At 32.0% G+C, this 72,089-nt stretch overlaps 1 long non-coding RNA gene across 1 annotated transcript; it reads left to right on the top strand.

Moving 5' to 3' along the window:
• Positions 1-23,061: 23,061 nt before the first annotated feature.
• On the top strand, positions 23,062-57,962 carry LOC129951350 (uncharacterized). The gene is made up of 3 exons (XR_008782174.1): positions 23,062-23,983; positions 46,478-46,531; positions 56,801-57,962. It is a non-coding gene; the product is annotated as an uncharacterized LOC129951350 (long non-coding RNA).
• Positions 57,963-72,089: the final 14,127 nt, after the last annotated feature.

The raw sequence follows: 72,089 nt of genomic DNA, 5'->3' as shown, positions 1-72,089 counted from the left end.
AATTACGACGTACATTGGGGTCATTTAGAACGCTTGTGTTGAATCTTGGTCTCCTTGCTATGCGTGCTTTCCACCCACTTTTCATGGATTCAGTATCATTTATATGGAATACATTTGGTTCTTGTAGGATGGTGTACTTTATTAGATTGAAAAGGATTAATGTGTGTATATTGAAAATGATCTAAGATTAAAAATTATGAACATCAGAGGGCGTGGTATCTTCCCACTTTCCAAACATTTGTTATTACTATTAACATTAATTTTTCAGCTAAATTTTATAAAGGTAATTCTTAATAATATCAGATATTTGCTCTTAAATAGTTAAAATAAATAAATTAAGTGATGCAACATTCCATTGCGAACTAGGTCCTAGGAAGTTACAACTTTCAACCATTCCTGTGAGAGAGTTATGTTGATAGGGATAGAGGGGAACTACAATCTTAAGACGACGAACGACTTATTTAAGAAAGCCCTTTTCATGACAAGAATTACTCTTGAAGGATTTGTCATAATGACAGTCCTACGCACTAACCATCACGCCACGGGTACTACATATTGAATGACTACTGGTTAAAATTAAAGGGTCTTATTTGGTAAGTGTATTTACTATTTTTCCAAAGTGATTTAACTTAAATTCAGCTTTACAAAGTTCGGCCAAACACTTTAAATTCTATCTTCATTCAACCTGCAGTAATGATTGACACTCTTGAGTAACCATGAAGTTTATGATTTTCTTCAAGCGTGTTTTATACAACAATGTACTGTATGCTGTAGCATGCGTCTTACAAAGTATAAGTCTCGTCAAGACGCCTTTCTTTTACTTGTACTTTATTATTATTCGTTAAATAGACCAACTGATGAGTCTATGTACCTTTAGAGTAACATGGAAATGATTGTTATTACCCAAAGACTCCCCCTTTGCTGATGTTTTTTTTAATTTTTTTTTTTAAAGAAAAGCCAAATGTAAAACCTCAAGACGCGATGCCTATCTTCTTCTCTAAGAAAAATTTTAGATACACCTGAAAGAATAATATGCAATCGGCCCTCTTTTCTTTTCAATTTAATTTTTGTATAATGTGATGGTGGTTTACCATCCATCTCGTCGTATTTCGTATTAAGTCTTCGTTTATAGTCAAATTCTAGACGCTCTTAAATCAAACGATCTTTCCATTTTAATTCCATTGGTGCCACCTGCTGCGGTGATATGGCGGCGACCGACACAACGCGACGGCAAACGGCGGTGGTGGGGTTGAATATGAGAGAAGATCATTTTATCTGATGATGAAAGTCATCGATGTGAGACCTAGCGCGATGTTAACTCCGCAATTATTGTCGGATGGGACATTAAAAAGTCGTCATAGTTCAGTTTGACTGCTCGCTGTACATGTTTGCCTTTATTTCAAAACTCAAAACTATACCTATCTACATTATAGGCCATCATCATTATATTTATGTACGACTTAACTATTTTTTAATATAACTAGAAACATACTTTAACAACATACAAAACTAAAATGTTAATATAATTATTTTGATGTGTTTTATTTATGTAGATGTACATATTGTTCTCTCTGTGACATTAGATGTGTAATTAACAAAAATTCACAGAATTGAAAATATTATTTTAGTGAATTAGAAACAATATAACAAATAAAACAACAAATTCAGAAGTAGATACAATGACCGCCACGTCAATTGAGTGAGTGATGCCATCACACCAAAAAATTAGTCAGATAGGATCATAGAACAATTTAAAAAAAACTAAATTAGAGGTTGTGTACCTTCTTTTTTGTGTTTCCAAAATTGGTTAGTTGATATATTATAATTATAAAACAAAACAACACACACAAATTTTTAAGCAATAGTCATTATTATCAATTTAATTGTAAATTAAATTTAAAATAATAAAGACAAGTGTGCCAAGCTCACAAATTTGACTTTATATTAGAAAAGGTTACATCATTAAATTTTGAATAAGGAAAATTGATCAACAGGTGAGTTTTAAGATTAAAAAATATCATATGTTATTCATTTATTTATGTAATGCTTGCTTTAATTCGATGATTCCCAACCTTGTTTAGTTTTAACATGATGCGTCTTTTTGACAACAATTGTTGTTATAAGGTTCAATATATTTCCGTCTTATTTTATAACAAGTCCTTAAATTTAAGCCATAATTCGTTTACGAGAGAGATAGTCCAACCTCGAAAATATCAGAGATGGAAAAAAGTATTAAAATTCAATAAAAAAAGTAAGTATACGCCCAAGTGATCCACCATTATTTTTGTTTATTTATAAGACTTTGCAGTGTATGATTTTGCTTTCACGGAGGGAGGAGGGGGGTGTTGGTAAAATAAAAGAATAGTGAATTCAAATTCTCCTTTTACCTATAACTTGGTTTTTACTTAAGAGTTTTGACAAATGTAGTTTAAATTCGTTGTTTTAAAAAGTTGAAATATATTATTTGGTGAAGAGAATCGGTTACGTGAAAAATATGACCTACTACTAGCGGCCCGTCCTGGCTTCGCACGGGTAGACATAAATAGGTACAGATATTAAAGTTATAAGCATGCTAATTAAAACGACAATGAATCATTAATTAGAAAAAAAATGGTATGCTTATCTTAAAGCCTTTCTGTATACCACGTTGGCTATGGTACTTGTAGGTGGCAATTAAAAGTATTGATTTTTAGGAGATCTTACTCTAGAAAGTGCCACATACAATTGCCCGGGAGAAAAGCACTCTTTCCTTAAGTCGGGATTTATTTATTGTTAGGGCAAAGGATATTTTTAAAGGAAACTTTAACCCTTTAAAAGATATGGGCAAATCAGTTGGTATGATTGGGATCAGCGGAACATGTGCGAGTTGACCGGCCGCGGTATCTGCAATGATAGTTGCCACAATCACATTATCTTATAATTCTTTGATCAATAGAAGCAAGCCAGCAAGATTGAGGGAATTTAAAATTTTCAGTGGGTATTCTTTATTCAAGGGTATAACTTGGTGCCATTATTCTTTTCCCACCATGGTTTCGCCATATACATTAGGAATGATGTTGCTTATCAGTTTTTGCCCCAATATTGCCTCTGCACCAATTCTTTTTTTAATTTTATGTGATTTAAATTTTCCGTGAATAAGCAATCATTCACTATTGCTTTCTTTATCGAAGCCCCAATCCAGACAGAGTGTCAACTTCTCGTGAATTTGATGCTTTGTCTGATTCCATCCAAAAAATTGTTTTGTCCTATCCTCACACTGAAATCGTTGTTACGGGCGATTTCAATGTACACAATTCTTCAAGGCTTCAACATTTGGGCCAGTCAGCACTAGAAAGAGTGTGTGCTGAGATCTTCGCCAAATTAAACCACCTAACTCAGCTGTTCAACGAGCCCACTCGAATATCGGACGTGGTAGGTCGAGCAGAAAACACTCTTGACTTGTTTCTTACCTCTGGCCCTGATAAGTACACTATTAGTGTTCTATCTCCTCTAGGCACATCTGAACATTGTGTCATATCAGAAAATTTCTCGTGTAAGAACTCTCCAGTTAAAGAAAGAGCTCCTAAGAGAACCGTTTAGCAATACGAGAAAGCCAACTGGGACGGTCTCAATAATTTCTTCAGGATCTTTAACTGGTCACTATGTTTCCTCGCTAGTGACGTTGACGCCAGCGCTGATATGATCACAAGTTTAATTATCCTGGGAATGAGAACTTTCATCCCGAATAGGGTTAAAAGCAACAGACCTAAATAAAACGCATGGTTCGATGCGAGCTGTAAAGAGGTTATTAGAGCCAAAAAGGTTAGTTTTCGTTGCTATAAAGCCAACCGTACTAAGGAAAGCCGGAAAAAGTTCAAACAAGCCAGGAAGGCCTGCAACGCCCATATTTGACGGACCAAATTTTTACATGACCAAAAGTTACGGAAAAAATACTGCAATGTCCCAAAGGCAGTAAAAATGTTTGGTCATTTGTAAAAAAACATGAGGAATTCTTCCTCTTCTTCGGTTCCTACGCTCGTTGTCAATGACACTCCTTTTGTTAGCTCTTAAGAGAAAGTTAATTTCTTTGCTTGGCAGTTTGCCGTCAATTCAACGCTGCCAGTGAGTGTTATGACTCCGCTTGTACTTGAGCGAGTTAATGATTCTATGGGGCAAACCTTTTTTCCCACTCGTACTGTAGCGAAAGTCCTAAAAGATCTAAATCTGCTGGTCCCGCTATTGTTCTGAAGAGGTGTTCTTCATCGCTGGAAAAACCACTGCGTAAGCTTTTTCGTCTGTCCTACTCCTCAGGTAGCGTTCCGAGCGGATGGAAAAACGCATTTGTCCAGCCTATTCCCAAAAAACGTGAATCTTCCTCAGCGTCTAATTACCGATTGCACTCATGTTCCTTCTTTCCAAGGTCTTTGGAAAAAGTAAGATTATTGCACTTGATATTTCAAAAGCATTTGATAGGGTTTGGCATCAGGCTCTCGTATCGAAAATGCGTGCTTTCGGTTTTCATGAATCCTTCCTTCATTGGATTAGTGTTTACCTTTCAAATCGTTCAATACAAGTGGTATTGGATGGATTCAAGTCTGAAAACCACAAAATAAATGCTGGTGTGCCCCAGGGCTCTGTTCTATCTCCAACACTCTTTCTCATTTTTTGTTAATGATCTCCTGTCTGCAACATCTAATTCAATACATTGTTTCGCTGCCGATAGTACTCTTAACTATTCATATTCATTTTCAGATTCACACCCCTCTTCTTCGGATGTAGAACTGCAACGACAAAATATGATAAGCTCATTAAATTCCGACCTAAACAGCATTGTACAATGGGGAATAAGAAACCGCATGGAATTTAATTCTTCGAAAACCCAATGCTGTCTTGTATCGTTAAATGGAAATATACCCCCCTTGCCATTCTTGCCATTATCCATAAATGGCACTTGCATCGAGGAAACTTAACATCTCCATATTATCGGTATGTGTATCATCAACCACCTTTTGTGGAACGATCACATACGCGATTTCGCCAAAAATGCCGCAAGATGTTTGGGTTTTCTAAGGCGATGCAAGAAGTTTTTCTCCCCCTCTGATCTGGCTGTTACTAATATTTACAAGACTTATATACGTCCAAAGCTTGAGTATAACCCCCATATCTAGGCTGGTGCTCCTTCAACTTACTTAAGCCTCTTGGATAGTATTGAACGTAGAGCATTTAGATTGATTGGTGATATTACCATCATAAGATCATTTACGTCACTGAACATCATCGAAATGTTTCTTCTCTCTTACCGTTATTTTAATTTTGTATGCTCTAGAGAAATAGCCAGCTGCATTCCTCCCCTTAAACAGTTCAACCATAATACTCGTTCTTCTAGGAATGCTCATCAATATACCCTCGAGCCCATCTTCGATCTGTACTGTCAAGTACAGAGATTCGTTTTTTAGCCGTACTATGCGAATGTGGAAAGCTTTGCGTATGCAATGAAAGACATTTTGTGGCTAATTTTGTTCACACCTTCCGTTAATTTTAATAGGAATTTCTAAAGATTTCTTTATCAATATAGTACTTAATATAGCCTATGTTACTCAATGATAATGTAGCTTTCTAATGAAAAAAAGAATTATTAAAATCGGTCCAGTACTTTTTGAGTTTCTTCGTTACATGCAAAAATACAAAATTTTGCTACATTTTGTTTTAAGGATTTTACATCAAGATTTGAAAAAAAGAATTTTGTAAAGAATTAAGTGTATTGTAAATATTTCCGTTGATCTAAAATTTCTCACAATTGGATTAAGTTATCAGATCCTAATTTTTAAAACACATGGCCGTAATATTTTACAAATCAGAGAACCCTTTCAAAAACGCACTTAGCTCAAAATCCTTAAAAATGAAAACAGATATAATCATTAAAATTATTTTGTACTAAGGAGTGTTTTTAAAGGTACATAACTTTGAAAATAAATACAAATATTTTTAATTCACATGCAATTTATTTTATTCGAAAGATAATCTTCTAATTTCTGGCATCTGACCATTTCTTCCAATTCAAATTCTTTTTAAGACATTTATGGGCGTTTATTAGCAATAATGAGGGGATTGGCCAGGTGTTAATCGTTTCGAACTTGTCGGTGTAGACTAGCGACTTCACAAATCATTGTAGAAAAATATCAAGCATCGTTAAACTATTTTGTATTAGAGGCCAATTCTCGTGTCCGTTAAGTGAAACAATGCGATTTTAATAAATCCATTGTGGCATGTTGTGCCATCTTGTTTAAATCATAGCTCCTATAGACACATTTTGGCCAACATCGTTCTTACAAAAATACAAACGAAAAGTCGGTTTTTGTGGATAAAACGGTGTCTCAACATACGTTTGAGGATTATTGTCACTCTAATTTGTGTATTGACGCATAAATTCAACCAAAAGTGAGTTTCATAGAAACTGATCCTTATTTTGGGCATAACGATGATTTTTATAATAAAGATGCACAATTTGGAAGTGTTCAGGTAGTCAGTCAGTCTATTCATGATGAAATACCAAACCAATTTTTTGACAACTGGCAAATTGACCTCCAGTTAAAACAAAGTACAATACCCCTAAAAAAAACACCCATTTGACACAAGTAATGCTATTTTTGACATCTGGAAAAATTATCAAAACTTTAGATTGCACAAAAAAATTGGTACAAAATAATATTTGGTGAAGTTTGAAGAAACATTGAATCTACATTTTTTTCACTCAAAAAGTAAGAACTTCTTGATTTTCTTGAATTCTCGAAATCTCTACAGAAAACATATTAAACTTCAATAATTGATCGCATAGTTTTCAAAGTTATTTATATTGCAATTTGACTTTTTCGAAAAAAAATGTTTGAAATTTTCACTCGAATCAAAGCAAATTTATTAGTGTAATTCATATCTTATCCCTATAATAAATATGTAATTGAAAGTACAAATTACCTAAAGGTTAACTAAGGGGCTATAGTTTTTCAGTCTGAGATTAATCGAATTCCATGTTTTCTAATAGTTTTCAGCTACAAAGCTATCCGAGTTATCTATCTTTATTTTCGTATAGGTACACAAAGACAAATGTTATACTTAACTTCAGTAATTAACTCCGAAACGCCCTGTTGTTGTTTTTTTTGTTTTAATTATAAATTCCTTTCGATTAAACATCAATATCCAACCCACAGTTTCATGTCTAACACCTATTAACCCTTAACTTTTTTTCCCGCCTTCCGTCTATTTTTTTAGTTTTTTTGTTATTCGACGAAAATAAAAATAACCTCATAATTTAAAGTTAACACCGCAACCTAAACTTCCTGTCTTATTTTCCAACCACCAGCATTACCCAATCCACCATCAATCCAATTACGCTCTCTTTTATACGTTACCGGTTTTTTGTTTTACCGTCATATTATACGTATAGAAGAAGGTGCTGAGGCTGACTGGGATAAAAGGCTAAGGCTTTACAACTTGTGTGCTATTATAGTGGATGGTGGTGTATCCATCGATAGTGTTGTAAATAAAATGCCTCCCAGACCATTTTCAGACATTTTCAATCAATCACCAGCCAAACAACGTCAGACTCCAATTAATAGCGGATGCTGCATGATGGTGAGCTGGTCCACGCGCGTAGTCGTCGTTCTTTCTTTCTTCTAAAGTACCTATACACTTTTAAGCTCTGGCTCTGGCTTGAACTATCCAATCAATTTAGTGTGCGGCGGGGTGGCTGCGGGATGAGTTTCAATGAAATAAAAAAAGAAACAAAAATCAAGCTTGGAGTTCACCAGTGTGGAACATATCTTACTAAGAAGATATTCTATATTCCCAGCCATCGATGTATCGAGTTGGGACCAATATGTCCCATGGTTCGAAGTCGTCCAACCACAGCTCCACTCCACCATGTTTTTGACCGGATGGGCGAATAAAAATCAAAAATCTGCTTATAGACAAACTGGTGTAATGGCATAGTGGCGAAAACATGAAACAACATCGGTTGGCAAACTTCTGTTACACAGAATCAAATTGCAAACCATTTGATATCAGTCAATTCAATGAAATCAAAAATTAATAAGGCAAAGCTTAAATTCAATTAGAAGTTGTTTAATATGGTACCCTATTTGCCTTGACCACTTAACTGGTATACTTAGATCCGGAACTAGTTTTTACACAAGAACTTGTTGAATACTAAAGATTTGACAATTAAATGGTATAAACTGGTGTAATAATTCTTTTTTCAAATCAAATGGGGTGGCGCAACAGTCCGTTGTGAACCAGGGCCTAGTGACTTACAACTCTCAACCATTCCTGTGTGCGAGTACTGTTGTCAGGAATGGAAGGGACCTACAATTTAAGGCCGAATCCGAACGGCTAGTTTGAGAAAGCACTTTTTCATGACAAGAATTACTCTTGAAGGAATTGTCAATTCCTCGCAAGAGGCAGTACCCGCGAAAATTATTTTTTTTTTTTTTTTTTATTATGGTGGCACAGGCAGGGATTGAACCCAAGACCTCTTGCATGGCAGTCCAACGCACTAACCATCATGCTACGGGTACTACTTCTTTTCTTTTTTCAGCTAATTAAAATACTCAACTGGTATAAAAAATAAGTGTTATTAGAAAAATATATTGACAGAGCAGTCTACAAAGTCGATATTAATAGGAAATTTTTTAAGCTACATACACTTTTTTTTTATTAATTGGTATACGCTAACCTAAGGTTCTTTTGCGTACATATTTCCTTCATACTTTGTACCCTTACAACCAAAATTTAGTTATGTAAGATAATTGCGTGTAATTTACTAGGGATACAAAAACAAATATTCTATGTAAACAACTTCAGCTTTAAGAGAAGTCTCCCCAACTGATAAAATGAAGCATTCAATTGCGTACAAAACATTCACTTTCTTCTATCGATTGGTATAAAATGATCTAAATCAGCAAATTAGTTCGAATAAAGTAAGTAAGTAAGTAAAGTAAGTATTTAATTTATTTTAAGGCATAATTCGGAAAAATTAGTTTGATTTTTATTAACTGGTCTAAGACAAGAAATTGGTTTGGCTTAGATTCAAAATATTCAAAACAAATCTTTTACGTCCATTTAGTCTTAAGTTTTACATCACAATTTGTATAATCCTTAACTTTTCTAAGGGCAAAATATGGAAAGGTTAGGTTCAGTTTCTATTGATTAGTATAAACCGATATAAGGCTTTTGATCCGATTTAAGTTCAAAATATTCATATTATTAAAGTTTATTTGGATTTAAGACAACATTTGAGAAAAATACTAATTGGTATAAACTGGTTTAAAATAATAAATTGGTTTGACTAAGTCTAAGACTAAGTTTCAAATATTCAAATTTTAAGCAATCATTTGATTAAGACCAAATTTTCAGCCTACAGCTTGTTTTAAGGCAAAGTTAATATTGAATGGTATAAACTGCTATTAAGCAAGAAATTGATTTTATTTTGGTTTAAAATACATACTCGAACTTTCAAAGATCATTTGGATAAAACACATTTTTCAATCTTAATCATTATTTAACTGAACATTTATAAATGTTGGTTTCAATTTCTTTTGATTGGTATAAAGTGGTATTAAGCATGAAATTAGTAGGAATTGGGTTCAAAATAATCTAGTTTTAAATAATCATTTGGCTTAATACTCAATTTACATTCTTGTTCTGATCTTTTGAAATTCAATATTGATTCGTATAAACTAGTCTAAGACAAGAAATGGCTTTGTTTTAGGTTCAAAGTATTCTCATTTTAAATGATCATTTAGCTAGAACATAATTTTCAGTCTTAAACTTATGTAACGCTCAACCTTCAAGGTCTTTAAAACTGAAAATATTTTCTAATTGCACTTTAAGAAAAACTCACAAATGAGCAACACCCTATTAAGAAAAGAACTTGCAATAATCTAACAAATAGAACTCTTGCAACACATGTTTATTTGAAATGTCAGAGTCAGGTGAACCCTGCTGGTTAGGTGATTCTAATGGGACCAGGAAATGGTTGTTGCCATTGGATGAACGACCGACAAACGGACGGACGGTCGATTCGGTTTAGTTCGGTGGATGACTTCGTCGTCGTCATCGTCGTTTTTGTTGTCGTTTGTTGAGCAATGATCGATTCAAAGTGCTAAGGGTCTGACTTTGGGGCATCCAATTTCTAGAGCATTTCCACTGGCTCCAATTCCGACTTTATAGCTATGCGAATGATGCAAACGGATAAACTATATCGTATATAGTAGTTAAAAATGGTAAATGGTGTGGAGTTGTGTTCTAATTTGTATTCAGCATGTGGCGCTGACTTCATTATACCATTCAAATGCGGGTCCGATAGATTATCAATTAGCCCGCTTTAAACTACTTGTATACTTACTCGTATAGGGAGCTCACGGGGGATATAGGTTGCTTGTTTGAAAGTAAAGTGCTATGGGGTTGCACCAGGCTTATGGCTTAGTCATTGTCGGTCGATTGTTGAACTACATTTACAATTATTCGCAGAAACAGCGATAACGAAAGCAAATGATTGTGGAGGTTGTTTTTTTTTTGTTAATTTTGTTTTGTAAAGTTTTAGTTTCTGCCAGAAAAAAAAGTAAAGGAAAGTCTGGACTGTTATATAGTTAGACAGGAAAATAAGAAAAAAACGTGCGGTCTAATGTCAGTCCACGTCAGACTCACACGACTCACAAAGTCGTGACGATGGAATTTTTTAAACTATTTTATTTGTTACTTTAGACGTAGGTACACAAAAAATAAAATAAACTAAGTATATAAAGCAAAAACATTGGAATTCATGGATCACGGAGTGGATTAGATTTTATATTTGGGCATGTAGTCCATCAAATAGATGGTTGCGGCCACGGACAGACTCGAGACATACCAGACAGCCAGACAGACAACGCTTATATGGAGCATTTAGCTTGTCCAGTTGATTCGACTATAAGAAGGTACCTTAGAGTAAAGTAGAGTAGATATTGTAGGAGAACTTAGCCAAATTGTATATCAGTTTTTAAAGCATGTGGTCCCTGATGCCATTGTTAAGTTAAGATTGTTGTAAGATGTTATGGACAAAAAATAACAACAAAGAAAAAAGAATGAAAATTAAAAAACCTCTAGGGAGACAGAGAACATGAGAAAATTGGCTACAAAGTAGTTAAAAAAATACTTCAACTGATTGGAGTTAAAAGGTGCTATCTAGAGACATTTTAGGATGCTGTTATTGTTATTGATGTTTTAAGTGACAAGTTTGGGCAAATTGAACTTGTTTATGTAAGCAAAATAAGAAAAGGAGCTCTTTGAGAATTTGTAAAAGGCATTAGACCAGTTTATACCAGTAATTCTGATTTTTATATTGATTGATTTTTAGTTTTAGAATGATAAAACTGCTTAACATATGCAAAACAAAGAACATGTCTACTGATTTGAAAGTAATTTTCACTACTTTATTCTTTAATTTATTAATTTTCTGATTGGTATAACTTATAGTTTCGAAAATATATTTTCTAGTGTGCAGTTACCTTAAATAACTTAAAATTGTTTCACTTTGCAAGAATTTAGTATTTCAGTATTTTTCCAAAATCATTTTTGTATTATTAGCTGATTGGTATAAACTCGTAAAAGCTTTTATATAATTTTGCTTGAAGTTGATGATGCAATTATTTTTGATGTTTTAAATGAAAAGTTTGACAAATTGAACTTGATTAAGTATAGAATTGAATGGAGCTAATTGTATTTTTGAAAGGGCCAGTTTAGACCAGTTTATAACAATCAATGAAAATTGTAATAATTATTAAACTTTTGTCATCGATCAAAATGCTTATTATATACAAAATAAAGAACCTTTTCAGTGTTGCTAATTAACACAAAGTAAGGTCGGTTTAATTCGTAATTTTAAAAATAATTAGTTTCTTAGGGACAATTAATGAAATAAAATCTTAGAAGAGATTCACTTTGCAAAAATACGATTTCGGTCAAAAAATTCTAAAATTTAATATTAACAGTGTTAAATTTGCATTAGAAAAGTTTATACCAATCAGTAATTTAAGGCTGTATGTCTTGATTTTTACTTTTTCAACGCTTAAATTGATTATCATGTACAAAGTCAAGAATCTGTTCAGAGTAATTGACTATTTTAAAACCAAGTTTGGATTTCTGAGCCTCTAATATTAATGGTAATAGATGCGCGTACAATGTAGCGCACTCAAGTTGATATGAATATCCTTATAATGATATAGACACAGTGCGAGTAATTAGGAAAGGAGAATAGGATTAGAAATTACATACCGATGCACATTGGTTTTGAATACCTCCATATTGTAATGAGTGGAAATATTGAGCCTGGTAAAGCATTCCACATTCGTGTAGTGCGACTAAAAAAAGAATCTCTGTACTTTACAGTACGACCGAAATTGGGCTCAAGGGTAAACTGATGGGCATTCCTAAAAGAACGAGCATTACGGTTGAATTGTTTGAGGGGAGGAATGCAACTGGCTATTTCATTAGAGCATTGCTTATGGAAGTAGCGATAAAATAATGAGAAACATGAAACCTTACGACGGTCCTCGAGAGATACAAAAGTTTCAGTTAGACAACGGTCACCTATCATTTTTAGAGCACTTTTTAACTTCCCATAGGAAGTTATTGTAATGGGTCCGATTTTTCAAATTGAAAATTTTGACATTTCTCGACGTTTCAAGGTCAATAGAGTCGAAATAAAAGATTTTAAGAAAGATGTCTGTGCGTGCGTGTGTACGTACGTTCGTACGTCCGTACGTCCGTACGTTCACGACGTTTTTTTCGTTGTCCATAGCTCAAGAACCAGAAGAGATATCGACTTCATATAAATTTTGTTATACAGATAATAAGACAGAAAGATGCAGAAAGGGCTCTCAAGAAAATTGCGTGGGTGGTTTTTTTACCATAGCAGTTTAAAAAAAAGGTGAAAATTTTGGTTAACCCTAAATATCTTACGAACCAAAAACGCTAGAGACTTGAATTAAATTTTATATAATAAATTGTAACGTGATCTCAAAAAAGTATATTTTTTGAAAAAAAACTGAAAAAAAAAAATTGTCACCTCCAAAATTTAACGACCAAAATATAATTTCATCTCCAAAACAATTTTGAGCAACGGAGAACAATGTTTTTGAAATCTGATAAAATTTTGAGAAAAATCGAATTGACAGTTTTTTTTATAAAAAATAAAAATCTAAAAAAAACATTACTCAAAGTTCGTAAAAATTGAATATCGATTCAAATATCTTTTCAAAAACTTGAAATTTAGGCTTAAACCTTATTTTATCTTATAGCAAATATTGTTTTCAACATTCGGTAAAATTTTGAAAAAAATCGAACTGTCAGTATTTAAAAAAAAAATAAAAACCTAAAAAGAAAAATCTTTCAAAAACTATTGTTTTCAACGTGCAGTAAGATTTTGAAAAAAATCGAATTGATAGTTTTTTTACAAAAAATTAAAAACCGAAAAAAAATAACAAAAGTTGGTAAAAATTGAATATCGACTCAAATATCTTTTAAAAACTTTGAGATAATAGGTTTTAACTAATTTTTTCTTATAAGAAATATTGTTTTCAACATTAGGACAAATTTTGAGAAAAATCGAATTGACAGTTTTTTTTTACCAAAAATAAAAACCTTAACAAAAATGTATAAAAGTTGGTAAAAATTGATTTTCGACTCAAATATCTCTTCAAAAATTTTAAATATTGGCTTCAAACTAATTTTATCTTATAAGAAATATTGTTTTCAACATTTGGTAAAATTTTTAAAAAATTCGAATTGACAGTTTTTTTTACAAAAAATAAAACTCTAAAAAAAAAACAATACTAAAACTTGGTAAAAATTTATTTATTTATTATTTATTTAATCAAATAATTTACAAATAAATTTACAAATTATTTCTTAATAAGGCATCAGGGCAACAAGACTATAATTGATGCCGTCGGTAAAAATTTACTTTCGGCTCAAATAGCTTTTCAAAAATTAAATATATTATCTTCAAACTTATTTTATATCACAGAAAATATTGTTTTCCATATTCAGTAATTTTTATATAAAAATCCAACAGTCAGTTTTTTCATAAAAAATAAAATCTACAAAAAATAGTACGCAAATTTGGTAAAAATTGATACGAGTACATATAGACAAACTTTTAAGCAAGACAAATCGACAGACGGGATGGGAAGTTATCAGTGTGGGTCGCATCCCAGCCTTTTTTTTAAATTCTGTCCAAGAGACTCAAGTGGGTTATAGGAGCACCTGCCCAAATATGGGAATTGTACTCAAGTTTTGGACGAATATAGGCTTTATAAATTATAGCCAGATCAGAAAGAGTAAAAAACTTCTTGCATCTGAGAAAACCCAAACACTTAGCAGTATTTTTGGCGATGTCAAATATGTGATCCTAGGACTGATAGCTGTTCAGTCTCCTCGATGCAACGACTCATGGATAGTGGCATTGGGGGAGGGTTACGCTTTTGCGACAGTAGACAGCATTGAGCTTTCGAAGCATTAAATTTTACACGGCTTTTGATTCCCCATTGAACAATGCTGTCAGGATCAGAATTTAATGAGCTTTTCATATTTTGCCGTCCGTCTACATCCGAAGGACAAGGATGAGAGTCTTAAAACGAATTTGAAAAGCTGAGGATACTGTCATCAGCGAAACAGTGTAGTGGGTTAGAAGTTTCAGACAAAAGAGCATTAATAAAAATGAGGAAGAGCGTCGGAGACAAAACATAGCCCTGGGGCACACCAGCGTTTATTTTATGGGTATCAGATTTGAACCCTTCCAAGACTACTTGAATTGAATGGTCCAAAAGATGATTTCTAACCCAACAGGGAAGGGATTCAACAATACCAATTGCACGCATTTTCGATAAAAGAGCTTGATACCAAACTCTATTAAATGTTTTTGAAATATCAAGTGCAATAATCTTACTTTTTTCCAAATCGATGTAAAGATTTGTTCCACTGTTCGGTCAGATAAACCTTGAGATCACTAGTGGACCTATTGCAACGAAAGCCATACTGCCGGTCATTAAGAAGGTTTCGTTCTTCAAGATATTTCTTAAGCTGAAAATTGATCAGCGTTTCCATGACCTTGGAAAGAAGGGACGTAAGTGCAATTGACCGATAGTTAGATGGTGAGCAGGATTCGCCTTTTTTAGGGACAGGCTGGACAAATGCAGTTTTCCATCCACTCGGAAAGAGACCTGTAGAATAGGACAGATGGAAAAGCTTACGCAGTGGTTTCGCCAGTGTTGAAGAACACCTCTTTAGAGGAATAGCGGGGATACTACCGGGCCAGCGGATTTGTGAATGTGAATTTGATTCGTATAAATCATAATTTTGGAGATATTTTTTTGCCAAAGAGTAATTAACTGAACCGAAACTTAAAAAGGTTGTACTTTACAAAAATACTATTTTCGCATCTTCACAAAATTATTTGCTGACTGGTATAAACTATACTTTTAACTGATAGGGAGATGGTTATAAATTTTAAATGACAAACTTATGGAAATGGAACTTTTTTTATAGAAGCTTAACAAGGAAATACGCTGAGGAAAAGCACGCACATTTTGTAATGGTTCTGATATCCTTTATACGAGTTTATGTCAGTTAGTTAAACATTTTTTCAGAGCTTTTGTGTGCTATTAAAATGATAAAGCTTATCAATGTAAATAAATTAGGGACCACTTCAGTGCAATTTATTGGTATACAAAAAAAAATGCCTAAGCTGCCAATTTTGACCGTTGACAAAAATTGTTTGATTTTTCTGTTTCAAAACATTTAGTGACTTTCTGATTGGTATAATTTACATATTGAGAATAATTTGCTTTGCATTATTTTTGTATTTGACAATTTGTATTAAATTCAAATTTTCTAATTGGTATAAATTTGTCTGATTGTTTAATAAATGAACCTTTTAATTTCAAGTATTTTGTTTTATATTGTCTATCTGATCTAGAAATATTCTTGTATTGACTAATTGGTATAAAAGTAAAGTACCTATATTTTGCTCAATAGTTTTTTGATAGTTAATAAATAAGCTAAATTTGCTTAAGTGTGGCAGTTTCGAAACTATATTGGCTTGGGAGTATTTGTAAAGTTATTAAATACCTTAAGCGAGTTTGGTGAATAAGTCCCAGTTCAATACACACCAATCATTCAATTAAACCACTTTTAAAAATCCCTTTGTCATTCACAAGAAACCTCAATGTTTTCATTTTATTAATGACCTTCAATTTTTCAGCAGTTAATTCTCTTCCTTTTATTCCCAACCTTTTGTGTCCTTTTGTATGATTCTTCCGGTCATGCTGAGCCTCAGTAGATTCCAGAACTCTTGTGGGAATATCCAACACAACCATGATCCTTAAAGAGTCCTAGTTATTATCTTGTGCAGTGTCAACAAAAAAGGAGAAAACTTCTGTGCGACACATAATTAATAAATTCACCCTTAAATTGATTCGCCGGAATTCGCCCTAGACACAATTATTAAATACATATATTTATTTTGTTTTTTTATTTTAAGGGTAAAAACGGAAAAAGTGGAATCTTTTAAACTGATAACATTCGGTTTCCACTGAATTGTATTTATTTCAATACTTCGAGTGTCGGAATTATGCACCCCCTTTTGGAAGTTCTAGTTCTAGTTTTACATATGTAAGGTACATAATTGTTTGTTTTTTCTTTTTTTTTAATTTTTAATGAGAATAATTGTGAGGATTACTTTATGTGCGGGAAACACCTGCTCACCTGCATAAAAATAGTAAAATACTCACTTGTTTTCGAAATGATGATGGTGATCATGACTATTTTGAATAAATTTACTATTTTGCACCGGATCACCTGCATAAAATAGAAATGAAATTCTCAATTATAAGATGACAGTTAATATTTGCTTTTGAACATTTTTTAATATCCTTTAATTTGTTTTTAAAAGTTTCACACGAAAAGATATTATTTCTATATTTTTATATGGAAGTCATTTAAATTTACTATCTTGGTTGGCAACTTCATCATCAGGGATGTTTTGTGTATTTAAAGTGATAAAATCAACCAGCTCCATTACATTATTGTAATGTAAGAAAAATTAAATTTGAATAATCATTCAAAATATACACATAACATAGTATAATTAAATTCACGTTAATATTCAGCAGTGCGTATCGAATTATTTTTCCATTTAAATCTGCCTAAAAAAGATGACGGAAAGAAATACAAATTATGAAAGAGGCATTTAATTCAAGCTACCCTTTTTAATAAAATCAGACTTAATTTAATCATGTCTACTTTTTTGTCGAGCTCATTTTGACTTAAACAGGAAAAAAGAAACTTATATTAGAATCACTTGAAGGGTAAAAAATAAATTACAATTTGCAAATATTTTATTTTTTTATTTTTTTTTAAAAATGAAGTTAAGATGGCTTGAAAACCTAGGCTAATGATTTAAAATTGTTAAAATCCCTGAAATCGACTAATGAAAGAAGTAGATATAAATTTAAAACATGAGGCCATCACAAATAATTGTTTTTTTTTGACATTTTAAACGGTCCTCTAGAACCATTTTTGTAAACGTTATAACAAAATTAAAAACAGAATTCTACTAATCAAAAAAACACCTGTTCTCGGGGGTTCAACATTTTACCTTTTAATCCTTATTTAAAACGATTTTATTCACCTCCCCTCACCTTCTGTTCTACTGTTGGAAGTATTGAATTTTCCTCAAATTTGAATTTATTTTGTAGGTTAAAAAGCGATGCTTTAGTGTGATCCCAAAATGTCACTTAGCGCTTACAAAAAACATCATTTAATAAAATAGTGAATAGAATTACATTTGCAAAAAATTTCTATTTGGGTGTGGATTTGCTGTTGGAACAAGACTCAGGAAAAAAGTCTTGAGTTTCAACAGTGTGAGCGAGCTCCGCATCAAGGCCAAATTCGCCAACATAAGCCTCATATGCGCGCATGCCCTAACAGAGGAGAAAGATGAATACACCAAAGACATATTCTTCGAGCTCTTGGAAAAGACATATGAGCAGTGCCCTGGCTATGACATTAAAATTATCCTAGGAGATTTTAACGCCAAGCTAGGAAGAGAAGACATCTTTGGTGGCATAATCGGGAGATACAGCCTGCACCACACCACCTCCGACAACGGATTCAGGTTGGCGATTTCGCTGCGGGATGAGACGTTCTGGTCACATGGACATGGAAATCTCCTGATCAATCAACCGTCAACCAGATTGACCACATTGCGGTCGACGCACGACACTTCTCCAGTATATAGGATATCCGAACTTTCAGAGGGGACAACATAGACTCGGACCACTACCTCGTTGTAGCCAAGGTACGGCTACGGATATTCCGGTCCAAGCCTAAACAAGGAAGAACTGTGAGAATTTCCAAGAGACTGCCATGTCCTTTTCCGATCGAGTCACTAGTAACCTCTTAATGAGTCCTATGTTGCCTGCATTAAACATTGAAAACCAGTGCCAACATTGCCTTACAGCTATCAAAGATGCTGCCTCTGCCTGGTTTGACGAAGATTGCCGACAAGCGCACGCAGCAAAATAAGAGGCATACAAAATGGCGCTGTACAGAAGGACCTGAGCTTCTCGCGAGCTCTACGAGTCGAAGAGAGAGAGGAACACCTGTTTCTTAGATGGAAAAAAAGAGATCACGAAAAGCACGCAATCGAGTAGATAGAGGGATGTCACAACAGGAATAAGGTTCGTATATTTTACCAAAAGGTAAAAAAACCTACCAAGGGTACCAGCCACGTACCGAAGCCTGTAAAGACGGTCAGGGCAACATCGTAGTAGAACCGCAGTCTGTGTTGAAAATATGATGACGGAGATATAACCACCTAACCTAGGCGACGCAGATCAATAATTCCTTCCCGACCTTGACGAACTGAAGATAGCTTTATCTTAACTGAAGTCAAACAAAGCTGCTGGAGCTGACGGCATCGCTGTCAAACTATTCAAAGCAGCAGGCGATGATTTGGTAGGGAGCAGGCACCAACTCATCTGCAAAATATGGTCGGAAGAAAATGTGCTCAATACATAAGAAAGGAGACCCTCTAAACTGCAGAGGCATCAGTCTCCTTAACATTGCATATAAGATCCTCTCTGCTGTATTATGTGAACGTCTGAACCCGTTCGTCAAGAACGTGACAGGTCCTTATCAGTGTGGCTTCTTACCAGGAAAGTCCACTATCGACCAAATATTCACACCACGGCAGATTTTGGAAAAAAACCCAGGAACTTCAAATCATTACCCTTCATCTCTTTATCGGTTTTAAAGCCCCGTATGACAGCATCCATAGGGAAGAGCTCTACAGAGCAATGCCTAGTTTTGGCATCTCTGTCAAACGCAAATGCACGCTGCTCTATCAAGTTCGCGAAAGATTTCACTGATGCATTTGATGTCAAAAAGGGTTTTAGACATGGCGATGCACTGTCATGCGACTTCTTCAACATCGTTCTAGAAGGAATTGTGCAAAACTCAACCGTCAACACTAGAGGCATAATCTTTCAAATGTCCATCCAATGACTCGGATTCGCAGATAATATTGACATAATAGGAAAATCAAAGCGTGATGTCAGTGGAGATTTTTTGAGCATTGCGATGGAAGCGAAGAAGATGGGTTTAGTGGTCAATGAGGGCAAGAATAAGTTTATGTATGCTGTCATCAAAAAAAAGCACTGAACAATGTCAAGGAATTTGTCTACCTAGGTACCGCTATTAACACAAACAAAGACACCAGCGCTGAAATCAAACGAAGAATAACTCTTGCAAATCACTGCTTCTTTGGACTTAGAAGGCAATTTAGAAGTAAAGCCCTCTCTCGAGCATCTAAAATCACCATCTATAAGACACTCATCATCCCGGTTCTCATTTATGGCGCTGAGCCCTGGACCCTGCCAAGGAAAGATGAGAGCGTCTTAGGCTGCTTCGAGAGAAAAATTCTTCGGGTGATCTAGTTAGCAGAATTAAAGTCCAACGGCTTAGATGGCTAGGTCATGTAGAGCGAATGGACATCAACGCCCCAGCCCTCAAGGTCTTCGAATCCAATTCCGAGGGACGGCGCAGTAGAGATTCACTGCGACTCAGGTATTGTACTCAGGTGGGTGAAGACCTCAACCAAATTGGCGTGCGAAACTGGAGACAGCTAGCTAGGGACCGATCTGGTTGGAGACACATGTTGGTTGAGGCCATGGTCCGCCCCATACTGTAGCGCCACCTTAAGTAAGTAAGTAAGTACACAAATTTTAAACATTATTAAGAGCATTTTAGCAGTTTATTAACTAGCAATTATCTAAATATTTATACATTTTTTAAATATAAACTGTGGATAGTTTTTAAAAAGTGACAGTTCGTTAAAAGAAAACAAATCAAACAAACTCAAATCTGGGAAAGGGATTCATCATTTTGAAATCAGAAAAATTGGTTGAAAAATTTAGTTCATAATCTGCGAAACATTTAGTGATTTGCATACATTTTTCTTAGAACCGTTTTCTCCCTCGCCTCGAAATGTCATCACTTTAAAACAAATCATTTAAAAAGGTTGTTTTAAAAAAAATGACATTCAAGTAACATAGTTGAACATTTTCAAAACTTAATTTTAATGGTTTATTATTTTACTAGAAACCAATTTTTAAATATTAAGTAATTAACTAGCTTTTAAAAAATGTTAACGATTTGCTAACAAGTAAAATAATAATTTCCTTCTATTAAAAACAGCGCATTTGAACACGTCTAAAATTGACAGTTCTTAAGAAAAATACAAACCAAACAAACCTAAAAATGTGGAACAAACAAAAACGTACAAATCTTTGAAACCTTATAGTTTTAATATATAACTTAAAATTATAATAGCCATTTTGTGATTTTAACATAAGTTAAATATTAAGAGATATTAAGATTCTTAAATGGATTAAAACTATAAATAATCACGAACGGCGCTTGCATCGAAGAAACTAATCAGCTGTCATCACTCGGAGTTTGTATATCAGATGACCTCTTATGGATTTATCAATTATTTAACCTTGATAAAAATAATGCTAAGTATTGAAAATTTCATCAATGTGATGCAAGATATTTTTCAGCCCATCTAAAATGTCTGTGATCTAAGCTTTAATTCATCAGAATAATTGTAGATAACTGACATCAACAGGTGTCTTTAATTCAAGTTTAAGGCTTCTGAGTAGAATCCAAATAAAGGCTTCCAAAAATAGAAGGCGATGGAATTATAAACATTTCCATCTTTCCTTATTATTGTATCCATATTTTTAGAAGCAATGTTCTTCGTGATAAGGAGTCCCCCCGTCAACAATTCTGCCTTTGGAATCAAACTTCCAAAAATGCTCAATATTTTAACATTGACTTCAATTTCGGTAGAACTGCCAAGTATAGTATATCAAGCCGCACATCAAGAATGTGAAATTTGTTTCCCAAACTTTTTCTTCTTCAAAACCTTAACACTATTGTTTATATATCTTAAATCCTTCCGATTTTCCTCACACCCGCACTGTTTTAACATTTTAATCATTTCAAGGCAGTCATAACCCCTTAAAAAAATCATCTTCTCATTTAGTAACTTACTAAAAAAGTTATGACCCTGATTTAAGAAACTATAAACGTGTTTGAAACATCATAAATTATTGTCTTCCTTGCAGTTTAAGAAGGATGCCTAATGCTTTCTTTTTAACTAACTCTCATATGTCATCTGTCAGCTGTCAAATCACCATTTCATTCACTTTTTATTGCTCGAATGACTTAAAATTCGGTAAGTGCTTTGATTTTCGAATACCTTCTATGAAGCTTCCCAAAAACTCCTTCAATGAACAGAATCTTCTTTTATATTGCAAATACATATAAATCTATTAATTCCTACTGTGTAAACACCAAAATCAAACAAACAACCTTAACACGTACAAATTAATTCAACACACAATGATTTTCCTTTTTAAGATTCATTACTTCTGCCAATTTGCAATTGTCCATAAGATATATCTTCTTTGCTTAATCCCCGCATACACCAGGTACGTACAGGCATAAGATTCTACGAGTACTATACCTATATAGAGAATCAAATTAAGAGTTCGTTGTATCTTTTCTTCAAGTCGAAGTCACAAGAAGTTAATTTATCTTAAAAAAAATAACAAAATACAAAAATAAAACAAGAAACCTTAAAGATTGGTTATACCATCCATAAGATCACTCAGACTCAACAAAGCCAACACAAAGTATCTCAAAAAAGGTATATCAACTCGTTGGATGTCGTCTTCTTCGTTTTACAGATAGTCGTCGTCATCGTCATAGTCGGTAAGTCGTAACATTATGTCACGGACAAATGAAGCCCGCTTTTGGCCGGTCGGTCGGTTGTTCGTTGATTCGTTGATTCGTTCATTCGGTTGGTAATTTACTCTGCGATCCATCAAGTCATTACCTGAGAAACAACATGGCACACCGTCTTCGTCATCATATTCGTCATTAATTTGACAACAAGAGTATAGAGTAACTTTGCTCTTCCTTCCCATTTCATCATAATAAAAGATACCGAAACAATAATAACAACAACTACAAAAAAGTATCTAGATACTTTTACTCATTCATAAGGTTCTTTAGTTCTTTGGTTCTCTCCATAACTATCTCACCTCTTAGAGTAGAACAAAAAGACTAATTCCCCAGTGGTTATACACTTCACCTGAAAGTCTCATACCTTATAATCGAGTTGAGAAGATATAGAATAGAATCGGAACAAGTGGTGTGGTCGAGTCGAATGGAGTGGAGTGACGGTGACGGTAACAAAAACAACAACAACATCAGCGACTTCGACGACGACGACGACGACGTGCTAAGGCAAGCAGAACGGACCCCAATTCCCATGTGGGTTAAAAAGAGAGCCCTCTATATCCGTCGTCGTCGTCGAGTCCCTACAACAGGTACAACAAAAATTTTATAAAGAAAGGTGGAAAAAGGTATCTGCCAGCAGAGTATACCTAACCACCAGCGATCGCGCGCATAGATACAGATATACAGATAGATACGCGATGAAGAGACCTCTCTCTATATAGTACCTTTTTGTTGGTATACCTTATCCAGGTTACCTGTTCTCGAGTGCCACACGATCAGTTCAGTTTAGTACAAACGATCGTAGTGATCAGTTGTTGGGTTAAAAACAAAAACTTAAAAAAAGATACTTTTGTATCTTTAACATTTTTCTTTTAAAAAATAACTAACTGAGTGTTCTAAGACTTGTAATTATATAACTCGCGATTAAAATAAGACTAAAAAAAAGTGATCTTGAAAAGATATGCTAACTAAAAGTGCTAATTAAGATAGCCTGACTTTTGATGACGTTTTTTTTTTTTGAATCGCTATCTTTGTGTTCCTTCACTTTTATAAGAGATATCTCCTCGAATCCGGAGTTTGGCGATATTTGCTAAAAGAAGTTTGGAAATTTATGAAAACCGATCATGAACCGATCGGCATAAAATTGGTTATTGAACCTGAAAGTCCGAAATCGGAGGAGGCTCACCGGAGGCATACAGATTTTTTTTTTTTATAAATTTTGGTTATTGCCTTTTTGAGAGAAATATAAAATATTGGAACAGAACAGAAAAGAACCTTGAACAGTGTGTAACATTCGTTCGCATTTTTTAGAAATATATATCTATATCTTCTAAATGGATATTTTGAGTAATTCGATATTATGCCGAAAAGTGATCGTGTAGCGATTTTTATAAAGTGTATGAATACAATTTTCAAAAATATGTAATAATTCGTAAGAAGCTCCCGATACCGCCGCCGCCGACGCTGCTGATTGGAAAGCAAAATAAAAATCTTGAAATATGATCAAAGTTGAAAGGAGTTGGAATTTATGCGGTAGGCGCACAAACTACGGCAACGGACAACACGACCACGACCAATTTGCTGGCTAAATGAAAACTAGGTAATTTCCAATAAAAATAAATATTAATATTAATTAGTTTAAGTATAATAAATAAAATGTATTATTAGAGAAAAAGTTGACCAAGACAAGTTGAGTTCTTTTTTAAAGTTAACCTATTTTAAAAGATATAAATTAATTTCAATTAAATCAAATTAATTTCTGTTTAAAATAAGTTGAGGAAAAAACCACACTTTTTACACCGAACATGAAGCAAAAAAGTTGTTAAAGAGATCAGACCATTTATATTCCAAAAAGTCACGTGGATTGATAGATGTTTTTTTCTTTTTTTTTGATCTTTAAATGAGCTTTTACTACATTTATTAAAATTATGTTAATTTTGAATAAGCGCCAAAGAGCGTTTCTAAATCAATTAAAAAATAGGAACTGGTTCAAAATGTTTATTATAGGGAGCTTATTTTTGTATTATTGATTTAATTTCTCATATAAAATGTTTTACTATTCTAAAATAGATTTTTGTTTTGAATATCATAATAATTTAGACCAATTGAGTTAATCTTTAAAACTTTAACCTGTTGCACAGCATTTTTTGAATTTCTTAGAGAAGAATTTTTGGAGAAATTTCTTGGTGAGAATACACATTTTTGGGCTTATTCTTTAACGGTTGCAACTTACCTCGTGCAACAAAGTTTATGGTCTTAAAATATGCAGAAAAGCTGTGTTATTTTTGAATTTTAAAAATACAAATTTTCCTAGGTAAACGGTTGTACGGTTCATTCTTTATTTTTCGCCAGTTAAGATTTTTTAACAATATTTTTTAAATTAACAAATGTATATTTTATGATTCTAAGGTTATCGAAGGTTCTTACCATGTTTGAAATAAAAGAATTCATTAAAGTTTAAGGCTTAGTGATGTAGGCTTAAAAATTGTTTTTCAGTTCAGGATTCGAGTAAACCCGAGTCAAATTATCAAATTTTGATATTGAACTTTTGACTACTAAAATAGAAAAACTTAAAGAGTTTTTGTCTGTAATTTTCTAGAAACATTGTAATTTCTTGTATTTGAATGTTATTTTTATTTAAAAAATTTCAACAATCGACTTTAATTTCAAAATTATCAAATCTTTTGATATTTCGCTGACAAACTTTAACGAAATTAACTATATTTTTGTTTCTAAGTTTCGAAGCAGTGTTGTCGTTAAAAAATCTGCACATTGTCTGTTTCTGTTAAGTTAAATAAATTATCGACTTTACATGAAAGCAATGTTTCTGTGTTTCTAAAATATTCTTTTCGAAGTCTGAGATTTTTAAACGATTTTGCACGTTATTAAAACACTTTTTTGATAAAAACTTAAGATTTGTTCCAAATGGTTAAACAGATAAAAATCTGATTTTCAGGGCTTAAAATTATCAACCAATATCTTTTTTCATAAGTAAGGTGTCGAAAGGATTCAATTTGTGCAAAGACAGATAAGGACTGCTAATCATAAGAAAGTTGGGCTTACAATAAGCTTTTGAATGCAAACTAGTTAAATACGCCCAATTTGGGATTTTGAATACATTCAAGCTGACACATTTGTCCACTTTTATTTTACTGTACATATTAAACAGTCGATCAAAAAATACTTCTAATTTTCTGTTAGAGTCGAAACATTACAAAATAATCAAAACTTTTCTGAAGCACACTTTACTAACTTTATTATCTAAATAAAAACCATTATTTTCGCTCAAAGTTAAAAAAAAGCGTTGAAGTTTTTGTTTAACTACTAAATCACGGCTTAAACAAATGATCAAAACAAAATTGCGATATGTGCTTCCAAAACAATTAAAAAGTTAAGCACATATTTTTAAAATGTGACTACACCACACAATATTAGTACACATTTTCGAAAATGTCGGAGGTCCACAAATTATTCCGAGCTCAATCATAAAATTCGATCACTATAGTTTTGTTCTAAGATCAATCTCTTTTCTTTCTGTAAAATTGTTCGAAATCGATGATTAAATCTGACAGATCGTTCAATTTAACGAAGGTTAATGGTAATAACAACTAAATGGAGGTCGATTAGTGGGCTTCATAATTTAAATAAAAAATGTTCATTAAACAAATTTTAAATATTTCTTAAAAATGTAACACAAAACTCATTTTCTTAAATATTTAGGGTCAACAAACTTATACGAATACAATTATAAAATTTGACACTACATTTTTGCTCTAAGATTAATCCTTTTCTTTCTGTTAAATTGTTTAAAATCTATCTTTTGATCTGACAGATCGGGATTTAAATACAAAAATGGTAGCAACCAAGGGACTATATGCTCTTCTGTGACACTTAACTAAAGTGATATACGTCTTTTTTGAAGTGTGACACATATTTTCCTAAATATTCGTCGTTAACTAAATAAATCGAGTTCGACAATTAAATTCTATCACTACATTTTTTCTCTAAGATCTTTTTTGTTTTCTGTCAACTTGCTGCAGGATCTGACAATTCGTTAAAGTCAAGTCGCTTAATGTTAGTAACAAATAAATTTGGGTCGGTTAGTTAGAGTTTTTTTTTTTTAAAGGATTACAGTTCTTTCGGAAGCACTCCTATCCTTCAGAAGCAAAATGACATATGTCAAATTTATATTTTAATCTAAAATTGATTTCAATTAAATTTAAAACTATAAAAGTAATTTGCTTAGTGAAATAACAATAAATTTAATAAAATTTTATGATTCCCGCAGTCTGTGTAAGCTCAATGATAGTTTACTAGTTGAAAACGTAAAACTTTGACATATGTATATGTGTCACTATGCTTTTGAGGGAAAAACTAATTTTCACTGAAGAAATATTAAAGCTGCCGTCAGCAACTAAAAATTTCGCCAATAGTAAATTGTAATTATTTGTAAAGGTTCTTCGATCTTGAACTTTATCTTAATAAGATTTTGTGGTTTTCATTAATTTTTGTTGACTTTGACAGTTGAGACATTGGTTTGAGGTTGCGTTCACAGTGCAAAGTTCAAAGTTGTGGTTAGGCAAGAAGGCGGGCGTTCTTCTGTGAATATTTATATTTTGCATATAAAAACATGGCTTTTAATTAATTAACTAAACGGTTGTCTTAGGCTGTTTTGGTTTTGTGTGTCTTTCACTTTCATCATGATTTGTGTGTGGTAGAGGTATCTTTTGTTTAATTTTTGACGTTTTATGTAAATTTTGCCTACTTTCACTGAAACATCCATTAATTATACCTACCTTGTTCTTCCACATAAACGTCATTTCACTTAAAAGACAAACTTAAACTTTCAAACCCAACCAAAAGACAATATCATATGTTTCCATATGACCAAATAATGAACTTAAACAAAACAAGAAAACCTATAGATATGTTTTTTCTCCATGAATCATTCATTTAGCATCAATAAGGTTATACTCCAATCTCAATCTCATGGTAAATGTTAATACGTTTTTTAATATATTTACTGGCAAAAGGAGACTTCTCCAAACGAAGTATATTTTTATTTGAAGAAAAAGCCAAATGTCAAACCAATAAATTTTTGCTAAAATATAGGCACTATTGTCGCCTGGCTCCCTAGGTGGCATAGGTTGAAAGACACTATCTAAAAGTTTCAATCTTAAAATAAAAAACCTTTACATACGTTTGAATATATGTATTTTGTTTTTGGTTGAATATATTTCAAATTATATTACTCTAAAAATGTCCCGCCATTGATGTTTTGAATAAAGACAAAAATAAAAACCAAAACAATTGATAATAAATTTAAAAATTTTAAGCGTTTAAACATAAAATAATTCATATTTATGAATTTTGTATGAATTATTTTTATTATTTCACCACGTTTTTACATTAATTTTTTTTTGTTCTCATACTGCTCGCTCTATGACAATGGCGCTGCTGTTGCTGTGCTGTACTGTGAACTCTCTCTGTACGATTGTGCGATTTGGTGTAGTAAATCAATTTTGCAAACGGTGACAGTGTTATGACTAATTGACGTTAGAAAACAAAAATATAAAAATATGAACACAAAAAAAAAAAAAACAAAAAACTGACGACGAGCGAGCGACTCGACGGTAATAAACTGTGCAAATAATATAGCGCACATATATATCTGAGTATCTACAAAAGTATCTATGAATTTGAATTTGAGTTTGAGTTTAACTATAAAACACCTGAATTGAACGTCAACAAAAATCGTGGCAAATTTTTGTATGGCAAAGTGTAGAGTTGAACCTTCATGTGAAAATTAGTTTAAATTATCATTATAATAATAGCACGGCGGTGCGGTGAGCGAGGTGGAGGCCGATACAAACCGCGATGATAATTAATTTTTATTTTTATTTTCTTAGACGAAGAATTTGAGTTAAGTCGAACTTAATTTTATATATATTTTTTTTGTTTGGTTCAAAGTTAGATAAAGATGAAGATTGGATATTTTGTATCTAGTTTTGGGAATGTGCTTGGACCTTTATCTTCTTACCAAAATCCGTTGCCTTTCAGCCTTTCACTTTTTTGTGAAATTTTTTCAAGACACAACAAAATGTCTGATCGATTAAAGATAAATAGATAAGTATTGAATAATATTTTGTTTGTATATTTTTGCTGTCCAGTTGCAAAACGTTCCCTTGAGTTAAATTACATCTTAAGGTTTTGAAGGTTTGAAATAAGTTAAAGCTTTTCACCACCAGTTTTTATTTTGCGAAAAAACAATCAATAAGTTTGAACAAGTGAATTATAAGTGATTTTTTTGTTCGCCATTCGGAAATTTATGATGACAATTTAAAGTGCATCATCATCAAGTTAAAAAAAAAGTTTAAAAAGATAAGATATTTTTAAGGCTTGAAATACAAATGTGTAACTTTTTTATCACTCTAGCACATAATGGGCCTTGAAGATAAGATAATGACTGCACATTTGACTGTTTATGAATGAGTTTGAGCGAAAGACTTGTTGTTTTCTCTGGAAATCAAAGTTTCAACAGCTGCATTTCATATTTTTTGACAAAGTTTCAAAATTTAAAAATGTTTTTTTTTAGCCTAATATTCAAATTGAAAAAATCCCTAAAATCTGAAATCAAGGTTTTTGATGAGATGTTTTAGATGAATACCTTTTTTGGCCGCTCCCTTGTTCAAGACTTAGCAGAGATATCGGGTTTAAAGACTTTTTTTTATAAATTATAACATCAAGATAAAAAAGCTCATGTATGGGAGTTTTTTAAGTACATATTATAGAACTTTGAAATTGTTTAAAACAATAGTCTTTTGGCATTATAATTTATATCTGATTTACGGTATGTGACCACTATTATTGGTTTCGACGTAGTTCAATCTGAAGGTCCCATTTTTCAATGACGTTTTCCAATATTTGTGGCCGTATATTGACAACAACGCTGCAAATGTTGTCCTTTAATTGATCAAATGGTTAATCTCTTGACTTTACATATCCCCACAGCAAAAAGTTAAGCTGCGTTAAATCGCACGATCACGGTTCAGTAACGTGAAACTATTTGGTTAACACTCCTATCCTATAAGAGTCAATTATGGAACGAGCTGTGTAACATATTGCGCTGCCGGTGGCGCCTTGTTAAACCCACAGCTCAATTGATGATTGAAAGAGTCAGTGATCATGGATCTATAGCTGTCATCATTGAATAAATCATTCTGGCCAGAAATACGGACCAATTATTACACCAACCCAATCTATTCAAGTTGAAATGTCAAACTAATGTTCAAACAAAGCACTTAGAAGCTGTCATAAAGGCCGTCAGTTAAATTAGTGTTGCCAAATTTAAGTTCTATACCTCTAAAAAAAGCAAACAAAACCAAATTAACTGTCTATTTTCGTAACCCGGTCCAACTCGATCGATTAAAAATGACAAGTCACCTTCTGGATACAAGTAGTAGCTTTGAAACGAACAATTATAAAATCAATTGTGGTGTTCCACAAGGTTCCATCTTATACACTACATTGGTTATGAATGATTTAATAGTTTTCCTTCATTCATCAGCATCTTAAGACTCAACTAACAGCACATTGCAGATGCTTGATTAAGAGATTTTAAAAATTACTATGTTTGAGACTGAAGAGTGACAACTTCCCCAAAACAATTAAAAACGTCATACCTTGAAATGAAATACAAGCAATTCGTTCAAACTACATCAGCTATTCACCGCCTAAGTAATATTTCAAAAGTGAATGACATATTTTATAAATTAGGTGCCAAACGCCGAAATATCAGATATTCCAATCACTATAATAAAGACTTGAAATTATTCAAAGTATTTTCCAACAGTAGCTTAAAATTGACTAACTATCTATCTGACTTCTACTCGTATTCCTATAACCTAACTAAATTACTGTATAACAATCTAAACAAAAATTCCATTTGATTAAAATTGAACAAAACGAAATCATATCATCCTATACATGACATATGCTGCCGATAACATGCCTCCGATAGTCAGCACGCCACTTAAGCGATCGTCTAACAACTGCAACACACATACGCTCTACCGTTGTTGAAGCAGGGTCTAAAGACTGTAGCTGTCGTTGTGGCGTCGCTTGCCGGCCGGCTGGTCGGCTAACAACAAGCAACACCAACAGCAGCGGCAGCAACAGCAACAGCACCAGATTGTTGTCAATTTGGAGGCACATTCCATGTCAGTCGCGCTCCGATAGAGACAGAAACCGACCACAGTTTCAATTGACATAATAGCCTGGCCATGTACACCCAGCCATTCTTTGATTGTCAAGCTCTTCAGCTCTCCTCTGTTTCAGTTTCTGATTCTTTTAGAGAAGGAACGTAAATATTCACCGATTGCTAAAACCCTGATCAGATGGCTGCGATTCAAGCATCTGAATTTGTCTCACAAAAAGACAAAACGAAAAAAACCTAAAAAGATTGTAAGACTATAAGGTGAGCCCCCCAATAAATCTCTTCCCATTGGAATCAGGGAATCAGTCAACTGAAATGGAGGTCCATGTGGGCTTTTGCCAGAACACATAACCGGCTTGCGCGACACTCAAAACTTATGGCACTGATCGGATACTAAAGATTTCACCGAAGCCAGCAGTGCAGTGAGGTAAAATAAAACCGCACACTCACAGAATTTCATCATTGAGGACGGGACGGATGAGCTCTGAACGGAGCAAAGAATCCCTTGAATGAAATTTCTGTCATGCGGATGAGGTACTAGGTTTCTTTACTCGTTGTCAGTACCTCTATGGTGTACAAAAAAGGGCCACAGTTGTCGTAATTATGCCTCAAAACCTGGGCTTCTGATGCGATTGTTGTCTGTTCTGTTCTGTTAGTTGTTGCTGTTTTGGCTATGGAGCTCCAAGCTGAAGCTGGATGATGTTCCCTCGAAACCCAGGTGCAGCTTACGACAAGGGTAATAACAGCCGAAGCAATTGCTTCAGTACATGAATACCTTTCCACCGTTTTAACCTGACATCGTCGTCATCATCATCATCATCCATTCTGTTGTGTTGTGAGTGGATGTGGACTGGAACTCACTGTGAAGGCATTTTCATTGGGATAGGGATCGTTCCTGTATATGATTCCAGGAGCAGGAGGACGATGACGGACGATGGCAAAGGAAGTGAAATGCAATTCAGTTCAGATTCAGTGCACAAGAAAACGACGAAGAGGAATCAATGAAAAACACAAAACCGCAACGTTGTGTTATTTAATACCTCCTGTGCTATTGGAATTCCATTGCCATCGCCATCGCCATCGTCATCGTCATCGCACTCTTCTCTCACTCTTTTTGACAGTGAATGTGAAGTTTAAGTGACCCTAGGGAAGGACTCCAAGTCCCCAATCCCAATCCTATACCATAACTATGTACCTTCAAAAATTCAGGTTAGGGAGAACGGTGAAGTATAGAGAAGTACGAGTAGATGGAAAAAATGAGAAGGAAATTGATGAACTTCATCGAGATTTCATATGTTCTTCGGGTGTCCGTATTCTGAATGTACGAATTTTACGAATGGGAACGTTAAAGAAGGTTTTTCTTATTTTATTAGGTCAATGGACTTTTATTTTTGTGAAACGGATGTGGAATGTCTTTCGTTTTTGTATGCTCAGGTCAGTCGTTTCCTTTTCTTCTTTATTTTGCTTCTTTTTGTTGTTGATTTGTCTCCCCCTTTTTTTTAATTTTAGGTTCAAAAAGAGATCCTTTGGGAATGAATTTATATATATTTACGGTTTCTGTTGAATTTTTGAAGTGAAAAATGTTGAAAAGGTATTTTAATTGTTAAACATTACACACAAATTTGGGACATTTTCTTTTACTTTTTTCTTCAAAAGTTAGTAGGCGCCTTTTTAACGGAATTTGTATCAAAAACAGACATAGAAATGAGATTTTCTTTAAAAAAATGACATTTAATTTCAATTTTAGTGGGAATTAATTTTACTTAATTATAAGCGTCTGTCTTTGAATTCGACAAAAAAGAACCGGATCCTTTTGGTCACTTGTTTCCGCGTTTGCAAATTTTTGTCCGAAAAACCTTCGAAAGAGTTGATATTTGGAATCGAGCTACATTGTTAGCTTAGTGAAATAGTTCAGATCTTGAGGTAATAGCTTCACTAAGAGATCAGCTATAAAATTTCTTACCTATAGTTCCTAAGCTTTTTCGTAAAACAAAGACTGTTAAATTCCTCTTTTTTTCTATTTCTAAAAATACGTTTTAGTTCTTCAATTCTGTAAGTTTTGAACCAAGTTTTTCTCTGTTAATAGGGTCTTCTAGCTTATTGTAAGAGATATTTCCTAACGTTTATGATAATCCAAATATTATTTAGGAATTAGCTAGAAAATGTTCAATAAATAGTTCCTGAGCCACTTCGTGACAACAGAACACCAAGTTAATCCATTTTTTTGCGGTTCTCTTCTTCGGAATCAGAATTTTTTTAAGCTTCTTTTTTCTCTTTTTAACTTATTGTAAGAGACAATTCCTGAAAAAATTTAAACAGGATTTAGAAACTACTTAGAAACGTTTTAATTTTCAGTTCCTAAACATGTAAGAGACAATTCCTGAAAAATTTAAACTGGATTTAGAAACTACCTAAAAACGTTTAAATTTCAGTTCCTGAACAAAAGACCGCCAAATTCTTCTACTTCTTCTGTTTATAGTTTCTAAAATTACGTTTAAGTTCTTCTCTTTTAAAATCTCAAATACTATTTTTCGAACAGTCCTCTACCTTGGTTTTCATTCATTATGTAGAAATTGGCAAGAAACATATTGGTCTTCAGTTATTGAACAACTTCGTGAGAACAGACTGCCAATTTCCTAAATTTTCTTCTGTTTCTTAAAAAGTGTTTAAGATTATATTTCCTGTACAAAGCCTAGTTTTCCACTGTCTATTGGACTTTATAATTCATTGTAAAAAAACAATTCGTGGAACAATCTAAACAGGGCTCAGAAACATTCCTGAAATGTTTTTAGCTTCAGATCCTGAACAATATTTTGTGAATAGACCAATTCTTCTTTTACTAAAATACGATTCAGCTCATCTCTTTTAAGAATTCTAATATTCTTCGAACAGTCCTAAATCCAGTTCTTTTAAGATGATCTTCTTACGGCTAGTAAAAGACCATGTCATATTTTAACAAAAGTCTAAACAGACCCTCACGCAAATTTTGTAATATTTCTTTGACATCAAATTTGTAAAGATTTTGTAAAATTTTAAAGCCATTTCAGTAAGTTATTGAGCCATTGAAAGGGTTATTATTAAACTCTCTCAATTCTCAAAACTCTTATCAATTGTCCAGTCAAATGTTAAATATTGAAATTTGATGTTCTATCAATTGTTTATTGCACTTGCAGTGCTCAAATTACACCTGAAACAATAAATCACAACAACGATTCGCAAAATGTATGAAATATTCTATTACTTAATTATAGTATTTGTGAAGCCATTATCCAGGAGCACACACCCGAAAAAAAACAACAAATTCACTGCAAAACTTGATCGCATTTCGACTGTCATTTCGATTTTATGAACATAGTTATCGACTGCTTAAATTTTTAAACTTATGAAAACGACCTATTTTTTGACGTTTTATTCTTATGTCCAAATCACAAAATGGTTGCTTTAAATTTAAGTAATTTTCTAGATCAATGTGACGTCTGAATTACTGACATTTCAAATAAATAGGTCTGTTCCATACCTTTAGGTTTGTTTGTTTTACCGAACTGTCACTACTTGGACGTGTTTAGATGCACGATACAGAAATTAAGAGGAAATTTGTTTCCGTGAAAGAAACTATTAAAAGGAAAAACTTCTAGAAAATAGTAAAGTTTTGAAAAAAAAACTAATTCCACAAAGCTTGTCCCGTTAAAAGTCAAAGTACTCACTAAAGTGAAAAAGTCCAACCTGATGATGAGAACAAAGGTGTTTTTTACTAGAAATTCCGTTTACTTCCGTTCTTTAAGAACTAAGGCGTCTTAAAAAGAAGAACAGGCATATCATTAGCTAGCTGCATTGTCCTGTATATTTTTTTATTTGTATATTACTGTATCTATATCTAAAACAAAGAAAGACCTCTCACATCAATTTTGTTGTTTTTAACATTGTTAAAACGCTAAAAAATAAGATTGTCCGTTAATTTCTTCAGGGCTACTGTACTTTGGTATGTTCACAAAGTCAAGCTCAAGGCAATTAGTTAGCTTAACTATCTTTTTTGTATAACCATTTTTACAAGTCTTACTTGAAACAACAAACAAATAGGAATTCAAAGAAAATTAAACGAAGATGAAAAACGAAACAACAAATTCACACGACAGAGGGACCACCACCATTGCTCGATAAGAATCAGTAAAAAATATATAAAAAAGCGCAACTTACAATGAAAAAAAAGAAGATAACCAAAGCAGGAGCTGAAGAACACCATCGGTTTCTTCCCGGGACAGAGACCGAGACGAAGACCAAGACTAAGACCGGGACAGACAATACAACACCTGGGAATGATTTTCATCACCTGCAAATAAAAAAGGCAAGTGTTAAGACAAAACAACAACAACAACGAATTAAATGGTGTGAAAACCGCAAAAAACGATTAGAATCACAACACCTAACAACCCTACATAAGCCGAGCAGGCAGACCCAACTACCATCGAATAGCAGCAAGACAGAAGCATTAACAAAAAAAAAACAACAGCAACTTAAAAACCAAACGTTGGTAATTACATTTCGGGAAGTCAGCTGTAGCTACTTATGTATATCCCAGTCTTCCAGCCTTACCTGCTACTTTACTTGATGCACTTGCCATTGCGACGACTTCTTTTAGGTATACCTAACCTCTATGGTTGAACTTTAATTACTCTTGAACAGAAAAAAGCGGGACTTTTCTAGGAATAAAAGAAATAACATTACAACATCATGAGTTCACATCACATAAAAATCAGAACATACAGTTTTTCAAGTGTAAGGTTCTTTAAAATTGCATTTTAACACGCTTTCATAATTACATTTAAAAGAGTTACTAAAAGTTCAAATGAAAAAAGGAGGAACAGCTATTAACTGTTTTTTGTTCTGAGGACATTAATTGTGAATTTTTGTGGTGAAAATGGAAGTCCTAGGACATGAATTCTGCAGATTGTTATTTTTTTTTAAGATTTTAAGAAGATATGCAAATTTAATTCGGATTAATCGGTTTTAATGTTCAAACTCCAAAAGTTCCTTCTCCGGAAAAAAGAAAATCTGTGCTAAAATACATTTCAATTAATATTTTAAATAAAAATAAATTGGGTGGCGCAACAGTCCGTTGAGAACTAGGGCCTAGTGACTTACAACTCTCAACAATTTCTGTGTGCGAGTAATGTTGTCAGGAATGGAGGGGACCTACAGTTTATATGCTGAATCCGCACGGCTAATTTGAGATAGCACTTTTTCATGACAAGAGTTACTCTTGGAGAATGTGTCGATTCCTCGCAAGACGAAGTGCTCGTGAAAAGACTTTAGATGGCGTAGACAGGGATCGAATCCAAGACCTCGGGCATGACAGCCCAATGCACTAACCATCATGCCACGGGTACTACTTAATATTTTGCCTTGGAAAATAAACCAACTTATTTCGGGATAAATCCATCAAACTACTATTCTTTGTTTTTAACACTCCTTTGGGCAAAATAAATTGATTTAAAATCAAATTTTCAGATCCAAATTTTTCGATTTGGAACTAGTCCCTCCATGAAATTGAAATACCAGAACAATTGGTAACCTTCAGTTTTTGATGAAATTTTTTGAAATTTTGAGCGATAATACAGTCAACAAAATTTTAAGGCTTCGATGACAAAAATAATAAAACATTTGATAGATGACAAAAGACATATTTGAGTGGAAATCTCACAAACGTTGACATTAGATGCCATTTTTTTTTGTTCAATGGCTTAAAAGTAATTCTGTCAAAATGTAGATCGGATTATTAGTGAAAATCTAAATTTTTTGACAGATCTATCACATTTTTATTTCATTAAAAACACTAACAACATTCATTTCTTATTATAATAATTGACAGCTGTCATTGCAAAAATAATTTGTCTCAAATAAATTAATTAATAATAATTAATAAAGTAACTGCTAACTGTCAAGATATTTTGTTATCTAGTTTAGCGCGATATGTTAAAGAAAATAGACAACAAAAGTAACAGTTGTAACTCACGTTTTTAACTATGCATCACAACCTTTGACAGTTAAGCTTTTGATGATTTAACATTTTGATAATTTGTTGTAAGTGTGCAAAAATTGTATTCAAAATTTTATTTTACAATAATTTTGGACTTTGAATTGGAAATTGTTTTTCATTTGAGTTGTTTTATTTGACAGCTATGTTAAAAAAATTGCGATGAACTATTGAACACGAAACCGGAATGAATAAATACCATCAACACTTCAAGAAACCAATATGAAAAATAAAATATAAAATTCAATGACACAAGTTAATGACGAAGATGACAGTAGTCGTCATAAACACACTCTATGACAGTTAATGTCACTATTAGTTGAATATGGTTCAAACCATATTTATATGCACATTTTTAAGACATTTTAACATTTGAACTTAAAAATATTGAACGATTTTTGATCTGCCTAGTTCACAATAAACTTAACGAAACTCATAGTAGCGAGTTTTATTTTTTAGCTAAATTTTGAGTCTTCACAGCTGAACACTCTCAGAACAGAGATTCTGAACATTTTCTGAACACCAAAATTTCGGTCTGAAATTAAGGAGTTTACACTTAAGGCACCTTCTTTACCAAAACAACGTGCTTCTTTTGTTTTTTTTTTCAGTTGTTTTAAGAATGTTTAATTTAACGAATCTGTCACCCTTGAAGTTTGTTGTGTTTAGAGCTTTGTTTATAAAACTTTGAAACTCTGAACACACTCAACAGAAAAAGAAACATAATTTTCCTTTTGACAGTTTGGACTCAGTAGCTTATAGGCCAAACTATACAAAACTAATTAAACATAAGCTTATGCAAAAAATTATCTTTGTAAATTTGCAAAAGAACTCCACACATCCAAAAATTCTATTTTCGTTAACTGTCAAAATAGAATTGACATTTGTGAAGACATGTTTTTTTGTATGCTTTTAATGGGTTGGTTTCATCGTATTTCGTTTTTTTTTTGTCGAATTCTTTCAATCACAAAGTGACTAGAACCGTTCCTGCAAAGTTTAAACGAAACTTAACGAAAAGTACCTGAATTGCATAATGGCATATGAATACTGGTTGTGTGTTTTTGCGTGCAAAATTGAGCTTAATACCTCGTACTTTATCCGATAATATTAATCTTGTGCTATACATCAAATCACCACTAAGGGTACGACTCGATCACCATCCCTTAGGCTTATAGTTACCAAGTGCAATTAATATAACATTAACTTATAATTATCTATAATTAACTTCTATATTCATGATTGAAGAACACTATGCCTGTTTCTTACCGGAAATAGTCACCACAATCATGGTCATTGCATCTTTACTCTATCATCATTTTAATTATAACACAAAATATAATATTAAGTATACAAGTGAGATCAATAGACAAATGAACAAAATTTGAGCGTGATGCAAATGACAATGTTCTTTGATCTTATACTTTTTGATCAAGTCATCTCTATTTAAAAAAAATGCCAAACCCTTTATAGCCTATGTCACGTTATAGCAATCCATAAAACGTGATCGTGCATCAACAACAACAAAAAACTAAATTATAACTCATCCCACTCTTAAAATAACGAACAAACAAACAAACAAACAAGCAAACAAAGAATGGAAAAAAATATTAAACAAATTCCAATTTAAAAGCAAAAAAATACAAAATAATTATTTATCCAAGCGTAACGAGAAAACACAAAATATTACGCAACAACAACAGAAGAACAGAATAAGGAAGCTCAAACCAAAATGTCCAAATATGGCAAAGAACAGGTCCTTTTTCAGACCATTGAACACATGACGCTCTAAAAAAAGCAAAAAAAAATGAGGAAAACCATAAAAATAAAAAGGAACACAATGCACATTCCCACATGATGCATCCTTTGTAAAACAAAAGACCAACAAAGCGAACAAGAATGAGGTCAGTAATCAAACACATTTAACATTTTATTCCTTTTTTAATTCGGTTCTTTTAGTTTGGTATTATTTTTTTTGTTTGGCCCAAAACTTTATATCAAAAAAAAGAAACAAAATCAATCGAAAAAGAAAAGAAACAAAAGGGAAAGGTGTGTAAGAAATCATTAAAACATTCGGCAACAATGATTTCAAAACAACTTCAGTCCATAAAATGCTACCAAAAACATATGTGAACATTAAAAACACTCATGAAAACGTAGGATGGACGAAATGAGAAGAAACAAATCCCAATAAGAAGCCAAGTTAATGTTTTAACAAACTACGAACAACAAACGTTATGAAAAAGAAACCCTCTCTTAAAGAACAAGAAACAAAAGTGTAAAAACAAGTTTTACCCTCTTTGCCCCTCTCCAAAAAAAGAAAAAAAAGAAAACAAAATTCTAAAAATGAAGTGCCGCAGGGTTCACATAAAAGGCCAATAATTTTTTCTTATTTCATTTCTGATGTGTTTCTTTTTTGATTTGCTTCTTTTTTGTTTCGTTTTTGGTGCTGCCTACACTGGCCATTTTGGCACACACCTTACCTGTTCTTAAGATGGCCTTATGATGATGATGATGATGATGGTGATGGCGACGTGTATGCTCTGCTCAGCTTAGGTAGATGCTGGATGTGACCATTGAATAGTAATGGCAATGTTCATCATCATCGCCTTATTGTGCGGTGGAATAAGAGTGGATTTAGACTGTTTTAAAACCATAAGGCCGAGGTAAATAATGAAGAGTTTAGAAACCACATTCAAAATATTAAGTGACAGTCATCTCTATCTGTCATTTGACAATTCCTAAATCAAACAGATCGAAGGAAGAGTTCAGATTCTCAATTCACTAATTTATAAAAAACAAAAAAAAAGTCAGTGTTTGTGGATGTAGCGGTGTCTTAACATACATTTTTGAATTATCAAAGTGAGCTAAACAAAATTCGGATGATACGTATTTCAAACAGATCCCTGATTTTCAAAAAAAAAATAAATATTCACAATTGCAAGCGTTCTTCAGGCATCACTCCACTCATATTGAAATTTCAAACCAATTTTGACAGCTAACTAAATTCCCGCTAGTCTTGTCAACTTAAAATTATATACCCCAAAGAAAAGGACCCTTTTCGTAGGTAGTTTTTTTTTTTATTTGATTCTTCCACTCTGTCATTCTGAATAAGAAAATTCTCAGAAATCTAGAAATATTAATTGGCTAAATTTAGTCCAACATTTTGACAGTTTTTCAAAATAAACAAAAATCAGTGGTTGAAAATCCATCCCAATGACAGTTCTAATCTCATAGGTGGAGTTTACTCTTTTCGGATCATTCATTGTGAAGTTTAATCATTTAAACACAAATTTTAAAAGTCCGCATCGCTTTCATAAATATAAGCTATTAACTTTAAACTTGAAGCTGCTACAATGACGAGACGTCAAGAGTATAAAATGTGAACACCGTTTTATATTGATTGCTTTTTGTTAAATCGAAATCAACAGAAAAGCTAAAAATTATGTTAATTTAACACAATATAACATTTTATTCTGGAAGACACAAATGTTGACAATCAAACCCAATGACAGTTCTATACTCTTAGGCGGTGTTCACAGCGGACTCTTTCGAAGCGATTAATTTAGACTTTTCATCATCTAAACAAAAGTAGTAAATGTCAGCATCACTTTCATATCTGCTTTTGACTATCAATTGAGTAGGGGATGAAAGAATGAGATGTCAAAAATGTCAAATGTGAACACGGGTTATGTTTATAAAAGAATTTTTTTTTCTGTAAGGAATAAAACAACAAAATACTGAAATTATTTAAAATCATGTAAATTTAGTTTAATATGAAATGTTAATTCAAGAGGCTATAAAGTAGATGGTTTGACAGTTTTTAACGATTTAAAGATAACCTACGTCGAATCGACGTATAAATCATGTGCATCACTTATGGCCTATGAAATATGGTTATCTTTCTAGGGTTAATGTCAGATGTTGACAACCAAACCCAGTGACAGTTCTCTTCATAAAGGCGTTGTTAGCAATGGAATCTTTTTAAATAACTGATTTTGACGTTTTAATTAACAAATGAAAAGCTGATACAAAGATGAGACGTCAAAAGTATGTTTAGAAAAAAAAGGACTCGAACAAAGTCTACAACGTTAAAACTGCAATGATCCAAAAACATCAAAATACTTATTAAAAGTCATTTTTGGCCCTAAAATACTATTCTCTCCAAATCCAACTCTGAGTTCACGTGTGAATGCCCAGTTCCAGGTTGCATCGCTTCGTCCGCTTTCTGTTTTATCCAAATGGAGAAAATATGAATTGACAGGTTGCGATTGGGATGGAGGAGAGGTTTCAATTGAGGTACGAAATTGAAATATGACTTAATGATGTCATAATAATGGAACATAATTTGTGCCTTTCTTCTTGTTCAACGCAGGAGTCTCTTCATCACTATTTCCCAATCGACCCCATACAAACATGAAACACCAACAAAAACATGATACGCCCGGTCGGCCGGTCTACGCGAAGGACCTGATTAATTTGAAAGAACATAATTTATTATAGCCGAGAATCGTCGGGCTTAGAGAAGGTAGTACAATATGCAAATTACGATATGATATGCGGCAGCCCACGTGATAGAATTTGAAAAATATAAAAACTAAGAAAAAAAGATCAAAACATTTTGAAGGCATTGAATACGAGTAAGAGAACTTGAGTACATTTGAGTATAAGAAATAAATTGATTTCTTGTTACTGATGGGACAACATTCTCTGAAGGAATGGAGTTGGGAGTCGGAGTTTTTGGCCAAAATGATGATGGTGTCATCGGGATAGATACGAGTAGTATGATGATTGAGGTTTATTATAAAGATGTCAATGATGAAATATTTTGCAAAAGAAAAGTCTGAAAGGGTTCAGAACATTAAGTACTTGAAAACAAAAAAAAAAACTTTGAAGAAGAAACGAGTTTTTGACATTCCTCATATGGCCTGGTGATGTGTTGATGATGATGGCAAGGAAAACTGGTTGGGTCTTTCTTGAGTCGGCATCTTTCTCTTCGTCTTCGAAGACGAAGAAAAACATAGCAGAGGAGAAAATTAAGATATGACAGGAATATCAATTGATTTCCTGATGATGGTCAGAATATTATTTATACAGCGATTATATTTTATTGAATTTCTTGAATGAAATTACATCTTATGGTTTTTTTTTTTCTTCTTCTCTTCTGCCCACATACTTAAGCTTGTTTCTTGAGAGATTTTTCAAGCAGTAAATTAACTAAGAAGTACGGTGAAGACGTTTATAGGTGTTTTTTAATCGAAATATTTATGGGTATAAATGAGAGAACGTGAAATAATTTAAGACCCAACACGATACTTGGAAGTGAGGAAGATTACGTTTTTGAACAGGAGTTTTAAGCTAGTAGAGGGTTTGAAATATGGGAACTATCATTTGAAGATAATGATGTGTTATTGGACTTAAAGTCCTTTAATGTTTCAATTCAATTAATTGAACTATTGGTTTATGATCATGGTTATGAAAATATTTATGAAATCTTCCTTGATTCGTACGGGAATGTAAGTTTTTATGAACGAGCCAACCTGGGTTATTATTCAATCCAGGTTATTTTTAAATCTCTGTTATTTATGAACCCAGGTTATATCTAAACTGCGGTTATTTTAATACCGAGGTTATTTTGTATTTTTTTAGCTTTGGTAATTTTTTAACTCTTGTAATTTTTTCCCCAGGTTGTTTTTCAATGCAAGTTATTTTTTATCCCTGATTATTTTTGAACCAAAAGCTAATTTTTAACCTGGGTTATTCTTCAAACTCAGTTATTTGTCAAGTTTACACGTAGTTTTTTAAAACCCGGGTTATTTTTGAATCTGTGTTATTTCTCAATCCTTGTTATTTTCAAATATGTTTTCTTTTTTAACATCGGTTTTTTCTTAACTCAATTTATTTTTAAACTTAGGTTTATTTTTAAACATTAGTTATTTTAAAACCTAGTTAATTTTTAAACCATGTTATTTCTTATCCCAGGTTTTTTTCTTAACCCAGGTTATTTGTTAATCTCGGTAATTTTTTACCTGATATTTTTTGGTTAATTCTTAACCTTAACCTGGTTATTTTTCAACCCAGATAATTTTTTAACCCGGGTTATTTGTAAACAAAGGCTATTTTACATCCCAAGTTATTTTTAAATCAAGTTAAGTTATTTTTCAGGTTATTTTTATTAACCTCGGTTACCATACACTGCACTACCGACACATGTCAAATTACTTCTCATCTCATTTCATCCTACGTTATTTTTAAATTAAAAAAACACTTAAGCCTCAAGACTAACTGCAGCTTCAGCTCTTCGAACTCTCATGTTCAAACCAAATCAATTACAAAAGTAAACAATGAACAATTAACAAACAGTTTCAAGTAATTTCAATTTCTAACAATTTAACCAAACACCACAAGACAACATGACCTCTTCTTCCGCCCAATGATGTTTTTCCAGTGGAAAATAAATTAAATACAAAGAAAAAATTAAACTAAGTATCATTACAATCTACGAGTCACCCAAACCCAAGTATCCAGCACCATCACCACCATCAGCAGCAGTTTAAAGTTAGGAGTGAGTAAATGTCAATAAAAGTCTCACAGAGGAGAGATCGTGATTTTACGTTCCAGAGCTCACGGTGTGGTGGTGGTAAACCAATAAAATTTAAAGACTCTTCTATAGACAGCACGAAACAGTGATGACTCCTGAATGTAACTAATCCAAGTGTTCACACGATATCTATGCCTTGACGGACTCACTGTGGCGGTGTAGTAGAGAGGTAGAGAGGGTGAACTTCTCGCCCCAAAAAGTGCCAAGCCAGAAATAACCATACCATTCACTTCTTCTTTCAAGTCCAACAGTCTTAACTCAAGACAGCAAAGAATCCAAACAAGTGCTTTAAAGTATTTGTTTTTGTATTTGGTTTTAGGAATTGTGGGTGCTCCCGCAAAAAAAGAGAGTAAACAACAGTTCCACTGATTACCTATGTTATAGTTGGAGCTCTATCGGTCTTGAAGTGAGCTCTGATGGAGATCTAGTAATAGCGGCTTTCTCAAGCCCCTGCTGTTTTGTGTTTATGGTGTTTGCTTTTTGATTCCCTTTTAATTTTCTATGCACAATACCAAAAAGTTGTGTTACAAATTACAATACGCGCCAAGACTTCACTATAACATCCACGACGGACGTCGTCGTTGGTAGAAGTAGAAATTCGTGTTCCAATCAATTGAAGGAGGGCTTGGCATTTATTTGAACACAAAAGCTAGTCACTATAGGTAACCCCTCCCTAAACTTCTTTAACTCTTTTTTCAAGAACATGGTGTTCAATCATGTTAAACTTTAAGTAGCAACGCGGAAAGAGTGTATTTTTTGTTGTTGGTTTTTGTTTTGAATTTCAAAATGTTGTAGTTGTAGTTTGGTTAAGTTTTGTGGGTCATGTCGGAAAATAAGGCTCAGCAAAATATGTTTGTTTTTCTTTTTTTCATTTAAAAAAAAATTGAAGATAACAATAAATTAACGTTATTCTTTGAAAATATTGGAAATTTGAGGAAGTTTGTGTTCCAAAAATGTATTTAACAATTGACTACTGAAAGTGAAAAATTGCACTTTAAATAAAGTGAACAAATATCGAGTGGAACTTTTTTGTTTTTACTCTAATATATTTTGAAACATAACTAAGGATTTTAATTGATTAATTGAAATTGATAGTCAACTATACTTTTTTGTAAATTCTATGTCATTTCCCTAAAAATGATTGGTGGAATTTTGATACCACTTGGATTTTTCACTTCTGTCTAATTTGAGGAAAATTCCTGCGAAAAAGCATGAATATTCAATTCTTAAACAAATCTAAGCGTGAAGATTTAAAATCAAGGTTTTCAATGAAGACCAACATTTTCACTGTGAATTTAAATATGTTCAATTTTTTTCCCACAGTATAAAAACTGTAGATATCTTAAGTCTATGGAAGGCACAATTTTTTGAAACCTTAATTGTTCACTTCTGATAAGAAACTAATAAAAATTCCTGTGAAGTTTGTATAAGTCTAGATTTCGAGTGAAAACGTAACAATTCATTAACACTTCCCTTAATTTCTCACACTTAAAATTTAAAAAATTGGTATTTGAGAGTGTTTCCTCTGAAAAATGAAAATCTCAATCGAAATTTGTTCACTATTATTCGATATTTCCCTTGATTTTACACACTTTAAATTGAAAAAATTGATATCTGTGAAGGGATTCAAATTTCACTCCTTAAAAATAACTTTCCCCTGAAAAATGAAAATCGTGAATAGTTGAAATTTTACTTTTAAACAAGTTCAATAGAAAAATAGAAGTCTTATGACTTATTTTGAAAAACTATTTTCTGTTTATTTGATTGGGGCCAAGATTTTGAGCGAAAACGAAATTTTCTTAAGTTTGAGCAAGAAATCGATATTGTTACACAAATAATTAATATTTCCCTTGATTTTTCACACTTTAAATTTAAAAAAATGATATCTGGTAGTTGATGAACTGATTTAAATTTCATTTCATTTCTTAAAAATAAATTTTCCATGAAAAATGAAAATTGTAATAACTTGAGATTTCTGAAGATGTTCTATGAAAAATATATGTGAAAAAAGAATTTTCAATACCCAATTGTGAAGAACTCATAGAAATGGTTTAAGTTAAAGCCTAGATTTTAAGTGAAAACGAAATTAATTTCCACAACTTTCAGCTTGAAATCGAACATTTCTACACAACAATCAATAGTCCCATAATTTCCACATCAAATAAATGAAGATTAGGGTTTTTGTAGTTTTAGGAGGCAATTTTATTTTACTTCTTTGAAAAATACTTTTCAACAAAAAATTATTCGTAGAGCCTTATAAGATTTTTAATTTCCTAATAAATCAAGGAAAAGTTGTGAAAAAAAAGGTGCTTAAGTACTCAATACTAAAAAAGTTCAAAATTGAAATAAATTAACATTTTTCAAACTATGAAATCCAAAATCTAAAAATAAATCTATTTGGTTGTGAAATATAAACTTTTTGAGGTGCATAAATAGATTACTTTATTTTCAAATTGAAAAGTGAAAAATATTTCAAATTGGAAGCAAATTTTCTGAAAACTTTAATTTTCACTCATGAATCAAGTCGATGAAAGATCAATTGGACAAATTTTGTCACAAGTTGATTTTTTACTTCAAAATTAAGTCCATGAAAAATGCCTGTGCACAAAATAAAGCATGAATATCAAATCAAACAAAGAATTATGTGCAAGGGCTTATGGCACAGTTTTGGAGTGAAAAAATGTCCGTTTTTTCACTTTAAAATTGGACTTTTACACAGATGAATAAATATTTCCCTCACTTCAAAATTTAAAAAAAATTTATTTCAGAGTTTGGGAAAGAAAACTTTTCCGTAAAAAAAATAATGATGGAATTAAGTGCAAACTTGATTTTCCATTCCTGAATAAAGTCGATAAGAAATTGTTATGAAAAGAAGAAACTTGCATTAAAATAAAGATTATGTCTAAAGATTTTGAGTGAAATCTTAGGGTAGTGGACGGTTTTTTCATTTCACTTGAGGTTCTGACCTTCAGAATATGTTTGTCTTGAAAAATTGATTGCTACAATCTTAAAAAAACTTTTAGAATTGTGTGCGAACTCAATTTTTCACCTGTGAACAAAATTTATGTAAGTGAAATAATTCAGAATTTCCTCCAGTTTTTGTGACACTGTCTTGAATATTGCTTTTTCTCTAAATTTTCTATAAGCCTTATTAAATTTAAAAACTTCATTATTAAAATAATTTTACAGTCTTATAGATTTCACAACATCGTTAAAATTTAACTCATAAACTTCTATTTTTTCCCTATTTCAGACACTTCTAATGAGCCATTGATTCACAGACAAACAAACATCGAAAAAATACACAGTAAGTTAAAAAATCTATCATTAGGTATTTTTTGTTGTTGAATTATTAAGCCGCCTTTGGGCTTTGTTGAAACCTCACTTTTCTTTGAAAGATTAATTTTGTTGGACTACCATATAACTATAGGCTGTCAATTCACTTATAATTCACCAACAAAACGCAACACAATAATTCAAATGACAATATAATCGTGTGTTTGCCTGAAGTTAGTTTTGGAGCCAGGTTTTTTTTTTGTTGTATGTCATAATTCTTAATCTTAGATAGATATTGCTATCTCACGCCAAGCTGCCGAAGTTGAAGTCGAAGTTGAATTTAAAGCCGATAGCTAAATGCAATTTTCAGAGCACACGAATCCGCGTGCTTCCCGCCCACCAAGAATCATTTATGTACCATAAGACGACGTCAGAAAATGTATATCTAGATAGTTTTGAGCGTCGTCGGCAATTCGTGGTCGGATTTTTTATTTTGTGTTTTTTTTTGTGTCTAGAATTCAAACCTTTAGGCAAAATCTTGTAGATTTCTATTGCTTTTGGTCTGAGTTTGTGTTTTTAATAAAGCTTCTGTTGTAATGTTTTCATTAAGTCATTTTCATTTAAAGTCTATGAGCTGAGTCTGTTTCTATGTATATAAACCTCACCTCAACTATGTGAAGTAAGTATCTATAAGTTAGATGGATACTTTTGCATCTTTGTCACAGAATATTATTATGCTACATTCATGGAGCACTTATACTGACGCTGACGACGTCGTCGACTTCAACGAACGATGAAGGAAGCAGACAAGTCATATTACCTATAAACCGGCAATGACTTCAGTAGCAAAAGCTAGTGAAAGCGTGTGAACTGAACTTGAGCAATGACTCGAACTCTGTCACCGATCTCTGTGGTTTTGAAACTAAAAATAGACATGAAACGGTCTGAGTCTGAGAGAGAAAAACAAACTTAAATCTGAACCTGCCCGCCAGATAGATTTATACATATCTTATAGGTAAACCTAGCCTAGGTATAGATTCACTGCGCTAGCTACCGCCACTGTGAGGTTTGCGAGAGGATCAAATGAAAACAAAAATAGCCACCTATGTAATTTAAGATCCCTTAAGTCGAGTTCATAGATATGTGTAGCTAGGCACAGACATATCTGTCTCATTGAGGCTTTTGACAGCGCCACTGAAAGAAGATACTATACTTCACTTTAAAAAAATCTACAGTAGGGCTGACAAACTTAAAACAATTTTTAAAAAAAGTTATAAAATGTCTTAAATTTTTAAGCGGCTTTATGAATATTGAAACGAATTGTGGAGAACTTTTAAAAATAGATTCTCAACAATTCTATCAACAGGTTTTTCTTTTTTTTTTAAATAAATATTCACGATAAGCTCACGATTAAGTTAATCCTATGAATATTATTACAATTAATGTAGATTAGTTAATGAATTAATCAATTTGATTTAAAAAGCTTTAGATATGTTTTTAATTTTGTTTAAAAACACACATAGTTAAAGATAGTGGAGAGAATATGAATTAATTAAGAATTTTTTTAACTTTTTTTATTTTTGAAAATAAAGACAAAATAAATATCATAATTTTTTTCTTGGAAACCTGAAATTTTTCGAATGCCTAGCTGTGTTTCTTAGCTTTGTTTTTTTTTAATCGAGGATAAAAGAAATTAATTTTTATAGTAAGAGCAAATTTTTTAAAATTTACATAGAATACACAAATGGTGTTTATATGTGGATAAATGATAAAAATTTATTACTTTTTCACGGTTCTTCAAACTCTATGTGTTTCTATTTTTTTGGTAGTCAAAGTCAATTATCAAAATTTAGCGCTAACAAGATTACACCACATTGAGAAATGAATATTGAAAAATTTAATGGCAAACACGCTGAAATTAACAAATTCTGTGGTAAGCAGAAAATACTGGATTTTTCAAGCCTCTTCTAGAACCAGGCATTTTTAGGACTAAATCTTAAGCAGTTATATTTTAAATATTTCATTGAAGAATTAATTCCCTTATATTTTGCGTAGATGGTTGAGAAGTAAGAAGAATGGAATATTTGGTTAAAGAAGCAGCCCCCTTTAAGTAAGCCTTACTAGAAGGCTTCATTCTAGTAAATTCATCATTTTTCATTCCTTAGATCGCAAATAATTCAGTGTTCAAGCATTAAAACTCCAAGCCATTGAATCCATCGAGTGTGTTTAGCATCCGTTGATGCATCAGATGCATAGATGTGGTCTAGTGAATACTTTGGTTTTATTAGAAAAAATGAAAGGTCAGGAACACACACTTTTCACTTTTGACTTTCGACCACAAATGTCACAATCGTTTTCACACGTGGATTTTTTTGAAACGACTTAAACTCCAATTTGACTGTTAAAAAGGGATATTGAATAAAGACAAATATTTTTAATTTCTTAAACGAATCGGAGTGAAATAAGATTGTGAAACGTCAAAATAACTCACCTAAAACATGTCCAATTTCAAGATAGGGACAAATATTAAATATTTAGGGACTTCTTCCTCAGCTGTTTTATTTGCCATTTGAGAGATGACACTTTATAGTTGATAGTTTTTTTGTTCAATAGTTGAATTGTATTCTCTTGGTCAACAATCATATCAATAAAATCGGATTTTGTGTTTAACTTGCTCAAAATATTCATCTGTCCTTAATTTTTAAATATTAAAGTTTATAAACTACTATAAAGATATTTAAGGTTTGATTACACTTAAAAGGCAGGGAGATAGTTAGAGTTAAAAAAAGGTTTTGCAGAGCATTCCATATTCTTGATGTGTGGTTGAAGAAGTAATCTTGAGAAGTTTAGAAACATTCGTAACATTACTTAATGGAATTCTTTGGACGCTCTTGTACACATACAAATTTTCAAATGGACATTAAAATAATGCTGCTGGTAACCTTTTCATTTATGGACCAAATAATTGGTTGCAAAACTTACCTTAATCTGTACACACATGACAAACCGTTTTGAGTTTTTGTATTACTGTTAAAATCCAATTGATTTAGACCCCTTAAAAATACTGGTCGGCAAAATTTACTTTTTTCTGTCCCACACCAAAAAGACACATTTTTAAAGGATTAACTTCTGAATTCAAATCGTGCCTCAAAACTTTTCAATTACATCAATTTTTTAAAATATGTTTCTCAAAGACAATCAAAAACGCGTTCTTTTTAGGCAAAGTTATTAATAACATTGAATGATTATTTGAAAAGTACAAATCTTTGTATTCTTGATACAATTCAAATCATTTTAGTATCCCATTGTGGTTAGGGAAGTTCTCATTATTCTAAGCTTTCATTTGAGACTGAATGAAATTTGTAATTCTCTTGAATTTAATACTTTACTGAGTTTGAAGAAATTGTGAGATTTTGAATCTAAATACGAATTTTAAGACATACCCGTTATCAACATTATTTTTTTTAAGATGTTTCGAAAACTTCATGTAATAGCCATTTTTCGATTCAGTGCAAAAACAAAAACTTTTTCAAATTTTTCTCTTAAAAACCTTTTCAGCATTTATCTTTTAGCTTTTCCTTGGGGTTTTTGAAAGACATGTAGTACATTTAAGAAAAAGATTCTTGAAAATTTTTAATAAATACGAATTCTATTGAAAACAAAAAACTTAAAAAATGTTGACAGCCTCAAAAATCCTTATAAATGTATTTTACGAACATCAATATCCAAAAAACCTGCAGTGATAGAGAGATTTTGGAGTCAGATCAATTCAGAAATCCACTAGAACAAATTCTTTCATTGTATCTCAAACCCTAATGGCTCATGGTACACTTTTGGCAATACTTACGAGGAAAAATTAATTTCTATGAAGAGCGATTTCACCGTTAACCAAAAACTGAATCTTCTAATAACCGTTAAAAAGTTCAAAAGCATTTCTCAGATTATTCTTACAAAAACTATTCCAAAATATAAAGATTAAAGACCGTTTTAGCATTTATCGTTTAGCTTTTCATTAAGGTTTTTGAGTAGTACATTTAAAAGGAAGATTTTTCAAGAAAATTAATAAATACTACGTTTATTTTGAATACATTCTGAAAACTATCATGAATTCTATTGAAAACAAACTATTTAAAAAATTTAGACAGCCTCAAAAATTATTAAAAAAGTATTTTACGAACAGCAGTATCCGAAAAACCTGCAGTGATAAGGAAATTTCGGAGTCAGTTCAATTCAGAAATCCACTAGAACAAATTCACTCATAGTGCCTCAAATCCTAATGGCTCATTCGTCTGGTACACTTTTTGCAATACTTTAGAGAAAATTGTATTTCTATGACGAAAGATTTCAACTTTTACCAAAAACTGAATCTTCTAATAATCATTAAAAGTTTTAAAAGCATTTGTAAAGTCATTTTTCGGATTATTCTTTGGTATTTCTTCCGAAAATTCTGGCAGATAATACAATTTTTAGAATAACTTGTACAATTTTTGAAAAAAGTAATTTTATTTCTCACGTAAATTTAATACTTCAGAACTTCCCTTCTAAATTCGCAGCAAAGTAGTAAAAACAACTTCGGTGGAAATATTATAGTGACACCAAAAACTCAATCTCACAGTAAAAACACTTTTCGAAAACTCCCTCAACTCTCTTGTAATTCAGACTGCCTCCTATAAAAATCTTCTAGAAAAGTCTAGTAATATTTATATCATATGAAATACGATGCGAAAAATCATCAGCGTCACATTCTATGCGAGTTTTGTGATTTAAGAAAACTTCAACTTTGTGCAACTTTTATAACATATTCTCTATTTCTGTCCCTCTCTGTTTCAACGAAGTCACAATTATTGCTAATTGCTGTCAGAGTCAGACTATAGACTATGTGGCCTATAAAGTCATTGAACCAATAATTGAGAACCTACACGCAGTCATTTAAGGTTTCCATCATCATAATGTAGCACGAGTGGGTTTCAAATAACACAATGTCGTCGTCGTCGTCGTAAATTTCGAAAATAAAAATACAAAAATTACAATACCCCAGCAAATCCGTTGGATTGCGCTATGTCTGCGCATTTTTAACAGGTGCGCGTAAATTTCAATTTTAAAAAACGTCAAACTGACTCACAATCAGTCGCGACTCTGTACGAATGACAGTTCAATGACCACCATAGGAAAAATTCTAAGTACTTGAAGTACTTGAACCGAATCTTTTGCGATTTTATTGTGGGAGGATGAACACATCACAGGTGGGTTGATTGTAATATGTTTAGAAGTGACTTCACGATAATCACACAATTCATCTAGTCTTCTGTGGTCGTCGCGTCGTCGGTTTCGTTGGGTATATCCAATTCAAGACATCTCATGATGACACTTCCAGCTGAGTCAAACATCCACGGTTGTTTGATCATCAATCAAATGACTCTGGAATAGGAAACTCGACTACTTGAGATACTTTAAAGAGAGTTTCCCCATAAAAAGGAGCTTGTCCAGAGGCGCCATTGACTGTGACGAAGACGTGGAACGATGGCAATGCGGCCGGCAGGTTAACCGATTTTAAGATCTCTTTTTGTTGTATGGCTTCTGTAGCTGCTGCTGCTGCAGTTCTTTCGTATGTAGCATCAGTTTGTAGCCATTTCCAGAGAACCCGCATGGTTGTCATCATCAACATCATCGTTGTCGTGTCTTCATCATCACAAGAATCGCTTCGCTTTCCTTTATATGTATAAAGATGATGTTGTTCTTATTCGTCTATAAGGCATCTCGCACTACCTAATTCCGACTAACTTGTATAATAATAACTTTTTTATTTTTATGTTGAAAATAATAAAAAATTATAAAATGTTGTACATTTTATGTTAGCTCCCATCTATCCTTGAGACAGACCATGTACCCAAAGAGGGACTTGCTTCTATTGCATTTTTAGAGGTCGCACATGTTTGGCTTGGATTTTATAATACTTTTATTTTTGTCTTGAAGCTTGCAACAGCAGCAGCCGCAGCCGCACGTCTTTTTGTTGTTGTTGGTGTTTTCCTTATAAACAAAACCATATATGACTTAAGATAAATAGTAGAATGTAAATGAGATTGAACTGGCTTAAGCCATTTGACTAAGGCTTGAATTGGACCACAAGTTAAAAAGGCTAACTACTGTGGCTAAGAAGATTTGTTATACCGTCCAACCATCGTCATCGTTGTAGTTGTTGTTGTTTTTTGTTGGTATGGTCGTCCTCGATTTTGCGGACTTACACACATGGGGCATGTTTAATGAAGTGAGCTTGATAATGGTTAGAGATTAGGCTTTGAACTGTACCTGGTCAGGTTGCAGATTTTTGTGTTTTTTTTTCTTATTATTTTTGTTCATATAACAAAAAAAAAAGGTTTTAGGCATGTGCCAAGTTGGTATGATCATTTGGTCTCTTAGTTTAAGATTATACTTTCCTTAAATGGTATTACGAAATGGAAGAATTCAAGGAGTGTTTTGTAAAAGGTTTGTTACTTTTTTTCTGAGATTAGATTCCTTGTGGCTGAGTAGAGAGTTGTGAAGTATAATGTTAGGCTATGGAAAATGTACACTTAGAAGAAATGTTTTTGGAAATATTGTTACTTTTCTAAATTTCTGTTTTTTTCCTTAAAGCACAAGTTGCAAGGAGCTTCTAAGAAGATCTATTTATTTTTTAAATCTTTAAAAATAGAAATTCGAAAGTCAATACCGTGACCTTTAAGTTGCTGTTTTTATATTTAAGTGAACATAAGCATTCATTAAAATATCAAAATCAGACCTTTTTTAAGAAGTATTAGTACATTTCCTTCGTAGTTGAAGTTTGTAAGTGATGCCAACAGAATTTCTTTGAACAATTTAAGTACCAGTTTCGGAAATTGTGCTTCTAACACTTCGATTCCAACATTTTGTTCTTGAAAAGGAATTAAAGTGCACCATGAATTTAAAGTACTTAAGGCCTTATTAAACTCTAGAAGTTTCGAAAAATTGAATTGAAGAAAAATTCAATTGCCGGCTTCTTTAACAAAACATAAAGACCTAGCCTTACTTCTCCAATATCTCAACAGAAAACTGTTGAACAAAAAATTGGATTTTTAAAAAATTTAATGTTTGGCAAGCGATCTTAAAAAAGATGATCCAAAAGATTATGGACGATAAAATCCTTTGAATTCGCAGTTTCTGAATTAAAGTTTTGAAGGCATTTCAAAATTATTCCTGATTTTCTCTCAAAACTTCAAATGGGATTATAACAATACTGCGTTTTTTAAGCTATCCAACTCATAACTTGACAATTTTTAACTGATCAGTGTATACATTTTAAAGATTTCTTGAAAAATACACTCTCTTTGTAAGTAGGTTTTTTCTTAAAAACCTATATAGCTTACAATTTCCTTACGATTTCTTAGGTGTGTCTTACACTGTATTTTTCAATTATTAAGAAATTGCGAGAACAACAAAAAAACGGAACACAGCAAAGATTTTAAATTAAATCGCTTCAAAAAATGTATTGTAAAAAGTTATTGATACTCTGAAGTAAAATGTGGTATTTCTGTAAAGTTAAAGGCCTTATTTTTTTACATCTAGGGCGGCGTAAATGTGAATTCTTGCACATTCTTATTTCTATTTAAAAAAATCACCGTTGGAGGTGAGAAAGAACCATAAAATTAGTTTTATTTGCATATTTCTATAGCAAAGTCATATTTTTAACCTTAATTTAGGCTCAAAAAGTACGAGTAAATATTTGTTTTTCTAATCAAACATTGAACCGAAGAATATAAAGATAATAAAAACAATATAACAATTAAAAATTGGTGCGCCACATTAAGTGACGTATTTTATCTTTATACAAATTATAACTCAAGTTTGCATAAGAAATAACAGTTTTACTTCACCTTTAAAATATTTGATTTCTAACTTAAACAAAAAATTAAACAAAACAACAAATTATCTACAAGTTTTGATATACGGCAAAATATATTATTTGTTAATTTTTTTAACAAACAAACAGCAATTTATTCATATTTTGAAATCGTTATAAAGATAAGCAAACGTTTGGAATAGACCCTGTTTTATTACTTACTCTCAAACAGAGTTTAATTATTTTTGAAAAGTGTTGTTAATGTTTTTATTTTCTTTTAAATGAAAATGTTTATATTTAATTTTTAAATAATAAATGTGAAGGAACAAAAACACAGCTGTGTTAAGAGAAATTAATAAACATATGGCTTGAAGTCAAATGCTGTGATGTTTGTTTTTCTGTCTCTCCAGAATTTTTTCAAATTTAATTGTGATTATATACTTTAACGTATGCTTATTATTTTATCAACAATTTAAATTTTATTATTTACTATACAATGATCTTTGGCAGTTATCAGCAATTGTTTCAAATTAGATTATAGATTTTGTAAATACATTTTAACTAAGAAAATGCATAACTTATGAAATAAAAATACAATTCTAGAATAATTTAATCAATATATTACTATGTTTAACAGTTCGTTATTAAAAAAATTATCAAGACTAACCACCACTTCATTTCTTCCATGTCTTTCGATATCAGAGAAAAGCTAAATAATGCGCCCTCTTCAGTATATGTATGTTTTACAATTATCAATAATTGTTTTAAATTAGGTTAATTTTCATTAAGTGTTCTTTTAAGCATTTTGTAAACGCATTTTTACAAAGAAAATGTAATGCTCATGAAATAGAAATATTATTCCAGAATAGTTTGATAAATATATTATTTGGTTTAATAATTCATTTTCAAAAAATTTTTCAAGACTAGCCACCACTCCACTTCTTCGATGGTCCTTGTTATCAGAGAAAAGAAAAAAATGCACCTTGGGTGTTTTTCTTAATCATTTCTTGGGTAATAATTATCAATGATTGTTATTGACTCAATATTTAATACTGATGCTCTTAACTTTAACAGTCAACCTCTTATTTAATATTTTAAGTCTCAAAAGATTGCAATTTATTTCTCAAGTCAAATGATTGGGAGTAAAAATTAGCGTTAAAAGTTGGAAAGTAAATTAAATGGTTGTCATCTTTTAGTTGAATACAAATAAAGATTCTTCTGTTTAAACTTTTTAATACAAATCTTTACTTAATTATTTTCCTCATAAATGTGTCTTATCAAAATCATAAATCTTCCTTAATATCTCACGTAAGATCTTATCACAAGAATACATAAACTTGCATTTCTTCTGTCAATCTAAAGACAAGAAAAAATATCAAATCACTTATCCGTCAATATCTACGACATCATGTTTAACTTGTTCGCCGGCCGGCATCGGATTCGGCATCCTTGTACCTTTTAATAAGAACTCCTTCTACCTACAATCATAATTCCAAGTCCGATATATGTAATAATTTTTTGTTGCCACTTTAATTTGACGTGAAGACTAAATTACTCTTCAAATTCCCCTTTTTTGCTATTAAAAGTCATACCACTTACCTCACGCTATTTAGATCATTAACTTACAATTATTGAAACCAGTTCAAAATTTATAGAAATGCATCACGCACATAAACGATGAACTTGTTTCGCGTGTCGAAAGACAACCACAACTTGATGTCCTTTTATTCCTTTTGTCTGGTCGAATCCACATCAGAAAAACCATCGAACTGATCTTGTCATAGATCAGAAATTTTATGATTTACTCGAGAATTTGAGATGCCAATTCAATGATAGGACAGAAGAGACATCATCAAATGAACGCTGGACAAAAAAGATCGAACATCCAGCTAACACTTGTTAAATGTATCTTTTTTTAAAGTTCGACTTGTTTCCTTTTTTTTCTTAACAAACAAGAAAACTTGTCCCCTACATGTACATCGGTTCAGGTATCTTCCTTCTGGCTTGCTGTTAGCTACTCCAACCCGTGCTGATGAAGTCTGATGATGGTATGATGGGAGATGCCTTGAGGTATTCCTATCTAGGAATTGTGTGTGGAAAATATCTTTTATGCTGTTTCCATTTAATTAGATAAATACCTAATCTCGAGTATAAAAGGAAAGAAAAAAGGTTGGCATTTGTCGAAAAAGGTGCAGAGAGGTATATTAAATTGAGCTTTTATTAAGTCGTCACTGGACAGGACATATAGAATCAGAGGAATAGGGGTGTCTTCATATTTCTGGTGGGATGAGTTTTTTTTGTATCTTTTGATTTCTTGTTTTTGTTTTCCAACCTCAGTCACATTTCATTCATCTTATGAATCTAATAATATATTTTTGTTGTTGGGTTGTAAGTTCCTCGATTTCATTCTTTTATTTATCTGTTTTTATTTTTGTTTGTATCTTTCAGGAAAACATTCATTTCAAGAATCAGCAGCTGTCGCATGCCATCGACATGAACATTGATGTCAATCAGATACTTCTCAGGAGGCAGGCAGGAAGAAAAAAACTAAACTGGACTGAATGGTTGAGTTAGGAAAGAAAAAGAAAAAGAAAAAGTCCAAACAGGAACCAGGAGGAACTGGAAGTGTAGATTCTCGAAGGATTTATAGCTTCTGGTCGCCAACAGTTGACGTCGTCGTCACAAGGCAAGTGGAAGATGACAAAAGTAAGAAAAAATGAGTAAACATTAAAAAACTATCTTGAAACTAGATTGACTTTAGATTGGATTGTAGCGTAAATTTATTTATTGATTTATTTATGTTAGTACACTGTTTCGTTTCTGTTTTATGAAAATTTAATGACTTAAGAAAAAGATAAAGTTTATAATAATTTATCGATATAGAATATTGATAAACGCACCTATGTTAGAAAAAAATTAATGAAATACTAGAAGATATCGAGGTATTTCCTACTGTTGACAGCAGTTTTTGTCATTTCTGCAGAGGTACAAATATCAGATAATTTAGAAGAAATGCTGGAGACATAAGTGTTTTATTAACTTGGCGCTGTTTTTCTTGTTCTAAAGTGGTAATTAAACACTTGTCAGCTCACAGAAATTTGCATAATTTCACAACTACTGATCAAAGTACATACATTTGTTCGTAAGTTAATTGATAAAAAAATGATATTCCGTCATCGACTAAACTTGCAAATTACCTAATCCAGGTGTTTGGCTAGCTAAAAACACATTACCTAAATTTTAACCGGAAATACTATATTTTTCATAATTACTATAATTATATCCATCAAAAAAAAATATTTAAATTGCTTTAATACCATTATGTCAATTTTAATCTAGTTTTTCATTTTTTTTCTTTTCTGATTCACTGATACTGGATATTTGAACAATTAAGTTTTTTTTTTAATGACATTTCAATTAATTATTATTATTTTGATTCGGTTCATTTGAGTGTTTAAGTGTTTAATGCAGTTGAACTAATTGAGATTTGAATAGATTTAAAAATGGAAGTGGTTACAAATATTCAAGTGGTTAGGTACTTAGATTGTTAGGATTTATTTTTCAATCCAATTGTATCCATAAATAGATTTAAATAGTTATTAAATTTTAAAGTGAGATTAAAAAGAGAAAGATGTTATATTTGAGAACTTGATAGAGATAATTTATTTAAATAATCTTAAAACCAGAAGTGTTTAATTTCTAGAACATTTCTCTGATATCGGTACTTTCTTTTTCTTAACAAGTATCCAAAAACCTTCTTTAACAGTAGTTAACGTTAAAACAAAAAAAAGAACTCAATGAGTTTAAAAGTAATAGTCAAGTACATTGAGAAATACTCAAGCTCTTAAAGTATTTAATCGACTACTCTTTTATGAAGAGCCAAGTACTTGGCAAACACTTACCGAATTGGAAGAATTATCTAGCCCAGAGGAGCCTATTCTTTAAAACATCGAAATAATGCTTTCTGGTGCTTGACTTTGTTGCCAAAGAACTTAAACAAGAACTTTTTAGTTTAAACAAAAAGTGCCAGTACCATTACATAATTGGATTTGTAAATACTACAATTCTTTCATACTGATACTTTGGCAAATGTAATAAGGTCCAAAATTCTTACTTGAGGAGTAGATACTTCCAAAGTTATTACGAGAATGATGAAAAACATATATAAACTTCACTTAATTTTTGGAGAAATACTCAAGTACTGCTGAAGTTCTTATGCATAAAGGTTGGAAGATAAAGCTTATTGCTTGATTTTTTTGATATCCAAGTCCTTAAAAAATATTGCAAGTTGCCTTTTTAAGTATTAGTAGATTTATATTCTAAAGCTCCAGTGGGTTGAAAGTTAGTGCGTAGGGTTAGCACACCAAAAGTCTTGGGTCCAGTCTCTGCCTGTGTCATCTAGAAAGAAGTTTTTTCTACGGATTCTGACTCTTGCGAAGAAATGCCAAATCCTCCAAGCGTGCATAATTTTTGTCATGAAATTCTCAGAAACTAAATTCATTAAGTTTCTTGACTGTTCACCTTAGCCAAAATTGCTGCTAAATAACTTCGAAATACTTGACTCTATTGAATAAGCTTAGCAGTAAAAATACTCAAGTAAAACTTAAATTTTTAAATACGAGTACCGTGTGTCTTATACTTGTCTCGGGAGAGTGATTTGCTGAAGTATACCCAATAATTATGCAACTTGTTTGGGAATTTCAAAGATCAAGTCCAAACAGACAACCAATACTTTATTGTTGCGTGAAAATATGGTCTCCTTGACTTAATTATCCGGTTTAAATTCAAAACACAGAAATGCCCTTCACCAAAGTATCTCGTTTTCTTTTGTTTTCATTTAAGACCAATATTCCAATTTCAATACATCGCCACAATAAATCTTCTTTTTCCGATCCTTTCCCTTGATAAAGAAAAAATTAATAAATTAACTAATAACTTGGCGTCCATCCGCCGCCGATTAAAATTATAATTCCACATAATAAATTAATCATTTTCAAAAGACACAATATAATCAAACTTTCCTAAAAACCCTATCATTTTACAATTTTTTCGAATAAATAAATCCAAAACAAATCAAACAACAAACTATTGATTTAGGGCTTATGGGAAGGAGTATTGTTTTGTTTTAATCACCAATAACATACATTTCATATAAATCAGCAATAAATCACAAGACCACAATGAATAACGATGAAGATGATATCTTAGTCTCTCTCAGAAGCTACCTGTCAGCATATATTTTATTCCATTCACATAACACTTTACACTTTGTTTTCTTAACTTTTAAGTCTTTTGAAGACAGAGATAGAAAAAGGTAGATAAGGAAAGATATATGGGAATTCATTTGCATATCCGTTGTTCCAATTAAAAGTCCATAGTGTGCGGCCTTTATGTTGAAACATTTGACAAATCTTGTACCTGAAAGCTGAAAACAAAACTTCCAAGACCAGTAGTATCTAGATTCTACCGTTCGGCAATTTTTGTTGTTTTTTTAAGTGAAACGAAATCCAAAACCAGTGAATTGAGTTAAAACAAATTTGTTACTTCTGACATCTTCGTTCGGATAAGAAGAAGTATCTAAATTAATGTAAAAAAGATACAAAAGTATCTACATATCAATGACGTCTTAGTCGTATCCGTCGTCGTCATCTTCAATCAATTAACGATTTCTCTTTCTCTAGCTTAGTGTGTCTTTGACATATGTTTCTTCTATTTTTGTATGACGAATTGATGTTACGGGACTTAATTTTCTTTTCGTTGACAGTTGTGTATATACATTTTGGTTATTGTGTCCTCAAATAACAGCGGGAAATAAGATTTGAATAATGTGCCGCAGGGCTGCACACCTGGACCAATATTGCTTTTTCCAATTTAAACACCAAAAGTAAGTAACTCATATGCATCATCGCGTTGTCGTTGCTTTTTGTGTGTGTTGCTGTTAAGTTAATTTGGAAAGTGATATTCACTCTAAAAATAAACAAAGTCACATGTATCAAGCTGAAGTCATACACACGACGACGCGACGAGCTGATAAGTAAGAACGAGTATTTTACGAGAAAAGTTGTTTCGATGTTGATTCATCACGATCACCAATTACATCCGGTAATTTTCTGTAATTTACTACAGTTTCTAGCTTCGACTTAGCTAAAGTTAGGAATAGATTTGAGTTTGTTATTTTTTTGGTAACAAAGTTCTCAAACATAACTCTCCATGATTTTCTCACGAATCTACATACATAAGTTTCTAGTTTTTTTTCCTTCTCAAGATCTTTCAAGAAGGAGACATAGTTCTTGGCCATTTTATTACAGTTTTTTGAAAATTTGTTTCATTGACAATTAAACTATCGATTTATTTATGGCCAATGGAAGATAAGTTTTTGTGTTTTTCTTGTCAGGTGCATGCAAACTTTTTTACTTCGAACACGATAGAATATTGCAGGTAGGTTGATTTGGAGCTATTATCTTGTTACGGGGCAAGATACAACCTACCGATCGATGCCGTTGCCAATGGGACGCGACACGCCGAGACGACGGAGAAGTCATTTAAATTGCTATTCGAGGGTTTTTTCCACTTCAGTAAATTTTTTATTTTCAGACTTAAACTTAAAATAAAAATAGAAAATAAAAAACTTAGTATGTGACTTCATGAGTATGAGATCGGTAATAAAGTAACAAAATGGTGTTAATAGAATTAGGATTTGTATCTATTTTTCTAGCTGAGATGTGTTTGTTGCTATCGGGTTTTATGTTGGCGAAACTAACATTTAATTAACTTAATTAACCTATAATTTGTTATTTGACGCCAATTGTGAGACTTTATTTATGCATGTGGATGTGATTTGTAAGTGGATAAATATGTAGTTTTTTTTTAAACTACACGAGTTTGTTGTTTGCTTTAACCCTTTTTTGTATAAAGTTAGACGTGATTGAGTTGTTATTGGTTGTGAAGGTCATGATTGTCAATCTTATCGACACGAATTCCACTTAAAGAAGATTAACTAATTCGATTATGTTACAGAAACGCTAGTTTAGTCTTTAAGAAAATTAAAAATAAGAATAGTTTTGGTAACGTTTCGGTCATGTCTCAAAATATCAAATTTCTCTTGTAAAAATGTAGAATTAGCTTAAATATTTCACAGACTAAAACAACCTCTTATTGATTGTAGAAGCTAATTTACTTCTTCTAGCTCTGAGTCTCTTCAAATAAGCTGTTAAATTCTAGAAGACTTTTGCAGCAATTTAAAAAAAAAATATGTTCAACTAGTCCCAATTTTAGAACTAAGGAAATCTTTTCCACGATCTTTTACCTCATAGCTTTTATGTTCAGAATTTAAATATTAACATTTTAAAATATGAATTCTTTAACTACAAAGTTGGTTGTGTCATGTTTTTCCTTCTCAATTAAGTTCCTCATTATAAACATCTAACAGGAAAAAAATATAACTTTAATCTCAAGCTCAACCACATTATATCTTTTTTCGTTGTTGTTGTTAGCTGTCTAAATCCTCCATAACTCTTAACATCAATAAAGAACAATCAATATCTACGAGTATACAACAACGCGACACCACGCTGCTGTACTATGCTGCCTTATTGAAGATACACGATTAGAATGAAATGTTGTAATTACCCGTGTTGAACATTTATTACACCAAGCAACCATTCAAGTATCAGTGCATCATTTTGCTTTAAGCTTCTTTTCCGTGTGTGGTATCAGATCATCGTATACAATCCTCCATGTTGAACAAAATATATTATATAAAAAAAAAACAAATCCTGTGATGCACTTGAAGGAAAACATAACTTACAAAAAAAAAAAAACGAAGAAACAAAAATCGAAGAAAGAAATCAACTATAAACCCAGTATCCAACATTATGTATGGTTATTGATTTCAATATGTAATACGGAACATGCATCGTGTAGGTTGCACTCTCAAGACTGTCTTCACTCATGCAGATTTATCTCTATTCTGAGATGTGAAACAAGTAAAACAAAATAAACCTTTAAGAAACATCATCGATTCGGGTCGTTTTAGTTTCGTCCAGTAGGCACATGCATATATACTCGTATATTCCCATCGAACTTAGCAAAAAACCAACAGTGGGATGGTGGAAAAATGATAGTTTTGAACAGGGATGTAGTTACCAAAAAATAAGGCCATAAACTAATTTGAATTGAATTTTATATATCAAAAAATTTGTTGATGTATCAAAAGCATTTCAACATAGAAAAGTAGCTCCTTATGAAATGAAAATATATTTCCAGAACAATTTTTGCAATGTTGAATTAGAATCAATAGTTCATTTCCGAATATGTTATTTCCACTAACCACAGTTTAACTTCTTCGAAGGTCCTTGTTATCAGATAGAGTGACGCTATTGACAAAAGTGAGGCGATATATGATGAAATTACTTACTTACAAGTAAAAGATAACAAAATTGGAATGAGGTGTATAAATCTCTGTTAAATGTTTTTGTACCCAAGTTGTTGTTGTAATTATATTTCAATGAAGAAAAATGGTTCCTAGTGAAATTGAAAAGTTATTCCAGAATTGTTTGCTTATTATTTTATTTGGTTCAATAGTTCATTTCCGAAAGTGTTGTTTCGATAAACGAGCATTGCACTTCTTCGAAAAGCCTCGTTATCAGATGAAATGAAAATATTGCCTCTAAAGATTGTTTCATCGATATTTCTTTGAAAATTAATCAATGACTGTTTTTGATTAAATATGTTCTGTTAATATAGAAATTGTTTGATGAAACTCATCATTAATCTGCGCCTGATACTTCTGCATTACAAATTCGTACCTGCTCAGGAAGACGAATGGACTTAAGCTACTTTTTTGTAAGTTCACGACTATTTTTCTGTATCCAAACTTCTTGGACAACACAAAAATACTGAATGCACAAATTCAGATCATGATTTACCAATTATTATTATTCTCAAGCCTCTTTGGAAATTGCACAAAATTAGGTTTCAACTTGTGGAGAGTTTATGTGAGTGTGGGTGGGAATTTGAAAATTACATAGACCGACACTACAGGACAGTAAAATGAGTTAGAAAAAATAAATAAAAAGAAGTACTAAACTAAACAGTGATTACACCAAGATTGGTCATGTTGCAGAAAAATCATTTCTTCACATTCACAAGCCCTCTATCTTTCTATCTATCTACAAAAGAACGATGTATCTATATCTTTCCATTTTCTACCTAAGCGTTCAAGTTTCATGAGGCGCCATTCTGATGCAATTATATAAACATATAACTTACTTAGATATATGTTATTCGAACTAATTTATGTGTAATGACATAGATCTTAACGCAAAATGAAAATGAATATGTTTGCAGAACGCACGATACGTTGGCGATGGCATCAATTACTTACCAACACTTGTATCAGTGTCATTGGATGGAAAGGATCGCCGCATTAAAAAAAAGATATAAAAATAAAAATGAAGAAATGAAAGAAATAAAAAAAAACAAGAATTATCATCGACATGGAATCGTTTTATAGATGCATATGAAATCCACAGATGTGCAGATCCACACAGAGCCAAGCTAGAAATGAGAGAAAAGATGGAGCTCGATGATGATCATTGTATGAACAAAGCAAGAAATAAATGAAATACAAAATAAAGAAAAAAGATACAAAAAGTATATATAGAAAAATGAAATGCGGAGCGAAATTGGTCCGAAGCTTCTTTGTGGCATTGTGGAGTCCAATCACGCACGCATGTGGCACGTTTTTATTGCGCTACATGGTGTATATTGATTAACCCAGCAAAACCGGCAGGCGAGTTTGTCAAGTTTACTAGAGCAACTCCTCAATATCTCACCGAGTGCATCCAATGTATCCAGATGTATTATAAAGTATCTCAAGCGAAGACCGAAGCTATGGATGCTTGAAGATACTTTTGTGTGGTGGACCATTGAATTGATGGAGACCAATGATGTTGATGTGGACTAAGACGACGACGATGATGTTGATGTTGATGATGATCGGTTGATTTTGTGTGATGCACGAGGAGGTATAAAAGGCGCGTGATTCTTTAAGCCCACCTCATGGTTAATTTATGAGCTCGAACAGAGTTTCTGGTTCGGGTGCCAACTGGATCATTGGGTTGTCCGCGATGTTTATTGATTCGCATATAGTCTAAGAGTTGTTAACGTTGTTTTTTTGCCTTCGAATCGGACTCTTGTCAGATGTTGCTTCTTTTGTGCGTTAACTTGATTAAAATTATAAGCAAGTGCACTGTGCACACAATAAAAATCTTAATAAGAAGATATGTATCGTATCGTTTATAGTTCGATGGATAGCTTGATCGAAGAGCGACGTATTAGGGTGAGTGTTTTATTTGGGTCATTACGAGATCGGATTCATGTTCTGCGTGTGCCATTTTGTCTGAATAAACAAATATAATAAAAAAAAGAAAAAATATGCTGAAGCAGAAAAGACTCTTAGAAAAATCAATCCACGTTCTGTCTACGTTCCATAGAATCCGATACAAATAATTATAATTCTTCAAAGTAGTATCTAGTATTTTACAATTTAATTGCAATTTGAATCAGAAATGGTATGGAAACATTATAATTGCAACAGTTCCATTTTCAGGCACATAAAAGCATGACAAAGAGAGTTATAAGGAGATTTTAAGGAGATACAAATTAATTAGTCACACACTTTTTATGAATAAATTATTCTTGTTTGAAACGTTAGTGTACAAAATTGGACTTCTTTAGCCTTTCTAAGATAAAAGCCCTATTAAAATGGGAGTAAGATTCTGAGTTTGATTGGTAATGTTTATATGTAACTAAAGCCTTGTTTGAAGGTTTAGGTACTCAATTTTGTAAAAATCCTATTTTTAAGGATTGATCATTTTTCAAAAATGTATAGGCTTATTCTTAAGTTTGAAATCCATGCTAATAGTTTCCTATTGTTGAACACATCTAAAAAGTGACAGTTTATAAAAGTTTATACGGATATAACAATTAATTTCAAATTGAATTTTACGTTTTTTGGTTTTAAATTAAGTAAAATAATAATTCAATCGTTTAAAATTACCAAAATAATCTTTTAAGCTGAGCCCGAAAAAATAGGCTTTTTAGAGATCCTTTTTTAGAAATACTACTATTACTGATTGTTTTAACACATTTGAAGTAGGGCCTTCAGGAAAAATTTTTGATTGACAAATTTGTAGAAATAATTCTGTTGTATCAACAGAAAACTGCAACGCATTTGACGTAGATATTTTAAGTAATTTAGAGACTGAGAAAAATTTCTTTGTTGCCAAATTTGTAGAATTAATTCCTTATAACTTGAACAGCAAAACTACAGAAGAGAGCTGTAGTAGCTGGTATTAAAATTAATCATCCATTAATCACTTCCGTCAAAGTTAATATAGATTGCTTCAACACATCTGGAGTAGATGTTTTTTTGTAGTTTAGAACCTTGCAAAAAGTTTGTTCATTGCCAAATTTGTATAATTATTTCCTTAACAACTTGAACATCCAAGCTACACAAGAGAGCTAGTATTACTAGATCATCTGCCAATTCTATCCCTTAACGTCGATAATATATCAATTGCTACAACTTATTTGACGTAGACATTTTCCGTAATTTAGGGACTAAATTCACATTTTGTCGTTGCTGAACTTGAAGAATTATTTCCTTAACAAGAGAGCTGGTATTAAAGACCATCCACCGATCGCTTCCGTCAAAGTCAATATTGATTGCTTCAAAACATTTTGACGAAGATGTTTTCTTAGGCTTAGAGCCTTACTATAAATGTGTTCATTGCCAAGTTCTAAGAGTTGAATTCTCAATAATTCCAACAGCAAAACAAGAGAACTAGTAATAGTGGATTATTCACTAGTCTTATCCGTCAGCTCACTTGATGCAGAAATTTTTTGTATTTTGGAGCTTTAGGACAAATTATTTCGTTGAAAAGTTTTTCGAACACTAAAACTTAACAAGAAAACTGGTATCAATAGATCTTTTCTTTGGTTAAGAGGCTTAAAACGAAATTGTTCGTTGCAAAACTTGTTGAATTATTTTCTTAAAAACTTAAAAAACAAAACTACACAAAAGTGTAAGCACTTCGGAAAAAAAATGATTTTCTATTTTAATGAAATCTTCTTTTCAGATTCATGTATTTTTATATCCACAGGTCTCTAACCCCTCTTTTAGGCCTTAGACGAGTCTTTCATCAAATTAACCATCACGAAGCCTAAAACAGTTACTAAAATCAACAATTGAAATTGCAGGCACGAGTATTTTCACATCATCGTCGTCGTCGTTCTTCTGATGGAAGAGACCCAACCAACCAAGTCTCCATCATCATAGACCATCTTCCTCCTTCTTCCATACATCTTCACCACTTATTCCTATGGTAAGTATTTTGATGTGTACTTTTGAATACTTTGTACAAATATAATGTGAAATTAACACAAAAATTGCACATTAAACTCGAGTTAGCATATTCTAGAAGATAAAACAGCAACAACAAAAACAACAGTCTCTGTACAGGGAATGGCACTGGAAGAATTCACGGGATTACTTTAAATATCTCCCGTGATCTCTTAGTGGCATCACTGGTGCGAGTCTTACCAACATTTTTCCTTAAAACCAAAGAAGAAAAAAATATTTCAAAAAATGTTAACTCATTGTGTGTGCACATCTGGTGGTTCTAGAAGTGAGTGAGTGAGTGCAAGTGCAAAAGTGCATAAGATAGAATTGTATCTTGAGAAATGTTAATTATTTGAGAAATTAGTCATGAGAATCAATTTGTAATGTGCTACACCTCACCGTGGCGTATAATATACATAAGTACGTCTGTCTGTCGGTCGGTCGTTACGTTTGTCCATTTTTTCTTCCATATTTACCTGAGGCACCTTGCTAAATGGCTTTTTAGTTGCCGTTAAATTGTGAGTGCCGTTGCAAGGTGTTTACTCAAATGAAAACACTCATATAAGATATTTTCTACCCGTATAATATATAATTGCACACACATCTTAGTAGACTCCTTTCTATAGAACTTATAGTGCTTATATTCTAAATTTATAGACTTCCGGAAAACGGAATCTTGCAGCAGCATTGAGATACACACTCGTAGATAGATTATGTGTGATAGCGCATAAAAGATACAGAGTTATACGAATAAGATACTTTTTTTTTCCTAAAATTTAGATCAAGCCAATTGTTTAAAACGAATTTCTTTTTTGTGTTGCTGCTGATGGAACAAACTACGATCTGTGAAGAAGAAGAAGAATAAGATGAGATAGTTTTCTTGAATAAATTTAGAATTAAAAATGTTGAAACATAATGTTTGCGTGTTCTGAGCCTATTACACGTTCCAGTATAATAAATTGCAAACAAATTAAATCTAAATGTAAAGGGTTACAAGGTATGTATGTATGTTTACGAATGTATCTTCAGATATAAAAGTATCTGTAACTAACTTAACTAAACTATACCTTCATTAATTTTAAAAGCAACTTCAGATATAATAGGGGCATATAATACATTCGTACATACGAAGCAGAAGAAGATAGTCATAGCTCATGTCAGATTCGCAGGTGAGTGTAATACATAGAAGATACAAAGATACAAATAAAATGTACATTTTACTTAAATTGTATCTTCTTTATATACGAATGTCGACGAGTAAGCACAGAGTGTGTTGTGTTATCGCATTTGAAACCCCCTATTTCACAAAACTATGTATCTATGCCGTAAAAACTTAACTTAAAAAAGTATAAAAAAAACACAGATAAATAAGCAAACGAATCATCCAACTCCTAGCTTTAGCGGAGGAAATTAAACTTTTCACCTTGAATTCAACTTCACGCTTCGTGAACACCACTGATGGCATTAAAATTGAAAAAAATAAAATTAAAAATAAAAATAACTAAATTCCATTGTTACGATGTATGATATGGTGAGACAATTGGCAACAAACGTGGAACAAACATGCCGGCCGGGCCGGTGTGTGAGTGATCTCACAATATCATCAGTTTGGGAAATAAAAAGTTTTTTTTTTTATTTTCATTTTGTTTGTTAAACAAATTAAAACGATTTAAATTCGTGATATAAAAATCAAATGTTTTAGTTTGTTGTATGAAGAATAAAGGTAACATCAGTAAGTGAATTGTATTGTTGAGAAATGAAAGGATATTTTTAGTTCAACTTTAACATTTTATATTTATTATTAATTTACATATTTATTTATTCATTAATTCATTTTCTTCCAACTACACATTAGATAATAATGTTAAGGATGTAATGTTTTATTTTAAATATTAAATCATAGTTTTTAAGTTTGTGGCATAACAAAAGAATAAATAAACATAAACTTTGACTTTACACTGAACTTAATTACAAAACCGTCAAAGATATAGCAGATCCTTACTTTGTAATTTTTATGAAATTTTATCAATCATTTTAATTTAAGATCATTTATTTAATATTTGGTCAACAGAAACAATGACAAAAGATCAGTAAAAGTGATAATTTTAAGAAGAAGCCACATTTCGAAAAATAAAGAAGTTTTGAGACAAAAGTTTGAAACATAGGATTTTCCAAAGCTTAACCATCATTTTTCAAGCCAACTTGTATAATGTTTTATTTTTATTTATTTCTAGAAAATCTGTTTATCTGTGAAATTAAAAAAGAAGGTTTTACGGAAAAAAGTAAATTCATCATCATCTTTGTCCTAGCCTCTTTCAACAAGTCTTTCGTATATAATTGATATATGTAAAGAGGTCTTGCTCTTGGCAAATAAATTAAGCCTTTTTCAATGGGTTTTGAAAGTTTTAAGTCCAATTTGACTCCAAAACCACTCTATCATGTCATATTTTGGAGATAGCACTTTTGAAAATTAAAAAAAAAAAAATTATGCAAATGAAAACTCCTAACTATTGAGATTTTCTACAAACTAAGTAAGATACTAAAACCATTGAAATTGTATCTAGAAAACACAAATGTGTTTTTTGGAAAATCATAAGAACCAGAATTTATTGATAGGGACAATGTTTTATTTTGCTTTAATTTTAAAAAATCATGTTTTGTTGTTTTTAACATTTTTAAAGAAATATTCTTTCATCACTTCATATAAAAGAGAAAATTAAATGTGAGATCCAAATTAAAAACAACAATGATAGAAAATAAAACTTAATTTTTATTTTTGTAATTATTTTATTATTTTAAGAAGGTAATCTTTTAGTTTAAAGAAATACGTTTTTTAAATTCTTAAATAATTTATATCATCATTTGATGTTTTCAATCAACAACATTATAGAGTAAAATAAATAAATTGGGTTGTGCAACAGTCCGTAGAGAACCAGGGCCTAGTGACTTACAACTTTCAACCATTCCTGTGTGCGAGTAATTGCAGGGATGGAGGGGACCTACAGTTTATGCGCCGAATCCGAGCGGCTAATTTGAGAGAGCATTTTTCATGACAAGAATTACTCTTGGAGAATTTGTTAATTCCTCATACGAGTAAGATGCAGTACCCATGAATAAAACTTCAGATGGTACAGGCAGGGATCGAAACCAAGACCACTAGCATGATAGTCCAACTCACTAACTATCATGCCACGGGTACAGCAACATTTTAGAGTAATATCTAATAAATCAATGAGTCTTAACTCTGTACTTAAACCCTTTTAAGTTGTTCTTTAAACAAATAGTTAATAAATTTGATAATCATATTTTATTGAATTTAAATGGAGTAAGGTGGAATATCAAGTTTTTTTTTCAAATATAAAACTATTAAGTGACGAATTAGTGGAACATATAGTTTTTTAGTCGGAAGGACATTGAAGCCTAATTCCAGGTAAATTATTAACAGAATTAAATATATAATTTTCAAATATTTAAATCTTAAGTTTTTTTCAGTTTTCATAATAATTAATTAATTAATTTACGAAAAACAAAAAAATAACTGAAGGACGTGTGATTTATAATTTTTAACCATGTTTTTGGTCAAATGTTACAATTCATAAAAGAAAACAAACGCTTTAATGAGAGCTTGACTTTTTTTGAAACAATTAAGTTTAATCACTTGTGAATATTGCATACATTTACAATATCTTATTTGTTCAATAAACGTCATCATCTAATCATCTGAAACATGGTCTTCCAAAATGTCACCTTCTATATACTGTTCCACAAATTACTTTCTGAGCCGGTTACTCTTGGTTTTTTTGCAGCTAGATTCAATACCTCGCTCAAACAAGCCGAACTCCCTTATCAAACTTTTGAAAAAGTGGATTTTTTTCTTTTTTTATTCTTTAACAATATTTTCCAGAAGAAAATAATTGTATACGTACAAATGTATTTTTGCAACTCAGATGGGTAAGTTCTTATATAAATTCTCCTAGTTAAGCTACAAAATGGAGGTTTGTTGGTTTCCTTTAGTGAGAAAAAATAAACCCGATTATTGTTTTTTTTTGGTTTCTCAAATGTTACAAAAGCCATTTAGCATCCAGCAACAAATTAGTTTCCAGCAACACATTTTATTTTCAAAACTATAATTTCTACTACTTTTTATAAAGCTAATTTTTTTTTTAAATTATCAATTTTGAAACTTAAAATTGGAAAAAATGACCCATAGAAATAAGTAAATTAAATTTTTCAACAAGAAATTTATCTTTAAACAGTTTCACATTCGAGACTTAAGTCTAACTATAACGAAATCTTAAATAACAAACTAACGGTTGTAGCTACAAAAACGTAATGTTTTTTAAACTTAAAAGTATTTAAAAACCAACAAATTTGGATTTTTAACAAAGTTAATTTGTTTCTATATTTAAGATTTTATTTTTAAACTAGAATTTAAGAAGCTTCAATTGATGAGACTCTATTTTTAATTTCGTCACAAGAGTCTGTCAAAGGAAGGCACGTGCAAATTTTTCGATAGTAGGAATATTCGCTGGAGAATATTATTACCCTCATAATTTCGTTCCTATTAGAGCCATGGGCTATAATTTCGAAATAAGTCAAATTTCTTATAATTTTGTACATATTCGTACGATTAAGTACTTTACTACTTGAAAGTTAACAAACTTTTCGTATTGATGAAATTGTAACTTTGATGTTTTTGAACATTAGAAGTGCTCGAAAATGTTAACAATATTTTTTCTTCAATAAACTATTTGAAACGCATTCTGGTCCACCTTTTGTATGCAAAAATGATAATTAAATTTATAACATTTTACATAAGAAATAATTATTATTGTTTATGATAGAATGCCATCATCGATTTTGAGGTAGAAGAAGTGCAGAATTTGAGACTGTCAGAATCTACATATCAAACATTAAAAACAAACACATTTTTCAACATTTATGATGGGTTTTGTATTAAGATAAAAGTCATTTGATACAGATTAATTGTATGCCCTCAATCTAAACCTTTCATAAAGGTATAAAAAAGATCTGAACTGTTTTAACTTTTATTATTTTTTTCAATTTTTAAAATTGTAGGAAAAAGAATTTTAAGCCATACATTTCTGAACATTTGTTTGTTTTTATTCAGAATTATAGTCCCAATTTTATTAATGCGATGGAACAAAGACTGGCATCAACTCATCAAAAATGTTTTTTAAACAATAATTGTGGCGGCTTGAAATAAACTCGATTTTCTAGTTAATAAGGTTATTTAAAACAAAACCTCTAATTACTTTCAGAGCCGGTTACTCTTGGTTTTTTTTTGCAGCTAGATGACATTCAATACCT

Source organism: Eupeodes corollae, chromosome 3 (genome assembly GCF_945859685.1).
Source record: "Eupeodes corollae chromosome 3, idEupCoro1.1, whole genome shotgun sequence".
NCBI classification, from domain to species: Eukaryota; Metazoa; Arthropoda; class Insecta; order Diptera; family Syrphidae; genus Eupeodes; species Eupeodes corollae.
Note: the sequence above shows the minus strand (reverse complement) of the source record. Positions and strands in the feature narration are given on the sequence as shown.